This window comes from Rhamphochromis longiceps, linkage group LG10, assembly GCF_057381845.1.
Source record: "Rhamphochromis longiceps isolate RC_006_pf linkage group LG10, R_longiceps_female_GT1.1, whole genome shotgun sequence".
Taxonomy (NCBI): Eukaryota; Metazoa; Chordata; class Actinopteri; order Cichliformes; family Cichlidae; genus Rhamphochromis; species Rhamphochromis longiceps.
In genome coordinates this window covers 24,110,713-24,182,801 of record NC_140566.1, presented here as the reverse complement: position 1 = coordinate 24,182,801, position 72,089 = coordinate 24,110,713, and the positions used below count along the sequence as shown (strand labels likewise).

General features: G+C 38.5%; 1 protein-coding gene across 3 annotated transcripts; it reads left to right on the top strand.

The window, feature by feature from the left end:
* Nucleotides 1-29,659: 29,659 nt before the first annotated feature.
* On the top strand, nt 29,660-66,915 carry gabra1 (gamma-aminobutyric acid type A receptor subunit alpha1). 3 transcript variants are annotated; one of them, XM_085421057.1, is made up of 11 exons: nt 29,660-29,793; nt 30,378-30,586; nt 32,096-32,201; nt 36,983-37,095; nt 38,020-38,087; nt 39,772-39,992; nt 42,060-42,142; nt 45,052-45,195; nt 48,951-49,103; nt 62,042-62,244; nt 62,890-66,915. In XM_085421057.1, exons 3-11 carry the CDS (start codon nt 32,122-32,124, stop codon nt 63,208-63,210), a joined length of 1,386 nt encoding a protein of 461 aa, XP_085277183.1. In that variant the 5' UTR covers nt 29,660-29,793; nt 30,378-30,586; nt 32,096-32,121; the 3' UTR covers nt 63,211-66,915. The 3 variants fall into 3 exon arrangements, with proteins under 3 accessions (XP_085277183.1, XP_085277185.1, XP_085277184.1); XM_085421059.1 differs by lacking the exon at nt 30,378-30,586; XM_085421058.1 differs by lacking the exon at nt 29,660-29,793 and having other exon boundaries at nt 29,836-30,586; nt 32,099-32,201.
* Nucleotides 66,916-72,089: the final 5,174 nt, after the last annotated feature.

The following is a 72,089-nucleotide window of genomic DNA, read 5'->3' as shown; positions in this document are numbered from 1 at the left end:
AGTTAAGGTGCTGCACAGTAACTGTAATTAACACAAATATCAAATCAGAAAATCACATGCCTGTAACTCAGTGGGTTTAGGCACATTCAAACTGAGCATTAGAATGTGGAAGAAAGGTGACTTAAGTGACTTTAAATACAGCATGATTGTTGCTGCTAGACTGGATGTCTGAGGATTTATAAAACTGCTAATCTAATTGGATTTTTCCACAGAATCATCTCTAGAGGTTACAGAGAATGGTCCGAAAAGGTGAAAATATCCATTGAGTACCAGTTGTCTGAATGAAAATCCCTTTTCAGAGGTCAAAGGAGAATGGTGAGACTGCTTTGAGCAAAGGTATGCAACAGTAACTTAAATAGCCACTTGTAACAACCAAGTAAATCACAAGAGCATCTGTGAAAGCACAAGACATCTGGTGGTATTGGTGTAAAACTGGGGGGGATATTTTTTGGCACATTTTGGGCCCTTTAGGTGCATGCGAGCATAATTTTGTTGCTGACCATGCCCATCTGTTTATGACTATAGTGTACCCATCTTCTGATTGGCTTCAATCCATCAGAAACAAGCCATATTATTAGATACAAATCATCTTGAATGGGTTTCTTGAACATGAAACAGTTACAAGATCTCAGTCCAACAGAGTGTCAAAGCAATTTCATAGATCAGAAGATTAGCATCATGGATGTTCAGTCAATAGATATGCAGCAAGTGTGCGATGCTATTGTGTCAGTATGAACCGGATCGCTAAGGAATGTTTCCACTACCTTGTTGAATTCAAGCCATAAAGAATTATGGCAGTTTGGGAGGCAAAACAGGGTTCAACTTAGGACTATAAGGTGTATAAGGTGTACCTAATCAAGTTTCCACTAATTGGAGCATGTCATGACAAAAAAGGTAGAGGAATGATTTATGGTGACTCATTCAAGCATTTATGTAATTCACTCTGAGTATTATCTGCTCCATGAGTGGGGGTATGCTACAATAAACTACAGCTGATCGCACTGCAAACACAGAGTGCACTGCAAACAGGTACACAAGCAATCATGTTTAGACAGCTAATATACAAGCATGAACACGTATACAGGCAACACATGGCCAGGTGTAGGTGAAATAGTGCTTTAAACCTCTATCACACTCTACTCCCTCTGCATTTCAGCTTCTCTACATTAAGAGCAGCTGGCAGGCAGAAATAACCCAGACCACGGAGGGAAAAAGTACATTTTATTATCCAACTTCCTCTTCCGTTTGGATGGTGCTTGTGAGACCTGTCTTAGTCTTGGTCACAGCAGCCAATCAAAAAAGGGTAGAGTGCCATCTATTGGCGTATAACCTGAATCCTCAATTTTCTCCATCCCCACCTATCCACTCTTCCTCCCCCCACAGACACACAGGCACACGGCTCCGACACACTGACTCACCATATGTTTTTACACACGCAAAAGGAAACACAGTTTGAGCACACACTGTAACCCCGCACACACAAAGACTGACACATGGAAACGTTCCGTTTTTTTTTTACCCACACAGTTGCTAGGACACACAGATTCATACATGTATTAATACTAATAAATACAAATCAGCAATAATTTCTACAGAAAGTTAAATAAAATAAGATAAAATATCATAAAAATAAAAAATGAATAATATTAAACACTACTACATCACACTATTAAGCTATATTAAGGTATTAGTAAGCTATTAGCAAGTGGTTATTTCATTTAATGGCAATACTCCTCCTTAGTATGTCATTTATAAATACATAAATATAATTATGACTGTGATTATGATTTTTAATAGCAGTAATGTAGTAGCAGTGATAGCTGTACATTGTGTAACAGTAACACACCTAAGTAATGAGGACAATGATACATAAATGATTAGTTAAGCACTTCCTAATACCTTGCTAATGCTTAATAGTGTGACTTTATATGTATGTAATTTGGGGTGACTTTTTTCTGAGATTTCATGATTATTTCAGAATAAATTATGCCAATATTTTATTTATTGAATTTTAGTACAAATAAGGAACTTATCTTTGCTCATAAACATTTTCACTTGAATTTACCAGGTGATCATAAACGAAATGAAAGAAAGAAATGCAAAAACATAATTTAAATACTCATTTTAAGCTGTCTCTATGAAGGTAACCTTCTCCCCTTTTTTTTGGGGGGGGGGGGGGGGGGGCAGGAAGTTATCATAGCCAAACTATTGTGTAAAATAGGTTTTGCACATGCTTTGTTTCCTTTATGTAAAAGTGTAAACATAGAGTTCATCCAGTAAGCCTGTCTGGCTTCCAAGGTCACTGGAGTTTGAACTCTTGAAGGTAGAGCTGCAAGAACAAGGATGACTCGTGTAGGTAGAGTAAATTGAAGGCAGCTTATTCTGCCGACCTTTGACCACTGTGAAAAAAAATGTTTATTTACACCCACAGTTGCACACATGCAAGTAAACAAGTGCACCCTCCATGCAGACATGCTAGCCGCAAATAGAGTGTGCAAAGTTGGGCCAAAATGTAGCTGTCTATGAGTGCTCATGACGATTTCCACAGCACTGTCAGCAGGCACCATATTAACCACATCAGATTCACTCAAATGCCAGACTGTCACATGCAGTCTGATTCATCATCTTTCCACACTGTCAACACAGGAGAGAACGAAGACAGAGAAACAGAAGGAGGGAGTGAGCGAGGGGAAGCAGAAACAGAAAGGTGAGGGAAAAGATCCAAACATGCAGAGGTGAGAGAAAACTGGATAGTGGAAGTGGATAATATGACAAACCGGGAGGAGTGAAAGAAAATAAGCAGGAATAGGGAGGGGGAGAGTGGATTCAGATAAAAGATGAATAAATAGAAGCAGCACACAAGCAGAACTCAAGCCCTCTCGTGCCTGACGAGGCAAGTTGGTGCTCAATAAGAAACGTAACGGCACAAACCAGCCACTAACCCGGGAACTCTGAGTGTCACACAGATGGGAAACAGTCTCAGGCTCTCGCTTGTTGTCTCTCCTTCTGTGACAGAGCCACCGACACACTAACTGTAGCGTTTTGTGTGGAGGTGCTTCCTGAATCTCATTTCATTTTGTTCCATGTTGTTTTCTTCTGGAGCATTAATATAGTTTGATGCACACAGATCTCCAATTCCATTTGCTGCTCAGTAGCAACACAGCACATGAAGGTTTGGAGGCTTCACTTGATGTGGAGTATTTTGAATGAAGCTAAAACCAGACGTATCACAGTTCAGCTGTTGAATATATGGAAATATATAGACCTGAAGTATTAAAGAGCACTTATTCAACAATGCTTTGTGGCTCTTTCCAGTGTATCTTTTTATAAACCTAAAGAGAAAATCTTCAGTGTTTCATGATATTATGCAATGTGTCACTGTGTAAAATGTAAATGAGATCTAAAGTGGCACATTACAGCTGGAGTGACTTTTTAACTGTCACTTGTTTCAAAATAATTTTGAACAGGGAGAGAGTGTGCTGTATGGTGATGATGATATACACCTAAATTACAGCTTTTATTACCTGCTCATTTCTTAAATATGGAAATTTTAACCGAACTTGGAATACTCTACAATGAAAACACTACATAAACAATACAACAGCAGGAAGAATGTCTTTTAAATTTGATCATGCATGTGGCTGTAAAACAATTATTTTTTTGTTTTCAGTTCTTTTATGCTTCATGATATGATGGCAGCTCTGTTCATCTGTGTGACAGATTATTGCTGATTTATCTGATTGATTGCATATTCACAAGCTAGTCTACTCCTACTGCTGGGCCCAAGCCTGGATAAATGGGAGGGTTGTGTCAAGAAGGGCATCCGGTGTGGAAATCTGTACCAAATCAAATATGCAGATTCATCCACTGCAGTGTTCCTTGGGAAATAAGGGAGCAGTCGAAATTACTTTTAGCTGTAGTTTCTACACCATCCTGAAATACTTTACTGACACAGAAGCAAGATTGGAAACCACAGAGATGATTATTATGTAAAATATGACTTTGCTTTTGGTTTAGCTTCCCCCCCAAAGCCACCTGCTCTCTCTCTCTCTCTCTCTCTCGCTCACACACACACATGCACAGACAAACACAAAAAACAAATATTTTTTGTGGAGGAATTAAAAAACTCAACCGGAGTCTGCGCTAAACAACATTAAATTTCCTGCTCAACTGAAGTGGGTCTGCTAAATCAATGTAAGGCCTACATAGACACAGTCTCATTTCATGAAAATATACTTCCTGGTTAATCTGATGAACATCCTGTTCTGATTAGACCTGCACGTGGGGAACGGTTAAAAATAACCACAGAATCGGTGACAAATGACCTCCTTCAATACACTCCAGTGCCCCCTGCACATTTGAAACTGAAACATCACATTAGGCAGATGAGGAGCTTCAAAGAGTTTGTAGTTCATTTACGGTTCTCTTTGAACTCAATAGCACATAAGTGTATCCACATGAAAGTAGATTCTGTCCCATGCACATTTACTTCTGGTGAACAGGTGTCATTGAAAATTTACGTAGTTTGAATCTCTTTTATTAAATTGATTTAAAAAATAGACATTATAGCTATGTTATATAAACTTTTGTGGCATTTTGTCTTTATTGGATAGCAATACTGAAGATAGACAAGAAGGCGGAGAGAGAGAGAGAGGGGAAGACACATAACAATGGTGTTCAAGCATTTCAGCTTGAACTCTAGAACCAGTTTTCACAGAACATCTAAAGTCAGGACAAACATCTTTATCTTAACATCATCTTCTATAGTTTATTAATGTGTATCTACAATGAATTTCAAGCATCATTGTTCTACCAAAAAGACACTAATTCTAACAGTGTGTTAATGTGTGCAGGTGCCAGCTCTTATATGGTCGAGTTTTTGGCAAAAATTAGGACACTGGTTACATCTTTTCCACATGTGTAAATATGTCAGTGAAAAAGCAATAACATTTGTTTTGCTGTATATTTTCTCCTAAGCACACTAAAATTTATCAGCATACACTGATGGCTAAACAGTATGCAGTGCAATAGTCATAAAATGGAACACAACAGGGCACTACCACCTGGGCCCCACTTAAAACAATACATTGTTCTAACCACCTTTGACAGTACAAATAACTATTGCTTCTGTCGCCTTATTGGCATGGAGATGTAGTGCCCTCATCTGCGTTCTAAAGCTGGTTCCTATGAAGTCTCTTCATACCAAATCCTTTAAGTATATCATTAAAATTCTTCTCGATACCATAGCAACTGAGCTTTTCCTGATGCAGGAGGTCAGTGGGAGCCTTTAGAGAAAACAGCAGGTTACCAATGGCTGGGTCTCCCACGCTGACAGGTGAGAGGTTACATCTCAACTTCTGCATCAGGTTTGAACTCTCCTCCACCAGATTACTCATGAGTATACATTTGTATTGTATTTGGTGTTACTCCAATCCTATGTCAAAGACACTCAAGGGGCCTGCTTTTTTAGTATTCTCATCTCATCTGTTATTTTGGTTCTTGAATTGTTAGCATAACACTTTTTGTACAGAAGATGATGGTAGCCTTAGTTTATCTGCTGCCTGTAGTTTTGACATTCTAAGAGAAAATATCACCAATTTTAACTCATCAAGCATTCATGCAATAAAGGAAAAGAGGGTTTGATCACACAGTGAAATAAATTAATGTAATCTAAAGGCCACTTCCTGCAGTTTATGAATTGATTTTGAATCAGCATCAGCAAAACCATCATGTTTTTAGTGTTTCACTGTACAAGCAGTAAACACTAAAAACATTCATTGCTTTCTAATCTAAAACCAAGTCAAAACAACTGGGAATTGTTTGTTTTTTTTCTTTTAATGATAAGTACATAGCAGAATGATAACGTGGATGCTCAGAGAATCGGGATAATGAATAGCCTCCTGAAACCTGTATTGTGAAACAACTGACAAGCTGGAGGAGGTGAAAGCATAACCTTCATGACAACCATCAGGGTGTTGAACATGAGCAATCCACCATATGTGCCTGTGTGGGCTTGTGTACTTATATTCATCACATTATGGGTATATACTGTAAAGCTGTAAACACACAGTCACTGTTTTTTTTTTTTCATCATTAAACATATCACTGATATGCCAGACTTGCAATCTTTATTTGGTTTATAATGGAGCACTGTAACAAAAAATAATTTCCCCCAGGGATCAATAAAGTATTCTGATTCTGATTCTGATTTATTTAATTTTATTTTATTCTATTCCCAACTCCCCTGTGGTTTCAAACCCACTCCAAGCTTCACTTTTTCCCATTATTTATCTCCCCTACCTGAATCCACTTGACTGATAAGCCCTGTCAATATTTTTCCCACCTTCTACTTTTTGCCAGATAGCTTTGGCCCGCTCTGCTTGAGCTCTGTAACCTTGTTTTTGACCTGTTTTGATTCCTGTGTTTCTCCCTGCTTCGATTTTGCCTACCTGTTGTAGTTTATTTTTTTTATTTACTTTGGAGCCCTGTAAGAGAAGTTTCCAAAAAAAGATTCTCAGAAACAAGATTCCAGTAAGCAATTCTAGAGTGCTTTCTCTGTCTTTGCTCAATTTTTGGACTAGATGCGTAAATAAATCACACTTCCGAGCACATCCTTGTTAACAGGGACGATAAAGCTAAAAACTTCTAATGCTTTAGAAGATTAATGAGTTACATTAGTGATGTTTGTAATGCAAACCAAAACAGTGCCGGTGCCTGACTATATTGTCTGCCTTTAAGTTTGCACTGGCATTTGCCAGTGCATTTGTAATATATTTATCTGTCCTGATCACAAATGGTCAAGGACTGTTAGTGCTGTATTAAAAATCCTTTTTTTTCAAGATTTAAAAATGATTTAAAAATTAAAAATCAGCAGTACTTTCCAGCTCCTTGTGAAAATGTATGAAAATCAATACAGTCATCTTTATTTCCAAACAAATAATAAAATGGTAAATGGCCTGTATTTGTATAGCACTTTACTAAGTCCCTAAGTACCCCAAAGCACTTCACACTACATTCAGTCATTCAAACACTGGTGATGGTAAGCTACATTGTAGCCACAGCCACCCTGGGGCGCACTGACAGAGGCGAGGCTGCCGGACACTGGCGCCACCGGGCCCTCTGACCACCACCAGTAGGCAACGGGTGAACTGTCTTGCCCAAGGACACAACGACCGAGACTGTCCGAGCCGGGGCTCGAACCAATAACCTTCCGATTAGAAGACAAACTGCCAACTCTTGAGCTTTGAGCTATGAGCCATGTATTTATGGCACGTGTTCATGCATGCCTCTAAATGTCTCAATTGTATTCTACATACATGTTTAGTCCATTAGTCCATTCACACTAATGGACTAAATAACAATGCTGGTTTGGCTGCTATCCAGTAATGTTTAGCTCTGTGCCTAACCACAAACATGTATCTAATTCCTTACATTTGCATAGTGTGAAGAATAGTGTTACTCCTAACCCTGCAGTTTAGATGAAAAAAAAAACCCATTTATTGCAAGCATTACAGCAGGGGAGGATGACAGAAAGAAACATTGTGAGAGAAAAAGAGCACATACTGGGTGATGGGAAAATCTCATCTGTACTTAAAGAGAAACCAGTGCTATTAAGCAGCTTGGTGTGAGCTTGACGTCTAAATTATACTCTACATTATAAAATACCAATGATGCGCTTGGCCATTAATCCATATACCGCAAATAAGAAGCTAGCTCATAGTCTGCAGGTAGTCGATTCAAATGTAAAATATTAACATGGTTACCACATAACAGGTAATAATGGTTTTACATTGGGAGAACAATATTTAGAATTTCAGCACAGAAAAGGAAGAATATGAAGATATGCGCATCTTGAAACGAAGCTGAAAGGAAGTTCTTAAGTTGTCTATGGGGGGGTTTAGAGTTAAAGTGTTAAAGGTTCACTGTAAAATGTAATTACATGGTAATTTGAAATTACCACATTTTTATGTTTTATGTTAATATGTTAAAAAAGTAAGTATGTCATATCTAGCTTTATTGAGGATTATCCTGCCTTGTAGAAAAAAATATACTGGGGACTTTTATTTCAAATTGCTAACGGATTTGCTATTTTTGACCTGTAGCCAAAAAGTCGACGTGAAGTGTAACAAACCTGAAGTAGACATTAAAAATATAAAGAAAAATGCGCTATAATCCATTTAGGGAAATTCCTAAATAACAGATCTACTCTGCCAACAAGATAAAGCAAAAAAAAAAAAAAAACTTACAAGATTACCTTAAGTAGAAGAATGATAAGAGGCTAGATTGTGTGGACAGAATTATGCTAATATGGAACACAGGGGACCTCCCCTGGGTATAGGAAGCAAGCTGAATGAGAAGAGACTACAGTGCACAGTTGGTAAATTTGTGCATTTTTATGCTGTTGTTATTGTTATTTGTATTTAAAAAAAATCATTTTACTGTTATAATGAGTATGAGCAATGAGAGTTTGATGTGCTTAAGTCTATATGGCTTATGTTGTTTGTGAATATATGTGAATATAGACTACCGTTTATGTCCATATTGTTAAAGAATGCATTTGTGGCGGGTGCAGCATTAAAGACAAATAAGGTCAAATCCACATTACCATGGTAACCCACCAGAAGAGACCAGCTGGTCCATCTGTTATTCAGCTAACTTTGAGTCGGCTCTCCCACACCTCATACCAGCTGCTGCTGTTATAGTCATACAGGATCTGCTTGTTCACTCAAGCAGCAACATCCTGTGCTGCGCTGTTTCCCTGGAATATAATTGTGAGGGATTCAAAGAAAAAAAGACTGTCATGCCCTTTTTTTTTTTGTAAGCGGAAAGGTCAGACAAATGGAGGTATCTTATTTTGCCTTGCTGCTTAAGGTAGAGAAAGGGGTAAGACAGGGAGAGTTTTCTGTGCTGTGGGTCATAAAGGTAAGCAGTTTTGTCTGGTCTGTTTTTTAGATGTTTTTTTCTATCCAACAAGTAATATTGCCTTTGTTGCAAGCACAGTGGTTGTACTGACAGCTTTCAATACACCTTACCAAGTTTGCTTGCATTAGCTGAACTTAACACTTCACCATCTTACATGGCCTCTTCCCTCATTAGTCCATGACAAATTAAGATAGGAGTGTGTTGAACTTGTATTTGGTAGATTTTCACTGGAACTCTTAACCTGAGGTCCAATATCATGTTGGAGATATTGGAGGCTGATTCAGAATGAGGCTAACATTAGGCTGAAAAATTGAAATAAACCTATCAGAGAGACAGCAAAAACTGGTGTGTAAATACTGTAATTACAGTTAGAATACTTTTGTTTATCCCGTTGAATTAAAGCTGAAAGTCTGAACAGAGGCAAAAATGATGAAAACTGTGTCATTGTCCAAATATTTGTGAACTTCCTGTTTGCTGCCTTCTTTATAATCTTATGTACACAGATGACTTAGCTGTTCTGGCTCCCTGTAGTTCTGGCAACTGTTATGTTATGGTGTGTGGTATGACACTGAATTTAACACTAAAAAGACTTTGATAATGATTGCTGAATCCAAGTAGAATCAGAAGCAAATTTTCCTCTCATTCTGTTTGGCTGATCAAGAACTAAATGTGGTGATTAAGGTGAGATATCTGGGTCACATGTGATGATGATTTTTTGCAACATAAGTGTTGTATCCTGTATGCACAAGCAAACTGGCTGACACGCAAATTTCATATGTGTACAGATGATGTCAAAATAGCTCTTTTTATAGCCTAATGATTTCTGCTTTATGCAGCACATTTATGGTGCAATTATAATAAAGTAAAAATAAAAAAATCTTCACTTACCATATAATGATGCATTCAGGATTTTGCTCAAGCTACCAAGACGGATTATGTTTTGTATTAGTAATGTTCCTACATTTAATGCTCTGCTGATTAATTTTATGTGCAAACTTATGTGGCTTTTAGTTGATTCTGGGGATGTAATCACAGTTGCCTTAACTGGCCCTATTCTACATTACACCTTTACCAGAAACTCAGCAAACTTTCAGATCACAGATTTTTTTCACATCCAGGTGTTGGCATACCTGTTGTTCTGTGTGTGCGTGTGTGTGTGTGTGTGTGTGTGTGTGTACTTTTTTCTATTTATTTTCTGTTATTTTGGACTTCCATCCATCGATTTTCTTAACTGCTTGTTCAATTCAGGGTCACAGGGGTTGGAACGTACCCCAGCTGGAAGTCAGAGGGGCAGCACACCCTGGTCAGGTCACCAGTCTGTTGCAGGGCAAACACATAAAGCCAGGGAACCATTCAAACTCACATTCACATCTACAGCCTATTTAGTATCACCAATAAACCTAACATGCAGGTCTTTGGACTGTAGGAGGAAACCAGAGCAGCTGGAGAAAACCCATGAAGGAGGATTATACAGAGTCCACAAAGAAAGACCTATGACGGATTTACACATCTGAAATGGAGTAATTACATAAAATATATATATTTTTTGGTTAAAACAAATCTGAGATAACTGACACAAAAAGGAAAAATAAAAATATCGTCAAATTTCACAATACATTTGTATTCACTAGGTCCTTCTTTTAATGACTCAATGCAATCAAGGTCATAGACTCTCAAAAGTTTGTGCAAAACATAAGGCAGGGTACAAAATCCAGCTTGACAATTTATAAAGTACTTCTTGCGCTGTAAGGGGATGCTTGGCTTTCTCACATTTCAAGTAGCCTCATAAATGTTCAGTGGATCTGATGTCAGGTGACTGCGAAGAAAAGTACATGACAGTCAGCTTTCCTTGGTCCTCTTTGATCTTCAAATAGTTCTTGTAAAGCTTTGAGGTTTGTTTGGGATCATTATGCTGCTACAGTAGGAATCCTCCTCCACACAGATGTAAACCACAGAGTGTAGCATGTCTTTGGAGAATGCATTTGTACTTTTTTTTATGAGGTAGTAGTTTATTCAATAATGCAGGTGTCCAACTCCAGAGTTCAGAAAAAGGAAAATGTAAAAAAGCACAGACACATATTGTTTTTTTTTTCTGGCATTGATACACTACTGGATCATTTATTCTCCTTTTATATGTTGATGCACATTCAAATTTATAACAAGAGAACGAAGACTGTAAGCTTATTTACTTAAATAAGGATTTGAGCTTCTCATCTAATATCACATATATAAATATCACAGAGTTAAAAAGCTTGGTATCTTATCTTTACAGTCATTTTAGTGTATATTTTAAAATATAACAGATTTTCAGATTTTCTATTTTTTCCAATTTAGCTCTAATTTATGTACGATTTCAATATACAACAATGTGTAATGCATGCAAAATTGTAATTAAATGGCTGTATTTCTATTAAACATTTACCAAAACACTTTACATTATCCTGCTTATACACATGTGCATTTTTTTAAAACAATAGCAACGATCCACAATGCAAGCTGCATGTCTAACCAATAGAAGTCTGGTCTTACCCAAGGACACATCCATGATATTAAATCAAAAAACATGTTTTTCCAAAGCTCACTTCAGAAGGTTTCTCTTGTACAAATGCTGAAACTGTAAAGGTAAGTGAAATAAGTGAAATAAAGCCCTTGTATCTTGTCCTTTTATAAAAGTGGCTTTTTCTGCCACAAATCGCTCTCACTTTTGTAGCACAAAGAAATCACAGATACAGCTGCCTAGTGTGTCCGGCTGGAGTATTTTCAGTCTAGATGTCAAATGGATATTTTTCTGGTTCCTCACCATGGCAGCCACTCTTATTATCATGTGAATCTGGGTGGTGGTGGGGGGTGTCTGGAACCAAGAAAACCTAATGAATTGGTTACATAAAGTCTTCTGCAAAGATTGTCTCAGTCTGTCAGGATGTCTGGGAGAAAAGCTCACCGCTCATTGGAGCACAGTGTCCATAACATGGACGAGCTTTAGAAGAGAGAGAAAGCAAGCAAGAGTGAGAGGGGTGGAAAATGGAGAACAGATGAGAGAGGTAGATTTAAGGATAGCAGAGAGCAGGAGAAAAGTTGAGAAAATAACAGATGGCCAGTTATACTGTAGCTGAAAGAGTGGTTGGGTGGGTCGATGGATGAGAGAATAAGTGGGGGATGGATAGCGTTAAACATTCTTAGATATATAGCTGGATGGCTTTAACTCAAAATCTGAGAAATGAGAGGACCAAAATGACAATGGTTTGTTGCAATATATATATATAGTTTTGTAAAATAGCACAAGTTATTGAATAAGAAAAAATTTTCAAGTGATTGATAATCACTGATCACCAGAGATGGGCAGTAACGCGTTACTGTAATCTGATTACTTTTTTCAGGTAACGAGCAAAGTAAGGGATTACTATTGCAAAAACGGTAATTAAATTAACGTTACTTTCCTGTAGGAACGCTGCGTTACTGCGTTACTAAAACGGTGATTTTTTGGCGAGAATGCCTCATGACACATTGGGGTGACTGTAGCTCAGGTGGCAGAGCAGGTCAGCCACTAATCAGAAGGTCGGTGGTTCGATCCCAGGCTGCATCCTGGCTGCATCCTGGCTGCATGCCAAATATTCTTGGGCAAGATACTAACCCCATGTTTGCCTACTGGTGGTGGTCAGAGGGCCTAGTGGCGCCTGTGTCCGGCAGCCTCGCCTCTGTCAGTGCGCCCCAGAGCAGCTGTGGCTACAATGTAGCTTGCTATCGCCAGTGTGTGAATGGGTGAATGACTGAATGTAGTGTGAAGCGCTTTGGGGTCCTATGGACTAGAAAAGCGCTATACAAATGCAGGCCATTTACCATGACAGTGACGTAAGCGAGTGCGACGTTCGTGACAACAGCTGTGTGCAGATCAACAATGGATCATATATCGAGTGCGGGAGAGAGTATGAGCATGCAGCGTTTAAAGCTTGGAAGTACTGACCTTATTTTGAGTTTGATTCCATAAAAAGTGACAAAAACATTAGTGTCCGTTGTGCGTGGGCAGAAAACTTCTTTTTACAGCGAAAACCCCCCCCTAAACGTCCAAGCAAGCACCGGGAGTGCGCTACGACGTAATGGGAAACTCACAGAGAAACTCGCGGATTCTTCCACTGACCGCTGCAGCACACCTGCACCAGGGCAAACCTCCGCCTACGCCACTCCTGCTTTACAGGTGAAAATAGAGCAACAGGACCGCTAGTCTTTGATGTTATTTATTTTCTGCTGTGTTTTACTTGCATCTATTTGAAAGAGTGAGTGTAAACACACAAAAAAAAATTATTTTATGTGCTGGAATGTGCAGAAAATAGGTTTAAATATTAAACAAATTTCTTCCAGTCAGAGAATGTTGCATATAATTAAAAAAAATTTTGCATAAAGTTAAAAGGTTAAAACTAATAAAACAAGTTTTAAAAAGAGACCTTTCCATTTGATTACATTTTGTATGATGGATTATGCAGAAAAAGTAGAATTGGGCTGAAAGATCTATCACTTTATCACCTATTCAGGTTGTAAATCGTGTTTTTAAAAAGTAACTAAGTAACTAAGTAATGAATTACTTTTGAAAATAAGTAATCAGTAAAGTAACGGGATTACTTTTTTGGGGAAGTAATTGGTAATTAGTTACTGATTACTTTTTTCAAGTAACTTGACCAACATTGCTGACCACATAGTTTTGTCATGTGGATCAACTCACACTTCTTTCATTGAATTTTTTGATTGCCTGCCAGGCCATGCAGCTTTTGTTGATTGCCTAATTCTCAGGAACTGGATGAAAAAATAAGATAATGAAGGAAACGAATGACAAAAATGTAAAAAGGGGAAGTAATAATTTACAATGTATCTACAATATAATAGATAAAGGACCAGTGATTCATCAGTGATTGAGCTCATACAAAAAAAACCCAAAAAACCCAGAAATATGCACTCTTAAGATGTAGTTACGGATTTAGTACGGAAAAGAAAAATAAATGTACTGACAGTAGTTTATAAGCAGGCACATATATTTATAAATTAGACTTAGCAGTTATTCGAGTTCCAAAACATTGACCTAAGATGACAGTAGACCAGCAGTTATTCGTCTTTATTATTATTAAGTCAGTCCATTATTATTTATCATTATTTAATTTAATGTTGTTTTACTTCATTACTAGATTACTTGTTGTTAATAACAAGGAAAGTGTTCAGCAAACTAATGTCAAATCACATCAGATTGCGGAGTTCTCTCTTTTGTAACGTTCATGCTCGAGATTCCTGGGAATTTTGCAGGCAGTTAGCTACTTCCTCAACACTCCTGTAAAGAGGAAGACATGTCATGTCACTGTCTGACCCCAGTAGCAGATATTAGCCTAATATTGGGATAGAAACTATCGGGAAATTGGACCGTCATTTCTAATCATTAGTGGCTCATTAGACTTCCTTAGAATCACATTTTTAGAGGCGAGCAGCACTGTTATGAGTAGAGTAGCAGCAACTGTTGCTCACTGAACTGTCTGTACTGTGCTTGTGATCAATGCACCCATCACCTTTGGTTAGCTGTTGAGTGTTGTTATTCTTGTGTTTTGAATGCATATATTTAATGATTTCACAGCTTTACTACATGATTATATGATGTGATACCAGGAGACTCCATAAAGTGCATCCTGTTGTTCATTGTTTTTCTCGTTCTTGCCCAGTTTGCTGGTTTTTTTGAGCTAGCTCATTTACTGTTTTGCCTCTTTTGCTTTGTTTGTTTTATTGAACTGAAAACCAGTGTACTAAACAAAGCCTTCTCTTTGGAGTCATGCGTTTGGGTCCCTATTCTGAGTATACCAGTCGGTAAATTACCTTCACGTATGGTTTCTTATTGACACGAGTTCACACTTTTTCCACAGTATTGTTGGTGTCATTTTATTTGAGATAAGCCATTTTCTCTTTTCTAACTGCTGTCATTGAATTAGAAGATAGTATTTAGTAAAGTATTTGCATTTTTTCTATTACTAAAACCTCAAAGTATTTTGTTTGTTTAGTTGTTTAGTTGTTTGTATTTAATTGGATGTGCACCTACACAAACAACGAGGCAGAAAACTAGCTTGAATGTTTGAGTGAAGCTTCTGCACTACAGTGAAAAGGTTGAGCAAAGGTTAAGAAATGAGTGGGTTGTCAGAAAAAGAAACAGCAAAATGCATTTAAACTGCTGAAAGTGTATATGAAAATGATACTATACTGTACAATACTGTAAGTACATTACAGTAGACTACGAATCTGTTTTATATTCCTTTTATTTGTCTTTAAGGCTCTTAAAGGTTGTGCCCTATCTGTCCCGTCTTATTCTCTCAGGTCAGCAGACCAGACGCTTTTGCTTGTTTGAAAGACACAGCACAAACTCAGAGGTGATACAGCTTGCGCAGTTACAGTTACAAAATTGTGGAACAATTTGTCATTGCACATCAGGCAGGCTCCTTCACATACAGTTCATTTGCTGGCCTTCGACCCAGTGTGAGACATTGACTGTGATATATATATACTGCCTATTTAAACAAATGTACAGGAGTAAACTGGAGTCAAATTTCTTAGTTGTTTGTCATTTCTGTTTGGTGTTATTGTACACCAAACAAAATAACATTATGTTTATGTAATATGTTATATTATATTATATATTATATGGGTGGTGCAGTTGTCAGCACGTTTGCCTTACATTGTTGCCCGAGTTCGATTCCACCACAGCCCGTGTGGAGTTTGCGTGTTTGCGTGGATGCTCTCCAGGTTCTTTGTGGGTTTTCTGGTGAATCGCAACCACCCTAGGGAAAATTTTGACCTTGGGATTTCCAGGCCATGTTTGGTACAGATGTTCCTGTATACCAGTGGTGTCCAAACCCAGGCCTCGAGGGCCGGTGTCCTGCAGGGTTTAGATGTGTCCTTGATCCATCAAAGCATCACACACATCACAGTTACCTCCTCAATATGTCTTGAAGTTCTCCAGAAGCCTGGTCATGAACTAATCATTTGATGCAGGTGTGTAGACCCAGGGTGAGATCTAAAACCTGCAGGACACCGGCCCTCGAGGCCTGGAGTGGGTCAAGCCTGCTGTATACTATGCCAGCCACTTTGTTATGGCATTCCATGTATGCTTGGTCCAGGATTTCTCCATATCAACCACTTCTTTTATCTGGCGGTGGTAAATGCCATACAGAATCCAGACCTTCCATGCGTAGTTCCTGTTCTTGCTCTTCTTCTTTATCGGGTTTCTGCTGCCTGAGGTATTCACTAAGCACATGATCTCTTGTGACCATCTTCTCCATGTACTCATGGACTCAAAGGTATTTGTATCTCAAATACCTTGGAATCCATGCCTTCTGGTAGTGTGATCCTCTCACTTCTGACTACTACTTCTCCACTCTAAATGACATGTTGTTTCTGTAGATCTTGTTGGTTTGGATCAGTGAATCCAAACCACCATAAATGTAGAGGAAGCGGCTGATGTCTCTTTACTAGACATTACTCAGAATGTCTAATAACATCCTTTTCCAAAATAGATCAATGGCAGTTTCTTCTTATCTATGTTAGAGCCACGTGACGTTGAAAAAAGCATGGAGAATCAACGGGAAAGCTAGATCTCATATCTTGGAATTTACCACACGCTTTGATAAATGCAATGATCATAAAGTGGACTGGTCATCTTAGCAGAGTGAATAGCTCCAGGCTTCCAACACAATTCTATTCCCTCTTCAAAGATAGATGTCTTAGCCCCAGGGGTCAGAAGAAGCATTTATATGACAATTCCAAATCATGAGGCACACATGACACTGGCGACAAAACAGAGGAGGGTTACTACATTGGATTTAGGGCCAGTGTGATATATGTAGTATATAAAGCATGCCCCTCAAATGCTTGGCTGACAAGGCAGCAGCAATTTGTACTTCAAATAGCATCATGTTGATTTAGATTAAATGCCATCCCTATTTGAACACTAACTGTTACATATTAACAATTACACTTCACTGGATTATTATACAGAAAATGCCTTGCCTTGTATTACTTTCTTTCACCGTGTCCATGTATTTTAATTCAAAAACTGATGTGCTAAAGTAGACAAATTTCAGTTTGTCTTTGCTTTAAACTACATATCTTAGTTTGACTACAAAAAAAACACAAAAAAACAAAAACAATGATAAGATAAACAAGAAAGATACCAACCTTTCAAGTACTATGCATTAGGAGCATGCAGAATAAGCCCTTTTCAATCATGTTGTCAAATACTGACAAGTTCTATGAATGTATAAAAACCACAAGGTCAATTCTAAAAGTGTTATGGCTTTAGAGGCATCAGCCAGGACACTTTCTGTAAAATGGGATTGATGCTTAAAAGAATCTGAACCTACATTCTACTGTATAAGGCACAATACACCCACTGAAACCATCTCAACACCATCACACCCTATTACACATGTAAGCTCCAGTGGTCACCCCCTCGCCAATATGGTCTAGTGCCCTCCATCAATCAAGATCAACTAGCTATAGAGGCTGAATGGAGGTGTGGTAGGGACTGAAAAGCATTTGGGATATGCTAACGCAGCCCCAAATGACAGCCATAACCACTATTTAAAGATGTGTGACCTGACCTTAAATTAATTCACATTGCTTAAACAGCTTCTCTGTAAAATGAAACACTAGCAAAGGCTGTTTTAAGGTTGGGTTTTTTTTTTTCAAGTGTCAGGCTTCAATTTTTTCTCGTCCATAAGCACAGAAAAACACTATCGGAAACATTACACAGTGCTGTCAGTTTCAGTCAACATCACACAATGTCAATCTTGATTAAGCATTTGACCTTGGATGTCACCACTAAAGGGTGGGTGATACCACCTGGCACAGCTCTTGGTTCATGCGTGCTCAGTAGTGTGCTGCATTTTCATGCCGCAGCAGATCCGACTCTCCTGCATATTCTTAAACAGTGTAAGTGTAAAAGGCAAAACTTGTTTACAAGACTGCTATGTTAGTAGTGCATGTTAAAACACGCACAACAAAAGATTGTGTCTACAATCAATCAATCATTTTCAGAAGCTGCAAGGAGTTTGTTATTGTTTTTTTATTGTATGTTTTTAACGGCATCAACTTAGTTTTGATTCGTCTCTATAACTGCCATAAATATGAATATTTTAATATTGCATCCCAGAATGGCAGCAACTACATCAGCAGCTTGGCCATTACTCATTATAATGTTTACTACATAGTATTAATTACTACTTTCTGCTAATTTACTACTAATTGCTACATGTTTAACTAGTTATTGAGTTCTCCGCTGTTACCGTGGTGTATCTCCTCAATATTCCGTAGAACCCTTAAGCTGGTTTCCCAACTGCTACGTCATTCGGCTTTTGTCCTGCTCTTCGAAACCGTCGCTTGACTGTGGGTCATAGACGAAGGCAGGATTTTCTGAGCAAAGACAATTTTTCTCATGCCAGCTGCTGAGGTTTTTTCTCTCTGCTAGGGCTTAAGGGGCTGAGCCAAAAGCAAAAGCCAAATCACAGGCTCCACTCTCTGGTATTGATTCGCTGGCTCTGAGGTAAAAGGGACAATTCAATCATTTACTTTTAGTTTTTTGTTCTTCAGTGTTTAAAATTGATAACATGTCACCAGCATCATTTTACTCATTAAAAAGATGGCAGGTCAGATGACATAATTTCAAATCAAAACACAGTAAGTCTAGTCCTGTATTGGGCATTGTTTGCAGTAAGGTAACACATAGAATGGATTACTGAGTATCCACAACTCTGAGATTCTCACCTTTTTCCTCCTCACTCCACAAAAGGGAATGTGGAGTGTGGTTTACCAGGACAAAGACAACAATAATTTCAAATCCTATAGAAACAGATGCATGGTTATAACTGCGAATGTCACCATAGAGTTAAGAAGATCAGCACTCGTTATTATTTGAATATTTGTAATTACCCAGATGTCTGCACTGAGCAGCATCTGAAAGAAATGCCTGTATTGATAAAATATCTGGGACCATTATAATCTGAATATGTCATGTTGGTGTGCAACAATCTATTGATTTTTCTATTGTTAATAAACTGTGCAATTAAATATTTCAGTGCTGTGTCTTTTTTTTTATCTTTTCCACGTTACACTGATTAGATTTGCTTTAATAACATGAAAGTAGGACTGCATGTGGCCAGAAGCTTTATTTGTGACATGACTTTGTGAAAATATTTTTTCACTGGTGCTCAAAATATCAATTTTTCTGCATGTCTGTCTTTTTTTTTTATTTTCTACTCCTGCTAATGTATTCTGAGTGGCAGCAGCTCAACGAGTGCCAAAAGAGCAAAAACAAAAATAAGCATCAAGTTTTACCACTTGTTCCTGCTAGACTCTGATCAAAGGGGGGTTTAATTGTAGGTCTGTTTCTGATGGATTTTCGTATGAAAGCAACAAGAGACAGAAATGATGATGCCTGCAGCCATTTAATTAGGTATCTAAGCTTTATCTTTTGATTATGATGCCAGAGTTGTTTATTTTCTTCATCCTCTGAATCCTGTGCTGTACTTAACTGCTTCTAGCTTCTTCAGCCACCTTCAGTTGTCTGTAGATGCCAGAACTTGCCTATAAATTTAGCAAACCTGGCTTCACTAACAAGCAAGTAAAGCTTGTGTTCACAATCTTTAAGTTCACACGTATACGCCCACACGCAGATGTGGTTGGCTGGGTCCCTTCACACAGCTAGCAGTTTTAACTGTTGAAACAAAGCTGTGAGAGACAGGACAGAGAAAGTCAATCCAATGATGGAGATGTGATAGAAGTCAGATGCAGATGAGGAAGAGCGGATGCAGAAAGAAGAAGCTGTTATGTACATTACATAGACAAAATTTTGGCTTCAGTGAACAATTTACAATTTAAGAAGCTTTTTCCACAACCCTCTTTGTTTATAAGTGTTGGAAAAATTGCATTTTATGTTAAGAAGAATCATTGACTGTTATTACACGGGGTTTATAACCAGGGTTGGGACTAACGCGTTATTAAGTAACGCGTTACAGTAACGCGTTACAGTAACTACATTATTATTGTGGTAACGAGCACGGTAACTAGTTATTATGCCAAAATCAGGAACGCGTTAATCGTTACTGGGATTTAGATAGGCTCGTTAGTCGTTACTTCGTGTGGTGGCTATCGCAGAGCTTCCACAGATTCAGTAACATTAGCAAGTGGTGGAAGCCAGCAGGTGGATGAGGGAAAGGGGAGTCAAGAGGAGAGACCCGCCAGTCCGAGTGTCAGGTGAAATGAACTTCAGGTAAGAAGTTATGACCCGCAGTTTATCTGGGTCAGATATAAACCAAGTTTAGGTGGAGTTTATTTTCGTTGTGCTTTTTCGTACTGCGTGCTAGCTAGCATGATGGAGTTTCTACACAGCTGGGTGGGTGCTATGATGTTACTGATGTTGAACTTTATTTTGTTCATAAGGTTAATTATTAGAGTTGCCAACCGTCCCCTAAAAAACAGAGTCATCTCGTATTCAGAGCAAACATTATGCGTTTCGTATTGAGGTGAAAAGGAACACACTTTGTCCCGGACTTCAGCTACAATGAAAAAGACACAAAGCTGGGTTTATTCTGTCTTTATGCTGTCAGCTGCCTCTTCTTCACTCATTCTCTCCCCCTCCCTCTCCCATTTCTACTTCAATCACGAAACTGATCAATGCGGGCGCCCAATGGCTGCCCACTGCTTCACTGAGTGAATGGGTTAAATGCAGAGAGCAATTTCCCCACGGGGCTCAATAAAGTACAATAATGTACACATAATAATGATCAGCTGATCGGCTTTTCTCTCGTTTGTTTATTGCCCACTTTGCGCTAAACGACAGCAGCATGTTTAAGCTTGATCAGCTGTTGTTAGAATTTATTTAATATTACTTTCTAGTATCAGCTGATGTTTGCTGGAGCCACAGCTGTAAAAGCTGCTGGTCATGATGTCGGTTTGGTTATCTGGTGAGAGGGAAACATGAAGATGAAACCAGGAGATGTCCTTACTGAATCATCAGAGCTGAACAAGTGATGGAGAAACAGGTTTACCTTTTAGGTGACATGAATGAGTTGAAGGGAAGTTATGAACTGTTTCTGAGAAATAACACCAGGATCCTTTTCTACATAGCTGACAACTGGTAACTGCGCAGGGGCGGGTCTAGCAAAGTTTTGCCAGGGGGGCAGGTAGGGCATTAACAGGGAGAGGTGGGAACAAAGAAATACTTTTCTTTCTTATTCTCATTTAAAATGTCTCGCTTTTAAAAGCAAATTATTATCTGAATCTTACAACAAACGATTAATGCATATATACCATAAAAACAGTGTTCATCACTGTCACAACAGCGTTTGTTTTCATTCAAAGGCTTTATGAGTTTTCCTATAATGGCGGGCCGCTCTATAGTCAAAACGCCCGGGCCGATTTTTTGTCCCAGTCCAGCCATGTATGCAGCTCATCTGCAGTCTGGTGTTACCTACATCTTCCTATTCAGAAGGCAGAATTTCCGAGTTCTGAGTACAATCGAAAGCACCACGACTGCAGTTTTTGTGTTGGATGTAAAAAGCGCACATGACGCTGTGATGTAGGCTAGAATTATGGCGGCGGTCAACGGCGGTCCAGGCGTGGGATTTCTCTTGTGGAAATATGCACATTATCTTTTCCTTTCTGTTGGTACGTGGCACAGTGCACTTGTGTCAAGTAAGCAAGCTAGAAGACTGGCAATCTTGCTGGGTATCCAGTTACGGAAGCAACATATTAACAAGAGAATTCTGAGTAAAACCAAAGTTGCTTTCCCTAGTAACTAGTTACTTTGAAAGTAACGAGTAACTTGAAGTAACTGAGTTGCTTTTGATAGAAGTAACTAGTAATGTAACTAAGTTACTAATTTAAAGTAACTTACCCAACACTGTTTATAACAGAACAAATAATGTACAACTGATGGTTCAAAACAAACCTAACATTCACTGATTAGACTTTAACAAGATTATCAATCAAAGGGGAAATTTGTGCTTGTTTTACAGTAGTTCACAGTAAAAATGATCTTTGGAAAGAATGCTATGAATTCACTCATATTTTTGCAGCGTGTGCATATATGTGTATGTATGTTAAGCCATTTTTCAGCATAATTCAAATTTTAAGACTCTGAAATCTACAAACTGCTTTAGAAATTGAGGCCTAATTATAAAAAAACTACAGGTTAAAAAAAGAAGGAAGAAATAGTGTCTTTTGTTGGCTGTATGGTGGAAAGTGAAGCGCAGCTTTTTGTGGCTGCAACCTAGAATAGCACCTCCATACAAATTTACAGTTTTGCTGAATGAGTGAATGATGAGCTCTAATGAGTTAGGAGATGTGTGAAAAATATTTCTTTTCCTCCATTCCCTCTCTCTGTTTTTTTTAATGCTGTCACTTTCTCCCTTTCTCACACATTCACATGCACGCTCTGACACCATTCGTTTCTCTGTCATGCAGACACACAACAATTTGCACAAATCCACACTCACACATGCATACACAAATACTCCTACACCTCCAGAAATAGAGGCAGCAACAGTCTCACTGAATCTCTCCGCCCCCATGTTGATAATGTCACCTTTTCAGAGTTTCATTACCTTGTGCTAACAATCAGAGAACATCTTTCTCTCTCTGCCGATCTACTCTATCACGTTCGCTCTGTCTTTATTTTGGGATCAGTGGGATGTTTGAAAGGAACTGTCATTCCATATAATTGCCACAGTTAATGCCGCTGCACTGTAATTTCTTCATCACATCTGGGCAGGAAAAAGATTTTATGATCCATTAGTGTCAGCACTTAAATGTAAACTGCACTCAGTGGAAATATTGGGCAAAGGGACAACAACATGGAACCGAGGTACATCATGAAGGAGGCTTCGTCACAATTACAAATTAAGAGAGCCCCTCAACTCTAACATCCCGTTGATCTTCATAGCTTCGAGTATTACTTAAAGCTGATTCGTTTTAGTTACAATGCAGTCCCAGAAAATCAAATCTTATTGTGTGCAGCCTGCCACAATTTGATTTATAAACACAAACAAGCAGTAAGCACATGGTAAAACAATGGTTGAGAAACTGAGACTTTATCCATGACTGAAGGTAAGACCTCAGGAGGGCTAATGGTCAGCGAGTCAGCTAACATGCCGAAGAACAACAAAAATACTCAAAATGAGCATCTAATGCTGTAATTACATTTTCAGAGCTTGCAGTTGTGTTTGGCTGTATTCACGGGCTGGCTGGGATAACATCCACTGATGTAAGGAGTACTGCCAAGAAAGCTTTGGAAGAATATACAAGACAACAATCAAATAAACATTCCCCGCTGAACAGAATGAAAACCGGTCATCCTGAGACATTAATCAACAATACCTATAACAAAATGCAAAAAAAAAAAATCTTCCTTACATACTGTATTGGTATACCCTGAAGCATTTACAACATCCAAATAAATATCCATCCCCTGAAGGGAAATTGGTTTCTTACAAGTCTAATGTGTTTCTCAACCTGGCTCACTTTGGAGAATAAATAAAATACAAAAACAAACCAACATACACTTGACAAGGAAAGTTTGATATCCTGCTCAATGCAACAGAAAAGAATTTGCCTAAGTGTGTTAATAATATCTTATAAATCCCAAAGATAACATTATAACAGAATAAAAAAAAACAGCATAAAGGGCTACATTGTATCTGCAGCTGATTTATTTTGAAGGTGATTTGCTGTGAAACCACCGTGTGAGGCATGACCGGCAGCAGCGGACAATTTTACTAGGTAGAATAAGTGTCCAGGAAAACTATTTGAAGGAAGTCAACTATGCAGTTGAACAGATGGTCAGTGAAACCCAGGCCAACTAAACTGTTGCGCATTGGTTGGCTAAATCTCAGGGTTATAATCAGTGTTATGTAAACTGACGAGTGAAAGCGCTGCTGCTGCTGCTGTGTGGTCTGCCTCTGCTCTGTGGCCTGGCTTGGATGCTTCCGCAGTGCTGTTTGTGTTTAGTGTGCTTTCATGTGCAGGCGTCCATGTTTTTGAGATGACACCCCCCCCCACACACACACACACAAAAAAAAACCCCAAAACAAACAAAAAAGGCAGTTTGGCTATAAATCAAGCAGGACAGTAGGAGCAAAAGAGAGCTCAAGATGTGTGAGAGAGAAGCAGATAAATTCAGACATTTAGTGCAATTCAGATGCACTTGGTAGAGCAGAGATATTTAGGTGGCATAGTCACATCTCTTTCATGGAGACCCGAGTTAAACATTAAAATCAAAACAGCCGAATGCTGCAGTTACTGCAAATAATCCTTAAGTTGCATTTCCTCTAGTGACCACTAGAGGCTGGATAAAACAAGTTGTATTGAGGTGACTGTGTGAAACTCTGGGAAAGGATGAGTTTAGTTAGGACCTGGTGAAATTCAGGCACCACATGAAGAAATTGAAAGCTTTTCTAAATATAGAAAATAAATAAAACATATTTTAAAGCACAACTTTAAACAAACGGTCAAAATTGAAGTTATATTTGTAGCAGAAGACATAAAAATCAGATAATTCTCAAATAAATAATGCTGGCAGAAATAATAGTAAAATTACTTCTAATTTCCGTAAATATTCTAAGCTGTATTTAAATTGTCTTTCTCCCCTTTTACCATTCCTTGGAAACTCTTTTTTGATTATAAAATTATTCAAGTTTTTTACACTGGTCCCGTAAAGGTCCTTTAAACGAATCCCTGGCTGTTTTCTTCTTGTATTCAAACATAAGACACACCATAAAAACGAAATACATTGTTTAGATTTTAGATAGATTTTAGCACCACAAATCAAACCACAGAGTAAATTTTATATATGCAGTGCTATTGTTGCAAGCAGCTGTAAGCATGTGTGCATTTGTGTCCATATTCAATATGATTGCTTTATTTTACATATACCCATGTGGCCTGTGTGTGTCAGCAAGCATTTCAGCTTGCATGGATGATTCATACACACATCTACATAGGTACCATATCTGTATATGAGTGTGCATGACTGCATATATGAGTTCATATAAATGTGTGTGTGTGTGTGTGTGTGTGTGTGTGTGTGTGTGTGTGTGTGTGTGTGTGTGTGTGTGTGTGTGTGTGTGTGTGTGTGCACCTATGCTAGCGTGTGGTACACTGGACTTGGCCTAAAACTGTGAGTCAGAGAAGATGTCAGCTTTGGCTGATTGCAGAAAGCAGCTCACAGAGGGGAAGCACTCTTTTGTCCTCTGCACAGCCTGATTTATTTCTCTGAACAACTGATTGAGGCAAGTCACTCCTAATACTCTGCAGAAGGAGAACTACAGACAACAGTGACAGTGGATTTGTGTCTACTTGTGAAACTGCTAGAACGACAGGTACCCAGCAATTTGGTGATATTAGCTTGTGACTACATTCAGGTTCACTTAGTGCCTCCTTAAAGTCATTTATTAAAGGAACTATGCAAACACTAGTAATATATGGATTCACTGTTAGTGTCCCTTCTTCTTAGTACCACTTATGGATAACACTGCAATGAAAATCTTTCCACTATACTTGCAAGAGTTTTGTCCTGATTGGAAGGCTGAAGCATAAATGATGAAATTGGAATCCAGGTGGAGACGAAGACAACACACTACAGAACAGTGCAAAAGTCTTGAGACTTGATACATTTTGAGAAAAATATTTTGTTAGAACAATGGGGGAAAAGGTGTGATGACTTGTTGAAAAATGCACAAACTTACATGAAAATTAAGTATATAAAGCAAACATTAAGTGTGTAAGCTTGATAGTCAATATTTGACATCACCTTTAATCTTCAACATAGTTTGAACTCTCTTAGTCAAGCTTTCTTAATTGTTCAGATTTATTCAAGCAGTCTTCCAGGCTTCTTGAACTGCATTCTGACCTGAAACAGTTACACCTGTACATTTTACTGTCCTGCTGTACAGTCCATGTGACAAAATAATATGGGTTTGAGGGTTTGGGATCATTGTCATGCAGAGAGATAGGCATTTCCAATCAGATGATTTCCAGATTCAAATCAGTTCAATTAAATATTATTAATACAGCACCAAATCACAACAACAGTCTTCTCAAGGTGCTTTATATTGTAAGGTAAACCCTACAATAATACCCCCTATGAGCAAGCACTTTGGCGACGGTGGGAAGGAAAAACTCCCATTTAACAGGAAGAAAACCTCCAACAGAACCAGGCTCAGGGAGGGACGGCCATCTTCCACGACTGGTTCCCGTGAGAGAAGGAAGACAGGACAAAAGACATGCTGTGGAAGAGAGCCAGAGATTAATAACAAGTATGATTCCGTGCAGAGAGGTCTATTAACACATAGTGAGTGAGAAGGGTGACTGAAGAAGAAACACACAGTGGATCATGGGAATCCCCCAGCACCCCTATGCCTTTGCAGCATAACTAAGAGAGGATTATGGGTCACCTGATGCAGCCCTAACTATATGCTTTAACAAAAAAGAAAGTTTTAAGCCTAATCTTAAAAGTAGAGATAGTGTCTGTCTCCCAAATCCAAGCTAGAAGCTGGTTCCATAGAAGAGGGGCCTGAAAACTGAAGGCTCTGCCTCCCATTCTACTTTTAAATACTCTAGGAATAACAAGTAAGCCTGCAGTGCGAGAGCAAAGTGCTCTAATAGGGTGATGTGGTACTACAAGGTCATTAAGATAATATGGGGCCTGATTGTTTAAGACCTTGTATGTGAGGGGCAGTATTTAGAATTCAATTCTGGATTTAACTGGGAGCCAATGAAGGGAAGCCAATATAGGAGAAATCTGCTCTCTCTTTCTAGTCCCTGTCCGTACTCTTGCTGCAACATTTTTGATGATCCTACATGGTGGGTCATAGCTGACAACACTTTTTTGTATTATTAATTACATCATGTTTGACAAGATCCACAACACCACTGTCTGAAATCTAGTCCCAAACCATGACAGAGCCTCCAACATGTCTTACAGAAGGCTGTAGACACTCACTGTTGCACTTCTCTCCTGACATCATCAATACATACTGATAATGATTTGAACAAACAATTTAACATTTTGATTCATAAATCCATAAAACCCGTTGCTAATTTTAGTCCAGTTATTGTGTAATGTGGCATACCTCAGTCTTTTCTCCCTGTTTCCTTGCTTAAGAATAATTACCTATCAGGTACCCTTTCATTAAGAGCATGTCTGAAGAGGTTTTGGCAAACTGTGGATAGATCACACAAATGCATCTCTCAGGTCCCATGTCACGTCTTTGCATGATTTTATTTTCTATTTCTTAAGGACATGACTTTCATATACTGTTCACCTGCTGTTTTAGGCCTCCGCTTGTCCAGCTTCTTCCATCTTTCAAGGGACAAACTGCAAACTGTGCAGTTTGAAAATGAGTAAAAAGGCACTCAATGCCCAAAGAAAAACTTTGACAGACATTCAGAAAGCCTGGAGAACTACTGGTCAAGACCTCTTTCAAAATGGCAAAAGGTCTGACTCTTTGGAATTAAAACATAAAGAAATAAGGAATGATTCAAGACATTTCCACAGTACTTTACATCCAGGTTCAAAGGCCACACCAGCACCAGAGTTTAAACCAACTGACACCATGAAATGCACTAGCCCTGTGGATAATAAAAAAGGCAAGTGCAAATCACCCTTCACTGCAGTAATTGAAATAAAGTACTGCACTTGAGTTTATATCTCCATCTCTATCTCCTGGTAGAGCCTTAGATGGAGTCAGCCAAGGGGGGAGCCCTGCCTGTTGTTGCATATGGACAGAGTAATCTAGAGTGGACTAAACAAAGCTAAAATGTGCAATTGGCTAGAACAGCCCAGAATCATGGAGACTGGATTTCCAATCTAGTGACGTCACATCCCAAATTAAGACACTTTTGCCTTGCGATGTGCATACTCCTCAAGAAATATACTGGGACTCTCTCATATCATGCTTCATCTATTTTTTAAATGTTCTTCAAAGCCTGCAAATAATTTGAAATTAGACTGGAGCTACAAATAAAGCTGAGTTGTTAAAGATTGTGTCACAGTGAGACTGCATGTGTTGACTAAACTTAAAATAAGAGTACAGTAAAAGCTTTCAGGGTCATGGGCCACTTTTTCTCTGAGACACAACAATCCTGATGCTTCAAGCGCATCCACAGAACATCCCAAACAGCAAATAACTGTCTTCTGGCATGTGCGGTCACGTGGCACTTGGGCAACAGAGAATGCAAAAACATATTGACTCTGTGAACACATAGAGGAGTTGGCAGCTGGTTGCTATTTGCGTTAATGTGTCATTAATACAAGACTGCAACACGTGGTGTATGAAAGCCAATTTACCGCAGTCAGTACTTTAAGATTGTGTAAAATGAAACAACTTATCACCACATACAGCACTTTGATGGATGCACAAAAGGAAGGAAGAGGGGAAGTGAGAGGGGGTGGAGGCGTAGTTACTCAACGCTTCTTTCAAAATTCAAAAACACTGTTCACAGCGAGTGATTATTTCCACATAACCTGCACACCTCTCACCTAAATTACCATCATCCATCTCTCTCTGCAAACACATACACACAGCTCACTTCACTATCCGTTCCCATCACCTGTCCAGAGATGGAGCTGTGAGGAGCCAAGTCGCCTTTGTTTGCCATTTGTTTAAGCGGAGTCCCTAGATATTCATCTTAACTGATCACTTGCAATGTTTGGTAGAGGCTCTACATTGTTCCCCAAGAAGAAGTCCCCCTCTTCGGCACAACGGAAGGTTAATAAAACGCCAGGAGGAGGAGAAGGAGGAGGAGGCGAGGAAGCAACGACAGTCATACTTTTCCCTCTCCACTATCCATCGCGGGCGTGCGCGTCGATTTGAGCGCACACGGGCACGTGTTGGTTGTGCATGCGCTCAAATCGAGTCACATGCAGCGGTGGCGTCTGGCTTTGGGAGAAGGGAGGCAGCTTGAGACGATACCCCACTTGCATTCTGATAGCATTATGAGCTGGGTGGGGTTGTGGACCTGTTAAATATATATACACAAACACACACCCGTGCAGCATCAGGTTAAGAGCGGAATGGGCAGAGTGCAAGTGTGTGTATGCGTGTGTGAGGTAGTGGATATGGTGGTAGGGGTCCTTGTGGAATACATTTTCATAGATAGATTGATAGATAGGTAGATGAAAGACATGTCTTATTGAATACAGACATAAAGGAGGCATACAAACCCATGACGTCCGTCACAACTAATCACTCACATGCACTACTTTAACCACGCGTGAAGAGGCACACACATACACACACTCACGCTCACAGAGGAAACGTTGCACTGCAGACCAGACTGACGTGACTACACTGCCAGCTCACTCTGCCTGCTCTGATGAAAATAAACCCCCAGTCAAAACTGAAGGCGAAAAAAAGAGTTGTTCCTCTGTCAAAATCATTCTAGGATCAACAGACGAGATTTATAAGAGGCTTATGCGACCATCAGTCATAGTGATATGATGTAAACTGCCCATAAGAATGCCCTTGCTTTCCACTTATGCCTTCTTTCAGAGTCCTTGGTGATGAAAATGTCCCCTGATTTGTAGTTTAACTTGAAATACGCAGACGACTACAAAAATATACGCCGGTTATCATAAGCTCGTTTTTTTCCCTCCCTTGCAGATGCACGCAGCTCAGCGCTCCTCGTCGTTCTGTGCTCAGTCTGGAGCGGCGCGGCTGTAGCAGCAGAATATTTGGCTGTAAACAGAAACAGTGTTGGGGTCTCGATGCGAAACGTGGGTTTTTAGTAGACGGCGAGTGATTCGAGGAGGATTTTTTTTATTGCAGAGAGAGAAGCTCGTGTCATCAGTGCAAGCTGGTGAGGGAACACGATTTTCTTAACATTGTGGATGTGTCTTTTCCCCCCGCTGGTGCGCGGGAATCTGTGCCATAGCATCGTTTTTTAATTCATTTTTCCTCTTCATTGCGAGAACTCACTGTCCGTTTTATAGCCGTAACTCTTGTCCATACGATGTCCTAGCTGTTTCAGGTCGTGAGACGGTCTTTTTGATGAATGTCAATATAATCTCTTTGGAAATCATCACGTAGGAGTCAGGGAGAGAGGGAGAGCGAGATGGTGAAAAAATAACAAGGAATTCCAATCAAAAAATGTAAGAGGATTTTTATTTAGCGGCCAGTGAAAAGAGATTAGTGCGACAGCAGTGGAAGTTAAATTGTGCTGCATATAAAATGGGCGGGCTTTTCTTTATATTAGGTCTGCACAGCCTATTCTAAAATTAAATAGTCTGCGCTTGGACATAGTCTGTTTGGTGTGCGCTTTATTTACAGATACGGTCGGTGAACAGCAATAATTTGGAGGGGGATGTCGGTACACAGACCAGATTTGGTAGTTTAGCAGAAGATTTCTCCTTTTTTTCTTTTTTTTTTCTTTGCTGCTGACAGACTGAGAGTTGAACTCACTACGGCACCACCAATGAACAGTGAGAGAGACCTGCGCATATCGTCAGCAGCCGCTTCTCCAGCCTCAAGCTAAAATTCGTCTGATCTGAGATCACAGAGGATTTTTTCTCATTCAGTCCGGCTAGAAAAGCTATTCGTAAAAGTTTGAGGATATAGGCAGCGGGCAACGAATATACCCCGACTCATCTGCTGTAAGTGATTTCTTCGTTTTTTTTTCTCGCCTTTCTGTCAGGCAAAAGCGCGAGAGAACAGTCGGATTCAGAAAGGGATGGTTTGTTGCTGGACACCGCTATAACCGAAGACGAGTTTTACAGGGGAGGAAGGGGCAGTTTGTCGTCGAAATTAGAAGCGATTTGGGGGATTTTTAAAAATGATTTCTGTGGAGAACACGAGCTGCTTGATGTTTTGAAGGGAGGCAGCTTGGTTTCATCACCACGGACAGCGCTCCGAATAAAATAGCATCAACGTACATTTGCTTAATTACTCTGCCACGCACGAATCCGATCGTCATGCATGTATTTAGAGCATCCATGCAACGATGCCAGTTGCATGCCAAATGTCTGTCCGTGTCAAATATGTATTCATATGTTGTTGGGGACAGGGTGACATTTCCTCTGAATAACTTAGAAAGTGTGCCTATGCGGGATTTTCTCCTCCGTTCCTTAATCTGTAGTATCCTCGCTTATCAAGTCCTTGTCAGCCTCGGGATTTATTTTCATTTCATTTCATTTTAACAGAGCAGTGCATGTTCATCTCACTGTGCATCCCGCTCACTGTGCATCTTGGCACACCACAGCCAAGTATCAGGGGTATTGTCTTCTATCTGGGCTGTGGTTCTTTGGCACCATTTTATGGTCGTTTGTGAAATTTTAGCGCTTTTTTTAATAACTTAGTAACTGGCCCTCTCGTGGACACACTGAATATGCTTTCAGGAATGGATTGTGATTTGGGGCATTGTGATCTACATGCACAATAACCCTTTCTATCGTCTGTACACTTTATGACCCGACTGCCACAGCTAAATGAATAGAGATGCAAATATTGGTCTTTTAGGGCGATTTGGTTTAATACTGCGGTAACGCAGTTTCAAATTATAGGGTATTAGAGGAGGCTGTGTACAGGTGCTACAAGCTCACGGGGGTGTTATGTGGTCAGTGATGTGTTTCCTTGTTATTTCTGCTTAATTATTATGCGCTACAGATGCAGCCATATCCTATGCATATGGATTAAGCATCAATTATGAGAAATGTGTTTACACCGTATGCCTTTTTGGTAATCAAAACGTTGATCAGTTCTTATCTCTCTCGTGGCTTGGGTGTAGAATGTGGCTCTGTCAACGTGACATGTAATGCAAAATTTGATGTCAAATCTTTGATGTAATGTTGGATGTAATGGCCCAGTACATCAGTGCATGTGGCTTGGCTATTTGGTTTTTGATTCATGTGCTGTCAGTGAATCTGTTAGTGATGTTGAGAGTCAGGACCAAAAAACCTCACATAAAGCATCCTGGTCCATAATCATGTTTGCTGGTGTTTTACCACATCCTATTTGCTGACACTGAAATATTAGGAATGACGGTGTGCCACTGGCTCATATGACTTGATAATGATGTCCATTCTCTCTCTCTCTCTTTCTCTTTCTCTCTCTTTCTCTCTCTTTCTCTCTCTCTTTGTCTCTCGCTCTCTCTCTTTGAACCCCAGCAGTGAAAGGTCTTCATATTGCAACCATGTGTGGACGGGGCCGGACGCTCTTTCTGTATCTGTGGGCTTGCTTGCTTTTTACCAACAGCGTACTGTTTGGGAAAAGGTAAGAATAAACTTGAACTTGTGATTGCACATATCCTGTATTTCTATCGGATTCACTGGACAAATCATTAAAGTCACAAATCTGCATAAGATGCCTCACAGATTCATATCTATGTCTTCACACTGTTAACATGTTTTGGTTTTGAAGGCTTGCACAGTGCTAGAGGGGGAAAAAACAATGTTGAGGGTGGTCATTCTTGTAGGCATAGATACAGCCCATACGATCATGCTATTATTGGAACTCTAATTGCACATCACGATTTGAAGATCAGATTGCATCAGGCAAAAAATAAAAAATAATTGTGGGCACTTTTATGAAAAAGCAGAAGTACCTTTTAAAGCTGGTGTCTTTGCTTACAAAATGGTCAACAGGCTTGTACTGTAAATATGTCAGTGAATCAGCTAAACATGGAGGTAACTAGTTCTGTTCACCTGAAATGCTGATAGTCTGTCTTACTACCTATTGCTTGGTGTATTGGGCTCCTCTCTATTAAAGCATATTCACTGTGGTTGTAACTGGGGCATCCTCACAGGACACCTCCATGCTTTTAATTGCATAGTGGTAATATTAAGTGGCGCATAGTGGGGGGAAGATGAAAGCCAAAATAGCCTCTATCAGCTTTATCACAGTGTTACACTTTTTTTGGTTCACTAGCCATGCAGGACACATTTACATTCCTAGATTTCAGTCCTGGGTTGTGTACAGTAGATGGTGTGTGTTGCACAGAGACATTTGGCAAGGGTTATTGCACATGTGTTTTTTGACGGTGGCTTCAGGGACAGCGGGGGTTGAGTTACACACACTTCTTCTCAGTGTCAACACTGAAGTGTTGGACGTCAGCTAAACCTGAAGCAAACCAGCAAGGACAGAGAGGGAGAGGAAAGTTGAAAAAACATGACACAATTTAAAAAAAAAATACTGCCATGCATTAATTCCTATACGATTCAACAGCGAGAAAACATAAAAGCATACGGTTAAAGATTCAAGAACACAAATCAGACCGTTCCAAAAGGACAAGTGATTTATTAAATAAGACCATTGGAACTTTAACCCCTTTTTAAATCACGTGTACAATATTGGAGAAACTAAAGGGATTGGATCTGCCTCACAGCTGAATAATCCAGGAAGGCAGTTAACTTCACTGGAGATGACTTGATGGTCCAGAATGCTTTTTCTGTGTCACAAAAATACACATGGAGCATGAAGGTTGTGTCTCAGATAACACGCCTTGAGAACATGCAGAAGACATATAAAATGTTTCCCATTTTAAATATTTGATGAATTGCAGCATCTCTGTATTTTTAACTCATTGTTTCCAATTAAACACAACAGCAGCTTTAGCTTGCGAAGCACTGACTTGCAAATAGAGGGTCTGATTCATGGGGTTTGATATGTTGTACATTAGAGAAAATCTAAAAGTACTCATTACCTTACTGAGGAACTGTCAACGCAAACTGCTAAGCAATTATCACCCAAAGATTTACTGTATAATCCAGTCCCCTTTTTGAAGTCAAATATAAAATCACGAACACAAACACACACACACACACACACACACACACACACACACACACACACACACACACACACACACACACACACACCTTGGGGGATTTAAACAAGACACGGTAATCAGGAAGACCTAGAACTCTGCTACAGCATGTTGCCAACGAAAGAAATTGCCTTATAATTAGATATCCGGCTGACAAGATAGACAGATATAGAGAGAGCGAAGGAGGGAGAAAGAGAGAGACAGATACAGGTTAACAGAGAAAGAGAGACACTGGCAGAGAGTGTGTGAGCAGCATTGTTGCTGTTCAGATGACCTGTAGATGGGGATGGTGTACAATGTTTCAGTAGGAAGTAGCCCCTGGCTGATAAACATGTGTATTCTTCCACATCACCTTTTTTCTGTATTCTTTTCTTGTCCTCGACATACAACTCTAACCTCTACACTCAACTATTTCCCACATATAGCTTAAAAAATATCTGCCCCTAATGAGGATCAAAGTTTGTCAAGTTAAGATAAAATAAATGTCATTCAAGAAATGTGAAAAATGATTTAATAGATAGATTGACAGTGAATTTTTCCAATTAGTTTTACCGATTATGAATATTTTCATTGCATCCTGTTAAATACCTGTTGACCGTAAAGGAGCGTGGCTTGTATTCTATATTGGTGGAGATTATAAGAGGAAGGCTATATTTTGGGGTGTCTTACTCTAGTTTGGCAAATATGAAAAATACCAGATAAATACTGTGAAAATGGGAAATACACAAAACTAAGGCAAAGTAGACTGTGATTTATTTTAGTCTTAGCTGATGTGCCATGTATGCGGTTTGTGCTGTCTGTTTTTATACATAATTGGCTCCTCAGACCAGAACAAAAAAGAAAAAAATTATTATTATTTTGAATTACAGCACTTCAAAGCAGTTACCGACTGTGTTTATGGGCGAAGAAATTGCTCATCAGTCTCTAAAGTTTGAATGCTTTTTTTAAATGTATTTATTAATTTTCAGAGAAAAGTGGACACTTGTGAATTAAGGGAAACTGGAGGCAGAGTTAGATTAAGCATCTCTTAAAAACCCATGCGGATGTGGATGGTGCATCCTTATTTACAAAGAAGTGTTTAGCACGTTAATGTTGAAATCTGTAGGCTCTGCCTCAGACCTATAGCTTTTTTTGAGAACTATGTATCTATGTGGTTGTGGCAGTCGAAACTGTATCTTCACTTTTCCAAGGCTTTTGAGTCTCTATTCCCTTGTTTTTTGTCTTTTTAGACTATACATTGAAGCTTTAACTCCCATTCTTAATAGGCGTCACTCTCCCACCCGCTATCCCTCCTACTTTTCCCTCCAACCTTTTGCAGGTCCCCGCTAACTAATCTCGATGACCTCTCTCTCTCCTTGGAGCTTTTCAGCTAGCAGAGCTTGTTTCCAAACACTTGCTGTTTATTTTGCATGCAATCAAACCAAATCCCTTTGGCACAGCAAAGGAGGCGAAGATGATAGCAGAATAAAATATGCTGTTGAAGATAATCATTGTGCTCTCATATATGGAAGCTTGTGGGTGCAGATGGTACATGCATGCATTCCTTCATAGACACACGTGCTCTTTCACTGCAGTCCTTGTGCTACACATTGTAATTAGGGGCTGTATCCCAGATTATGAGTGCGTTGAAATATTTATGTGTGGAGATGCAAACCCTCCTCTAACAATTACTGATTGTGAGTGTTTTCAGCATTGCTCTAAGCATTTTGTTTCATGTTGTTCAAAGAGCACATTCAGCAAGGGCTTTGTGATCTAAAAGACCATATTAAGGCATCAATAATGTATTATGGTTTCTCTATGTCTACTCTGTATTTCACTCTCTATTTTCTCTGCTGAGTGTACCTACACATACGGTACATGCTATGCAGCCCACACGCCCCACTAATAATAAATAAATAAATCCAGTGTCAAATTGGTCTCACTATCAAGTCAACACATACTGACGTTTGGGATGGACCCCCCTTGGCGTAGCATTTTAACACACTGGATACCCCTTGAGCCATTTGTCATTGTGCATGGTGGCCTGTAAAACTATAGCCAAATGCACCCTGCTGTGCCATCACTGTTATGGGATGAGACAATGGCAGAGAGGTGGCTAACATGTAAAGTTGTTCTACTCCTAAACCTAACCATATAGTAACTGAGACTAATAAGTCAAAACTAATGTTTAGTTGAAATCAGTTCAATTCAATTTGATTTCTACAGGGCCAAATCAAACAACAGTTGCCTCAAGGTGCTTTATATTGTAAGATATAAACCCTACAATAATACAAAAAAACAGAAAACGACAACTGTCATATAAGCCCCTATGAGCAAGCACTTTGGCGGATGTGGGAAGGAAAACTCCCTTTTAACAGGAAGAAACCTTTAGCAGAACCAGGCTCAGAGGGAGCCATCTGCCCCGACCGGTTAGGGGTGAGCAAATGAAGACAAGAGAGAGACATGCTGTGAAAGGATCCAGAGATTAATAATAATTAATAATTAAATGCAGAAAATCACTCAGTGCATCATTGGAATCCCCCAGCAGCCTAAACCTATTGCAGTGTAACCAAGGGAGGTTTCAGGGTCATGTGAGCCAAAATAAAGTTTTAAGTCTAATCTTAAAACTGAAGGCTCTGCCTCCCATTCTACTTTTCAAAACAAAAGCCAAAGAAACTGGAACTCCTGCTATCACACTGAATAATAGCGCTCTTCAATGCTATCCACTAGCCCAAGTTCAATTTATCCAGTCATTTTTTTCAGTTGCTATACTTTGTCATCTGGCAAAAATGTAATCTGTGCTTTGGAATGTAATGCTATAGTGTGTGAACATGTTACGCCAAGTGGTTCTGACCAAGCGTCAGTGATGACTTGGAAGTGAGAATGTGCTAATAGTAGAGAAAAACTTGGCCTCATGGGATACGTTCGTTTCCAGTCCACCTCTGAACAATCACTTGCTTATTTATTTCATATCAATATGATCTGAAACCTTATGCTCGTGCTCACACACTGAATTCTAATTTAGCAGCTAAATTTGTCAGTGTCATATAGGATTTGGCTGAGTTTTCTTTGTGTTATCACAATGTGATTCACGCTGCATTGACGCTACCCATGTGCATTAACTACAAAGCTGAAACCGTCCTTCTTCCCCCTTTGATTTATAATACAGTTTGTTCTTACACAGTTGAGAGTTCTGACTGTGGTTTTAGATTCTAGCTGTGACTTTAAATCTTATTCTTTGCGTTCCCAGCTCTGGGCAGAACGGCATGACAGATCAACAGAAAGATAACACTACAGTCTTCACAAAGATCTTAGACAGCCTTCTGGATGGCTATGACAATCGCCTCAGGCCAGGACTAGGAGGTCAGTAAACCCAAGTCATTGCATATATTTTGTCCCACATAATGGCTGCTGTTTGTCTTCTTTTTTAAACTTGCAATAGAATAATCTCCAAGGGTTTAAATGTTACAGAGGGGAGCTTGCAGTAAGTGTCAGACTTTAAAAGGTAAAACAATCTGAGACCTGGCCCTTCTATCCTGCTTTTGTGTGTGTTTGTTCCTTCTATTGTCAACTATCCATTGACAAAAGACGGAAGCAAAATGGCAGGAATTCAAGGACAAATCCAGGAAATGAAAAGGTGCAAACTAGATAAAGAAAGAAAAACAGAGAGTAAAAGGGAAAGGAGGGAGTGATGATGTGAGAATTAGTGTGTGAAGGACACTGAGGATTGCACAGTATGATGCAGCAGGCATCAAACAGACAGGCGAATAAAACAACACCTGCTAGAAGTTCAGCAGCCAAGGGGAAGAAATTATGGATTATGATGGGTATCATTCATAAATTGTTCTGCCACAAACCTTTCACACACACACACACACACACACACACACACACACACACACACACACACACACACACACACACACACGCACACGCTCTCTGCAGCCCATTCCAAATGAATCCTCAGTGGTCCCATTTTGGCTATCAGCATTATGGGACTAGAATGGCACATTTCCAACAATGCAGCAATGCACAAATTTATTAAGAGATTAAAGCCCTGTCCGGTTTCAATAACAACAGAAATGGTTATTGACATCCAAAGTGGACATTTTTTTAAATGTTTTGTTTTTTTGTTTGTTTCTTGTGTGCATGTCTAAGTGCTAAAAATATTTCCGAATAGATTTAGTGCTTCAGAGGCTATAGCCAGGTGGTCCTGTGTTAACAGGTAGTTAGAAGCTAATGAATGCCACTGATAGTCACTCACTCAGCAATTTCCTGCTTCAACAGAGCGTGTAACTGAAGTCAAGACTGACATTTTCGTGACTAGTATTGGGCCAGTTTCGGACCATGACATGGTAAGACTCTTTTCGCCTCTATAAATGTCATTAGTTTTCTGGTATTCCTCCCCTCCATCTTTAGCCCTGCCTTATAGCCTTTCTGGACACAGTGTTCTTTAAGCTGTGAAATATCTATTGATTTGTAGATTCATTCTATTAACTTATGATGTGTTAATAAAACTGTCACCTGCAAACTAAATTTTCCGGTTCATGGTTTGTAAGCTCATGCTACAAAAATGCTGTGGTACCAGTGTATACTACAAAAAAAAAGCCTCAAATATCCTTCTTGTACAAGTTGGAAGGATAGACAATAAAATTACTTGCATTATTTTGGAACATTCACATGAACTAAAGTATAATTAAGAACAAATCAATACAATAACAAGCAAAATTGTGATTATGAGTGATTGATTATGACAAGCTTAAAGTTTAATCTGATTTAAAAACAAGTCATACTTTATTGTGTTTTTCTGCAGTTTGAAAGGTCAAGCTATTTGAACCCATCTGAAATTACAAGAAGCTACAAAATGCAAAGAAATATTAATAAACGTTTTTATTTTTTTTGTCTTATTTAACATTCAACCTGAAAACACACACACTCACACACACACACACACAAAATGTAAGTTGTTCCAACACAAGTGATCTTTACCCTGTTCACCAGAAACCAATTAATCTCATTTAAACGACTCACTACCCAGCCTTGATAAAAAATAAAAAAAAACACTCCTGTTATAAGCACGTGAAGTGTGTCTGCTCTGTTTGATATAATCTCAGTTAATTGCACTGGTTGACATACAGGCCACAACTATTTTGCTTCTGTTAAAGCCAGAAGGAAGAGCTGAGGAACATTTTCTCCATCTCCAGCCTTTCCCTATCCTGCTTTATTGCCTTGAAGCTCTGTTTCACTTCATACTAATTATCTTACGGGAACTGAGAGGCAAAGAGGCGGGGGAGAATAAAAAAAAAAACCCACGCTGTTCTGTAATTTTTACTGGCTCCCTTTACTCTGCCGGGCGGTCATGTGGAACCATTAAAATCTGCTCTCAGCTAGTCATTAGCTGGCTTGAAAATGAAATGTCCTCCTAATTTTGTGTCCGGTGCTTCCTTTTTGTGTTCGGTGTAATTTAGATTACTGAGCAAAGAAGTCCCCCCAAAGATAAATGCTAACAATGATCATTTTTGGCACTTACCTGACAATGCAAAACCAAATGGCCAGATAATTAATGATTCTGTATTTGCATAGGGCACATTAAACTGACCAGACAATAATTATGTAAATAACATAAAAGAAGAAAATGGAAAGGCAAAGCCACATATTACTGTTTGAAACACAGCAAAGTTACTGTACAAAGGAGGCATTCTTTAAAAAAAAAAGAATACACTTACCAGCCAGGAAACCTTCTTCTTCTATCCTTCTTCTTCTTTATGTTCGGCAAAACCGTTAATGTAAAAAGACAGTTACCAGCAGGGAAACTAGGCCAACCATAAGAAAGTCAAAGTGACATGAGGCAAAACGAAGAAAAAAAAGAGAGAAGAAAAGTGAGAACATGGCAACAGGGGAAAAATGAGGTTAGATTACTCAGCATCTTCCTCAAACCAGCTGAAGGTAAAAGTACAAAGAAAACTGCTACGAGGTGGTGGAGCACGACTTTTTGTTGACTTGTGTTTTTTTTGTCTGTGCCTCACCTGCTTCTTGTAGGAGTACACAATTGATGTGTTCTTCAGACAAAGCTGGAAGGATGAAAGATTAAAGTTCAAAGGCCCCATGGCTGTGCTACGTCTCAACAACCTGATGGCCAGCAAGATCTGGACCCCCGATACTTTCTTCCACAATGGCAAAAAGTCAGTGGCGCACAACATGACCATGCCAAACAAGCTTCTGCGAATCACAGAGGAAGGCACACTACTTTATACCATGAGGTAGGCCAATGTATTCTACTGCACTGGTGCAATAAAGATTTTAAAAGGAACTAGATAATGTTTTGAGATTGACTGAAAAGCGACTGGTATTATTTCATTACATGCAACATTTGATGAGGAATCTGGGCTAAAGGAACAGTAGATCTTAATGGTCTTAGCTGAAAAAGAAGAATTCAGTTATGGAAGACTGATGTGGAGAAATTGTGAGGAATGATGTGAAATTACTTAGCCTAGAGTTTCGCTTCGAGTTCTGAACTCCCTGTTCTAGTTGTGTCAGTCCTTCCCAAGACCATGTATTTAAAAAAAAAAAAAAGTCTGACATAGTTTGATGAGGACAGTAAAAGTTCATGTCAGTCCCTACAGCTGCAAGCCACACAGATGTATCCCCTAGTACTAATAACTGGACCTCAAAGTAACTATGTGTATCTTTTTTGAAGGTCTAAAAGAGATAAATTTGTTCCCAAGCAGTAAAAAAAGGTACTGGAGAGCTCTCACTAAAGGCACAGTGCTCTGCTTTTTTTTTCCACATTCTGAAGACGTGTATTATAAGCACATTGTAATTCATGAGTAAGACTAGGAAAGCGTTTCCAAGTGTATGAATAAATGATAATAAAAATGCACAGTGTAAAATAATGAATGCCTCCTTATTTAGCATTTTTTTTTAGAAGGTCCATTTCTGTACTTTTTACATTACGGTATAAAATTGTCATCAGAGGTTTAAGACTGAGCTCTATAAAATGCAAACCACAAATAATTACCCCCTGTCAAGGACACACATCAAATGGTACTGCTCCAGTGACAAGGCACCATAAACCAGTAACAAGGTTTTGTATTTTCTGTGTCCAGCTAGAAAACGTATATAGCACACGACTCAGACACAACAGCCCGTTATTTATTAAATTTTTTGTTTCTCAAGACACATTTGGTGTATTAATAAGTAAAAAATTATATTTGATTGATTCATAATAAATTTTAAATGCCATGGTCATAATAATGAAAGATAATGTCATCCAAGGTTGTCTTTATTCATGTATTTTTAATGGATTTGGTGGTCATCATTGGATTTTGTCAGCTAAACTTGCAAATGCTATAGGTCAGGTCTTGGTGTTTGGCATTAGAATGTGTTAAAAGGTATGAAATACTGGGTAAAAAAGCTTCATGTTACAAGTCACTATGTTCTGGAAAGGGCTGTCGACAGTGTTATCTGAGTTAATGTTTTATGTGCACTGCATCTACCCCATTTAATATAAAGAATATACTTTTTTTTGGCTCCTTCACACAAATATGATTTACCATACAACTATATTTATATTTTTAAGTTCTGTCACATTGATGAAGTGTTTCAATGCTTGCATTTTAATGTCTGTATTACGGTAAGGCACCATAAATTTCCAGCACAGATGTTAATGTCATTGTAACTGCAATAGCATTCGTCAGGAAAATACATTTGTATTTATTTATTTATTTTTTAACCATATTATGATTTATTGCTTTGAAGATGCCGCATGAACCATTGAGTTGATAAGGTGTGACACCTCAGTATCCTTCCACAGAGTTGGTTAAAAAAACCCATTTATGACAGTGCAAACCTCGATGCACAAAACAGACTGATGCTAATGTGAGATGTCTAAAGCAAGGATCATAAAGCATTTGTTTCAACATGTTTACTAGCAGGGGGAGGGGTGATAGGCGGAGCCCATATTGCTGTCACAGATGAGTGAGATGAGGGATAGATGGGAGATTAGTGTGTCACGGGTGGCCTGACATGCTGTTTTTCACCAGGCTGTCAGGAAATAGAAACTCACAGCTCAGGGAACTGGAGCACTTCTGTTGGTTTGGGGAAAAGTAGTAGAGCTTCGTTCAACAGGCGCTGGTCCCAACAGACTGGAAAGAAGAATAATATACCACATGTTTCTTGTGCCTAACTGTAATGAATTGTCATTCTGCCTTAATTCTACTGTCATCACACTTTCATTATTTTTCTGCCCGCTTTGCCACATGCTCTGTTTTCCTCTATACTCTGTTTTTTTCTAATTCACTGCCCATGTCTTTGTGAACATTTTCTAGGCTTACAGTAAGAGCAGAATGTCCTATGCATCTAGAGGACTTCCCTATGGATGCTCATGCTTGTCCATTGAAGTTTGGCAGCTGTAAGTAGCCTCTGTTGTCACTTATAATCTTATGCAAGTTAGGTTTCAAAAAGCTTGCAACACTGTGTAATCCTGTGGAAATTAAAACAAAATGCAATGATTTGCAAATCCATTAAAGCCCTATTTCCTTCAGATTAAAAAACCAGAAAACATTAAATGTTTGAACTGAGACCGTATGCTATTTGATGGAAAAATATTAGTTCACTTTAAAGTTTGATGGAAGCAACATGTGTTATAAACGTTGGGATAGGTCAGAAATAAATGTTACTAAAAAGAAATAACTGAAAGAACATTTTGAAATTATTTGGGTTAACTGAGAACAGATCAGTAACAGTGACTGGGTATGTAAAAAAAAAAAGCATGTTGTAGAGGCAGAAGTTCTCAGAACTAAAGACAGGCAGAGATTGATGGTCTCCAAAAAAAAACTGTCTACAAATTGTGGAACAATTTCATGGATACTCCAGCATCTACAGTACACAATATCACAAGATTTATAAAATCTGGAGAAATCTCTGTGCGCAAGGGGCAAGTCCAAAAATAAATCTAGGATGCCTGCGATCTTTGGGTCAGGGACATTTATAGAAATTGCTGTCTATTAATACAAATAAAGGCCTTACATATTTCACCAAGACCATGCTAAACTGCATAGTACATACAGGCATAGAATTCTGACCATTGATAGGTAAAGTGAATAACAATCATTATCTCCTGATTATATTACCTGTCAGTGAGTGTGATGTGTTAGTGAGCAAGTGAACATTTTGTCCTCAAAGTTGACATGTTAGGAGCAGGAAAAATGGGCAAGTATAAGAATTTGGGTGAGTTTGATAAGGGCCACATTTTGATGCCTAAACAAATCAGTCAGAGGATCTTCCAAACTGCAGCTGTTTTTGGGTGTTCGGGGTCTCCAATGGTCAGTATCTATTAAAAGTGGTCTAACGAAGGAACAGTGGTTAACCACAGACAGGGTAATGAATGGCCAAGGCTCATTGATGTTTTGGGGGAGCGAAATCTAGCACGTGTGGACCGATTCAACAGACAAGGTACTGTAGCTCAAAATGCAGAAACAGTTAATGCTGGTTGTAATAGAAGGGTGTCAGAACACACCGTGCATTACAGTTTGTTACATATGGGGCTTCAAAGCTGCAGACTAGTATAATATCACAAGATTTATAAAATCTGAAGAGATCCCTGTCCACCACTGAAAGCACCAGCAATGAAGAAGAACAGAGGAAAAGGGTAGCTGGTTTCATGAATCATGGTTTCTTTTACATCATGTGGATGTGTGGACTTGGTGCATGTGTGTTGCTTACCTGGGGAACACCTGGCACCAGGATGGACTATGGAATGCTTTGGGCAACGTTTTGCCTGGAAACCTTAGGTCCCGCCATCCATGCGGATGTTACTTTGACATGCAGCTACCTAAGAATTGCTGCAGACCATCTAGGTCCTTTCATGGAAAGGTCAGTCCCTGATCACTGTGGCTTCTTTCAGGAGGATTTTTTACCCTAACACAAAGCAAGCATGTTTCAGGAATAGTTTGATGAGCACAACAATTGGTTTGAGGTGTTCACGTGACCGCCAAATTCCCCAGATCTCAATCCAATCAAGCATCTGTGAGATGTGCTGAACAAACAAGTCCGATCCACGGAGTCCTCAACTCGCTACTGCTAACATCTTGGAGACCAAATGTTACTTGGTCTCCTCGGGTCTTAGATGCTTATGGACTATTTTTAAAAGATGATTGGATGCTACACAGTGGTAAATGTAGTAAACATGTCCCTGTACCAACTTTTTTTAGATAAATTGTTGTCATGAAATTCAAAATTACCTTTTTTTTCCTTAAAATCGTACATATGATGATGGCATTGTATTGTGAATAATGATTTTCAAATTATTTGATTTTGCAAATCACTGCATTTTGTTATTATTAACATTTTTTACAGCATCCCAAATATTTTTGAAATTGAGTTTGTTGATTATCCTGCTAGACACGCGAAGTGTAGACCTGTGTTTATCGGAGTACTCTAGATAGTATTGATAGTACCTTGCCAACTGTTCACTGGTGACAGCTACCTGTACCCTATATTACATTTGAAAAAAACCAAACAAGAAGAAAAGAGACACAAATAAAGAATATCAAGAAAAAAAATATGAATGTGGCAAAACTAAGCCAATAGAGAAGTGAATGTAACACCGTCTCTGTGCCACTTTTCAGACAGCTGCACAGCGTGACTGAGAGGACCAAGCCTTAACTGCTTTTAAATTGAACTCACTCCCTAAATATTTTAGTGATGAGCTCTCTTCCTTATGCTGCAGTCTGCAGTTGAGCCATCCTTTTCTCTGCAGTGGTGGAGCCACACTGCAGCTTTGACAGGTTGGGTGGCCGGAGGGAAGAATAGACTGACTTGTCTGGTTTAAGGTCATGTTGTCCTGATGGGAGGTTGTTTGCTTGTTTTCTTATAAATTAAGAGATGACATGATGTGTCATGACATAATGTGACACAACATCAACTCACATTATAACACATGTGAGAAGATATAAAATATATATAGGCCATAGACAAAAAAATAATAATATAATAAAGATAATTGGAAAAAATGTTTTCTAAGGTCTGTGGAAACTCACTGGATAAAAAAGGGGCATAATGTGCTTGGATAGCAAATAAGCCATGATAGACAGCACTGAGGTGGTAAAATGGGAGAATAGCAGACAAGAAGACAGGATGGTACAAAATGAAATGAGGTAGGACATGAAGAATTAAGAGCAAGACATCACTTCAGATTTATCTTTTTTTCCACCTGGTATCCCTGGCAGCTCCAAAAATATAATGTTCAAGGCAGCTAGGGACGGCAAGACACCAGGAGCACAATAATTCATAACTTCTTACTCTTTTGTTTCTTGTCAGATGCCTACACTAGAGCTGAGGTGGTGTATGTGTGGACTAGAGGGGCTGCCCAGTCTGTAGTGGTGGCAGAGGATGGATCCAGATTAAACCAGTATGATCTGATGGGGCAGCATGTGGATTCTGGTGTGGTCCAGTCCAGCACAGGTAGGTGTCATTGTGGTTGTAGGTCTGCTCTTCATTAACTGGTTTGTTGTAAATTAAATGAATGTCTTTTAAGGGATTTTTTCTTCAGTTACTAGACATTTTAATATTCACATGGCATTTATTTGCTGGGAAAGATCAATACATAAAGAGCCATGTAGATCCTTTTGTTATCCTCTTGAGGTCTTCTTGTTAATTATTTCTAAATGCTCAAAGGATGGTGTAGACAGTCTGAATTTACAAATTTTGAGAACTGCATCAATGCATTGGCATCTGTAGTGGCATCACTTTGAGCCTCACAAATGACAGACTATGTCCCACATACTTATTTCCCTACTGGCCACCACATCTTTTTTCCATCCACCTCATTTTGGTTGATTGATACTGGCAAAAATTAGTCGCAGCATAAAATGGGTGACCTGTTTGCAGTGATGTTAGCTGCTGGAAATAAAAAGTAATGCTTAATCCCAGGCCTCCATCCTTTGTTTGTTTTACTGGAAGCAGGCCCCCAATTGACTTAATACCATCTTATTATTATTATTTTGTTTTGTTTTAGTTATTTGGGTCTCTGGAAAACCTCAAAATCAATGCATTCTTATGCCCACTTTAAGTCCCACAAGACAAACCATGCCAATAAATCTCAAGCACAAAAACAGAAAAAAAAAAACTGAACAGAAGCAGAAGGGCAAAATACAGCAAAGCATTTATGGCACATAGACAGACTCTATGAGCTATTTCAATCTTGTACTTGTTTTGATGGTACAAATTTGTTGATGAGTTTGTTCATTTGGAGCATTTTCCAATTGGTGGTTTATTTTCACAGAAAAAAAAAAAAACAAAGAAAAATCCATCACTTAACCTTGTGATAACTTATTGTTCACCTGTATCTGAAGAGGGAACAAGAAAGGGAAGGGGGCGTTGTGTTCTAGTCACTGCCATGTACTTTAACATGAGACAACAACAGTGTTAATATGTTTTCATGACAATGTCAAATATCTGAGCTAGATAAAACTATTCTAGGAAAATTTACTTGAAAGAAACATGAAAATACTATCTTGCTCTGTACTATAATATAAGATGTTTATGAAGTCCGACGACTGAGCGGAAAAAGAGATTTTATAGTCATCATTTACAGTATCATGTTGCAGGTGTGAAAGTCTGATCATGTTCACACCACGAGCAAATAGTTTATTTTGTTCCCAAACCTAGACCACATCATTTTAAGCACCTCGATGTGGTTCTTTTGGGCTACACCCAAGCACATTAACTTTGCTCCCACCTGCCCAAATGAGTTGTAGCAAGGAAGAAAATGAACCTGATTTAGGCAGAGTTAAAAACCAGAGATGTGAAAACACCCAGTGTTCATGGGGCATTCACATTAGTAACTGGAATTGAGAATAATAAATAAAGTCCAAAGTCCATGCTCTAATTTTAATAGCTTTATCAATAAGTTTGAATAGTTTTGTCAATACAGAATAAACTGTATTAGAGATACGGTCCTTTTTAGTGTCTGATGACTAGTAGTGATAGAGACTATATAATCTCTGTAAAATCAGGTTTATTCCAGTCAGGACCACTTTTCTCAAAACAAGACAATTCTCTCCATCCGCCATTATTTATGCCATGGCTCTTTTCTTGAACACAAAGCAAAAAGGTAGAGAGGACTATTCCCCACCATTCCCCTTCCATGTTCATGTACAGTGGTGTGAAACAGTGTTTGCCCCCTTCCTGATTTCCTATTTTTTAATGTTTGTCACACTTGATTGTTTCAGATCATCAAATAAATTTAAATATTAGACAAAGATAACACAAGTAAACAAAAATACAGTTTCTAAATGAAGGTGTTTATTATTAAGGGGGGGGGATCAAAACCTGCATGGCCTTGTGTGAAAAAGTGATTGTATAGCAACTGCAATCAAGTTTTTGCTATAAACTGGCAATGAGTATCTTACAGCGCTGTGGAGCGTCTTTGCAAATTTGTTGTAATTCAGCCACACTGGAGGGTTTTCAAGCATGAACCGCCTTTTTAAGGTCACGCCACAGCATCTCAATCGGATTCAGGTCACTCCAAAGTCTTCATTTTGTTTTTCTTAAGCCAGTAAGAGCTTGACTTGCTGTTTGGAATCATTGTTCTGCTGATGATGTTCTAATGTTCCTTTTGCTCAGCAGTGGTTTTCGTCTTGGAACTCTGCCATGCAGGCCATTTTTGCCCTGTATATTTCTTATGGTGGAATCATGAACATTAACTTTAACGGAGGCAAGTGAGTCCTGCAGTTCTTTGGATGTTGTTCTGGGGTCTTTTGTGACTTCTTGGTTGAGTCCTTGCTGTACTCTTGCGGTAATTTTGGTTGGCTTGCCACTCCTGGCAAAGTACACCACTGTTCCACGTTTCTGCCATATGTGGATAATGGCTCTCACTGTGATTCGCTGGAATCCCAAAGCTTAAAAAATGGCTTTGTAACCTTTTTGAGAAATTGAAACAAAAATTCCAAACATGTTATACACCATAGTTAATCTATGCTCTAATGGGGGTGGGGAGGGGGGCAATCACTTTTTCACACAGGGCCCTGTAGGTTTGGATAACTTAATCAATGAAATCATCATTTAAAAACGGCATTTTTATGATGTATGTTTAATTGTGTTATCTTTGTTTAATATTTAAATTAGTTTGAAGATTTAAAACATTTAAATGTGACAAACATACAAAAAAACTGAAAATCAGGAACACTTATTCACACCACTGTATGTGGAAAACTGGAAAAGCTGATGTGAAGATGACATTAGTTGATCTGCTGAGATTGAGATAAGTTTGTCTCCATGTTGGGTCAGGCGTGGCTAAACTAATGCTAGGCTCGATTTTGTACATGTACATATGACCACAGTGTATAAATAATGCTCTTCATGAAATTTAACAAATAGCTTTACTTGCTTTAACATTTGTCAGACAACAAAACAAAATAAATGAAAATAAAAAGATGTTTCCAGGCTGGAAATATTGCCTGGAAACATATGTAACCTAGCTCAGTGAAGCTAAGGGTAGACAGATACAGAGAGACAGGAGTAAGATGCACTGCCAGGCTCATCAACTCACTGTTATTTGCTATCATTAAAACTGATTGCTTTTCGATCTCGTAGTGATTTGTTTGTTTTTTGTTTGTTTATTTGTTTTACCAGAACTATTTTCTACCTTATCAACGCTAGCTAATTTGCTAACAAAATGGGAACCATGTCTCTAGCCTAATTTGTAGATCACTACGTGGGATTGGCCTGGCCACCTCTGGTCAGTCTCAGTCTTAAGAAGTAAACCAAAGCAGTGGTGTTAACGCTCGTGAAAAATACACAATAATTCCAAAAACAGACTTTTATTTCCCCAATTTAACAGCTAAAACCATAACTTTTTCCCAAAACTTAAATCATTGTGTACAGCTTTTAATTGATTTCTGCATCTTCAGGACAATCCTCTCAGGTAATTGTCTAAGAATCTATGCTTATATCCTAGGGAATACTCTTGGCTTTCTGTGAAAACATAAAGGAACGTAAAGACAACACTGTTTCCATCACAATGTTACTTTAAAATATGGCAATTAGTGTTAAAGAGATACCAAATTGCATTGCTCCATATCAAAAGAACTAAATGCATCATAAAAGCTCTTTCTGTGTTGATAAAAACCATGGCTAGGTACTTCAATCTAGTATCCATAAGTAAAGTTTTTTTTAATGATTGTAAATGTTCAATGCTTTCTGTCTGTGAACAACAGGAGAATATGTTGTGATGACAACCCACTTCCACCTGAAGAGGAAAATTGGTTACTTTGTGATCCAGACATACCTACCCTGCATCATGACAGTTATCCTCTCCCAAGTGTCTTTCTGGCTCAACAGAGAATCTGTCCCTGCCAGGACTGTCTTTGGTGAGTTGTTTTTTTTTTTCTTTTTTCTCTTCAAAACATCTTTGGCTAGAGGCCATCGTCAGAAGTTTTCAAAACTGCTCTTGAAAAGTCTGAAAGATAATCAAATGATACATTAGGTAGTCACACAAAAGCTAGGCAACAAATCGACTAATTGCTTAAATCTATAATAACAATAATTAATATATTAAAAACAATAATAAAAAAGAATACAACAAAACTATTTAAAGCCAACACATGACTCTTAGACACACTGATATGAAATTATTTTCAATTGCATTTTTTACAATACCTTCTTTTAATTTACACATTTATTTAATGAAGAATACTTACTATTGATGAATACTTCAAACCAATAATATATCGCTTAAGAAATGCTTTGCTTTATTTTATAAAGTAATGCCATCTGCATTGTTTATTCAAATTAACAAAACAGAAAGTCCAAAAACACACTCAACATAATATTGTTTTATTCTGCAGTACTACATCTGGCATTTTGATTTTTGCCTCAATACATGCACAGAAAAGCGTGTGAACAACATTTTTCAGATTTATAACACAAGCTTGAGTTTAAGTTGTTTCTAAAAAGCTGTTGCTTAATGATGGTTTGATTTTTTGCTTTGTTTCGTTTTATTATTCTCTGATTTAGGAAAAAAAAGTATTTTTCCATAAAGTACTATTTCACTATTTTAGAAATATATAAATTGAAATAAATGGATGGAGGGGGAGGGAGTCAGCCTGGCTATGCTCAATGTTTTTGTAAAAAAAGACAGCCTCTAAAATTCACAAATTAAAATGTGTGTCTCATTTGTTTGTGCATAAACAGAAATGTAAAAAAAGGCGAGCTGCAAGCTACTTTTTCGGGGGGGTGTCGGATTGCTGGGAAACCTTATAGTCATGAACAACAACAACTGGCCATCTAGTAACCACAGTTTTCGAGGGAAAAATGGGTATTCTTAGACTGGTTGTGAGTTATTGCTGGAAGTTGCTAGCAGTTGCTGTGACATTACTAAAACTTCATGAGGTATACAGTGCTGCACTGAAAAGCCTCTTTGTGAATGCTTTGATAACAGTTTGCATGGCAGATGCTGACACAGCTGCAAAACAATAGCAAACTACTTTCTAAGCAATAGCGAAACTGTGAAAAATGCTACACAAACCAAAAGTCTTTTGAAATCTGTAGGTTGCAGTAGTAAGACGCAACTCTGAAATAAAATGTTCCAGTTTTCCAGTGTGTATCACACCTTTTCAAGTGGCAAGTGTTTGCGGACAAGTTGGTGTCTTTCATGCAAACTCTAGGTGACCGAATGTGGTTATAATCAAAGCAATCGAAAGGAGTTTTAGTGCATTGGTTTTTCTGACTGACTTCACCCAGTATCAGCCAGTAACCTCCCGCAATCACTCACCAGCTGGCCAGGGAATACACGTTTTCCCCTTGTGACCGGTGGTTGCCAGATGGTTGATAAATAGCCTGTAGGCTTTTTTAACTGAAGGCTAAGATGGCTATGTCAAAAACATATTTTAAAATACGTGAGATATACCAGACATTTTATTGTCTCTGTTCAGTACATCCATACTGTTCTATTCTGTTTTGTTTTTTACTAAGGCAAAAAGAGCGTTAATCACTTGTGGCAAACTGCAGTAGAATTTTAAGCTCAGTGTGAATTTAGATTTACGTGCTTAGAATGTTTGACTACAGCTACTGCGTGTTTGTGCCTGCTTGTGTACATCAGTGCATGTGAGAATGCGAGTCTACACGTGCACATTGGCCTGAGTGTGTGTGTTTGTTATGTGAATGTGTGTTTGTGTGTGTCTGATGGTGTGTATGTAGAGTGTATCTGTCTGTCACACTAAGGTCTTACATAATACAGCCCACAAGGAAAGCTCTTGCTAGTCTGCAGCATGCTCTGTAGCAGCAAAGCACGGCAGCAGGCAGAATGTCCTTGAGTTACCTCACCCTCCACACTTTCTTCTTCTTTTTTCTTTATTCTCCTTCACTCCCTCTTTCTCTCTTCATCTTCTTCTCATGAATGTCAGTGTCTCCCCTGGCCCACTACTTAAAGAGCTTTCCCGGAATCATTATACAGACACCAGATTTGCAGCTCTGCAGTCTCCAGCAGGTTTTTCTACTCTCCCTGCAATGTTTTGGAGTCCGTTTGTGTGAGCTGTGAGTTTCTTCGTGTGTGTATATGTATGTGTGTGTTTGTATGTGTGGGTGTGTGTATGTGTATGCCACAGCTTGCTACCTGAGGTGCTTGTCACGTGTTTAGGGGGGGATGAGGATGGCCTAGATTAGATTCAATCAATTATCTAGGGCGTGTGTGTGTGTCTGTGTGTGTGTATGTGTCCCTCAATACTGGTTGTGCTTCATGGGATTACATGTATGTAGTATGAGCATGACAGAGAGCAACACAGTGTCCCAGCACATTAGGATGACCATTCATATGATTAATATGCATCAGCAGATGAATGAGCCTGTTCTTGAAAGAGGTTAGTAATGCCAGTATCATCATGAATGAAGCATTATAAAGACAATCGATATCTTTCATTTCCATCTTAATCCTTTAACTATCATCAAAGTCAAACATTTATATGATCTTTCAGACCATTGTACACATGTTTTGCGCTATTATAATCGTAGGGTAGAATGAGTGCAGTATATATGCTTACTGTATGCAAAAGACAACATCATTAGGAAGGTACTTGGCATCATAGAGGGATAAGACAGGATTTGTTGTTCCAAAGTGTATAAACACTTTAAATATCACATCTGCTGCCAAAACATATGTCTAACATATTGCAAGTAACCCACATTTCCTTAAATCTTTGTCATTTTCATTCCTTTTTTCTTGTTATTTACTTATTTTATGGGCATTTTAGGTTGTTTTCATTTTCAAAGACTCTCAATAATGGTGAAAATAAAAATGCTTGATTACTATAATTATATCCATAGCTTTCCACACATACACATGGAAATGCATAATGTACATCTAGTGATATCACCAATAATTTTATGTGATAGGTTATGAGATATCACATGTGTCGGTGCTCTGGATGTTTGCTGCAGACTAGGAAAAAAGTGTTTGGGCACCTCTGTCCCTGTTTGTTGAAGGTCTCCTCCATGTATAAATTCACCTTGATATGATGTGTACAACTTTCACAGATTTGAAAGAAAACCCGTGGCACCTAAACCCAAATCTCTTGTCTTTATATACAGTAATTTTAGCTTCCTTTCAGGAATGTTCCTCATTATTTAGAAGAAACTGAAATTTTATAGTAGGTCTGATATTTTTAATCTATTTCTGTTACTGAAACTTCCATTGCTGGGTTTAGTAGATCTGATGTAATATTTCAAATAAGGAACGAGTTTGATTTCATGGCAAACATGTAGTGATTTACCTTATTAGGACTACTAATAAAAACAATGAAACCATTAAAAAAACTCATCATAGTCAGTGCCTTTTTTGGGCGGGGGATTGGTCGTGTGATCAACCAAAATGATATTCAGAGCCACACTAGCTCACTATATTTTGTATTTTCAATTATACCAACTTCATGGATGGATGGACAAAAAGTATTTTTGCAAAATGTACCACATCCATGTGGGTTAATAGGAATTAAATGAGTTTAATGCCTTGTCATTCTATTTGTGTCAGACATTATAAATGTGGCTGCACGCTTCTCTGGTAAATAAGGAGATTTATGAGGAGTATTATTTGGAAGATTCCCTGTGAGAGGCAGGAAGAAGCATGACTCAAGTCCACATTAGGTCATTAATGAAATCTTTATCATAAATTCATTTTCAAAAGCAAAATAATATTTTGCAATATAGTAATGATGCAAACGAATGCACCTTTATATACTGTACATAAAAGCTCCGCAATATTGCGTAAGCACAGTGGCTCTGTCAGTCCGGCTATACCCGAATATGGCTCTGTAAACTTTATCCATGAACAGAGATCTAGGAATAAAAATAATGCTATTAATATTGAACAAATTACTAAACCATGCAAATTCTATTTAGTCATCCTGCCACAGATATTTATTTATACCTTGGTTTTTCCTCATTTTCATCTCAGAAACAGCTACTGTAGTACTGTGTTTTGTTATTGCTACAGATGTGATCAGGTTGATGTTGCCACACAGTTGTGCACAGCTGACAAAGAAACAGTATTAACAAAAACAAATTGAACATTGAAAACCCTGTTTAAATTACATTATGTCACTATGAAGCACAGCTTCTGCACTAAATCTTTTTTCCTAAAGCCTACCCTGTAGATGAATAGGCAATTTAAAAACACAGCAGTGGGTAGAGTTATCTTATTTATCACTGTACCGATTAAGAGGCTGATTAGTTTATAGCTAGTTCAGTGTAGTGGAAAACTGTTGGCAATTTATTTATTTAGTCCAAATGAAAACCAAAAGGAAACAGCCACTGATGGCTCTGATTTGAGCTCTCTCTTACATCCCACCTCCCTCTCCCGCTCCATTTTTCTGTCTCTAAGCTGTCAGGGACAGCAGGGCTCAGAAGATAAGCTCCCTTTCTTCCATCTCTGTTTTAAGAGCGATTGGCTGGGTATTTATGGGTTTTCCCATGATGATGTTTGAGGTATCTGTTCATCAGGGAATAACACCTTGTATGTGAGTGGGTGGTGTATACTGGAGTTCGCACATGTGCGCTCATGCATTTGTGTGAAAATGTGTTTGTTTGCGATATGTGAAGAAATTGGGTACTCATCAATTTCTAATTAGTAGCTAACAACAGTGTAAGCACTATGTGTCTCCGAAGCTGCCTGTCTGTGTGTTACAAATCTCACATCTATAGTGTTGGCAGAGTTATTTAACTCACCTGCCCATCAATGTGTCCGTTTATTTCTTCATTATATGTCAGTCAGAGGTGATGTAATAATGCTGAAGGTATTGTGTGTGAGTGTAGCTTCCCAAGGGTTTCAGTTATTGATAAGGCATGAATAAATAAATAGCTGCTGCACAGCGGGGGGTGTTGATAGACGTCCAGCAAAGACAGCTCTGCACTGGGGAATGTTTGAGGAAATTATTTTTTAAAAAAGTTCTCCACACAACTCCACACACAGCTAACATATGAATTTACTCTTTAATACACAAGCATGCAGTCAAACTGGTCATCTTTGTCCTCCCACAAGCATAAGAAAACTGTTAAAATTAAAAACCACTTGTTATATTTCCTAATATAATATAGTGATTTAAATTGTGATTTCACAATGACAATTTAACAGGAAAATTTTAAACCAATGCATTTCATATTTTTCATTTTCAAATTCTTTACTCACATAATTCATCTGTTTACTACTTTCAGCTATTTGTTATTATGCCTTTTAAGGTTTGTAATGAGATGGCTGGTAGTAAATGTAGTAATAGGCCTCGTCTAACCTCAGTCGGCTTTTTATCTCTAATGTCACAGACCTGTGATTGCATGCAAAATATCTGTACAATTAAATGATGGCATCCTGCCACACTATTGAGATTCCAGAAACATTTTAGAAAGGTCATTATTAGGATGAAACATGTTATAACAGGCTTTTAAGACTTCAGCATAAACAAAGTTCGATGAACTTTACAAGTGAAACGAGAATTGAGTGTTGATGTTGTTTATGCATAAGTAAGCTGGTCATATTTTCAATCAGCCAGTTAGACACAAGGTTTAACTTGCACATAAAGTTTGCATATTCTTAAAGTTAACACATAACTCAGTTCATAAAGTACTTTTGACCTCTTGCAGCGTTTTGAATGTCATGTGTGACAGGTTGCCTGTAGAAAACATTCTAACTGGAACCAGGGACATTTTGCTGAAGGCTCACTCCTGAACAAAGATTTGTGGCACACTAAACAGTATATTTTTCTTACTCACGTAGGATTTGCCAGATTATTTGAAGTCTGTCATTTAAGGGTTGTCAGTGAAGGGCTAAATATAGAACAGAACAATCAACTTTGAACCTTACTGAAAAATGTTTTGACCTTGAGTTCAAGTTAATTTATTTTGCCGACAACAATTTCTATTAGGCTGATTACTCTAATAAGCCTTAAATCAATTTTCTGTTATTTTTCTACCCTGTGTTTAACCAAGTTAACATTTTTGGCTCGCATTTCCCAAAGAAATAAAAATATACTTTTGAAGTTAGTAACCATTAACCTCTATACATGTGTTAATATTTAATAAATAAGACAGAAAACCTTGTTAGAAGATTTGTATCATATAAAAAAAGTTTGTGCTTGTGCACACTGAGTTAAATTGAGTGGAAGAAACTCTCAAGAACTGAGTTACACCACTATTAATCCAGTTAGAACTTTCCAGATCAGTGACTTTGTTCATTAACAGCCTTCAAAGCCTCAAGTCTATTAGTTACAACATGTCAAAGAGAGTCATTTAAAACTAGCTCTGGAGACATGTTCAAATGAATCAAAATACTAGGGCTCTAAATGATTCCAAGTTGGCCTGTTGCTTAACAGGCACAAAGGGAAATTGTTCTTACTAGAGTTTAAGAAACACACCTTGTCGGCCATGTTAGTCAAGTCCCTGACATGCACACACCGACAAAAAAAAAACAGCCAAAAAAAAAAAAAAAAAACCCCCACACAAATGCACACACACACCTTTAGACTTGTGTGCAGTTGATTAAAAGCAGTGATACACCTGCAAATAGTTTATGCAGTAGTTTGTGTGCAATAAAACATAACATCACTTAATGTTCAAATCAATGGAATATTTCATGTTATAAAAGCAAAATGTTTTTATTTTCCTTTCTCCTCTTTTCTCTTGTGGTAATAAGACATTGGAGGAGTTAGAAGACTTGTTTCCATGACAACGGTGCTTACCAAACATAGTATATATGATACCAGCATCAGGGTGCTTTTGTGAAGGCTTGTGTAATACCCAGTGGTGCTGTCTTCATCCTCCCCCACAAAATTAACAGATTTACAGGCAAACAAAGTATCTGACAAATTGACACTACTTTGTAGTCACCCATTTCTTCCATCTACCAATCTCTTCCCAAATATATATATATATATATATATATATATATATATATATTCATTTATTTTTTATTTTTGCTGCTGTATTCAGTATATTTCTAAATAAATATTCTTCATATGCAGGATGTAGTTTGTGAACTGTTGAAAAATCGGAATATTTTAACTTAAATATGACCTAAAACATTGTACCACACAGGTCCTTAAAGTACATTAAAAAAATCAATTGAACAAATTAGAAGAAAATATTACACACTGGGCCAGATTTTCTAACAATTTTCACCTCCTTCTGGATGGGGAGGAGAGTATTTGAATGAATCACATGATTAACCAAAGCTTGCAGTATGCAGTTTACTGCACTATACCGAAAAATAGAATGTCTTGTTTTGCAACAGACATAGTCATGATAGTTGCCTCTGGAAGTGCTCATATATTTCAAATGAGAGGGGGGTAGAGGTTGTCAGAACGAGTTTGTTATTGGTGCGGGTGGATGGCTCAAAGCTGTGCACGTGGTGCTAAAGCTTTGGCTCTGTAGCTCTTCACTGAGTCCTCAAACCCCAAATCTTTAGAGCCTAGCCCTACAAATTTGTCTTCCTCAGTAATATTTTGTATATTTTCATGAGAAAGAGCAGAACTTAACTGGACTGGAGGAAAATCTCAGTACAGCACACATACAAGGATTTGTCTTCATTTCCAGGTAGCCAAATTAATTTTTATAGTAAGATGATGGTTTTGGGCTTTTAGTAAGATTTATACACAGAAATTGCTATATAATGAAAACATCTGCAATTTCAGATCTGTTACATATCACAATTGCATATGCAGCTATTAGCAGAACTTAGATCAGAAGTGTGTTAGATTAATATCTGGAAGTTACAAAATGTAATACAGTCTCTAAAAAAATCTTCTCACAGAAGAAAATAATGCAATAAACAAGAGTGATGCATGCATTTATGCTCGTGGTACAGAAACAATAATTTCATTAACACCCATGTGAGTCGGGAATGGGCAGGAAATAATGTTTGTCATTATAACATCATTGTAACAAAACACAATAATTAAATAACACAATATAATAGTATTAATGTAATAATAATGTAATAATAACCCCCCTCTGGATAGGTTCTGTGCGTAACCTTAGTTGAAAGCTTTATCCAAAGAATGCCTGTCTCAGTCTACATGCCTTCACATAGTTCCCTTCTGACAGAAGAAGAGTAACCATTTAAATCATATAAAGCCTCCTTCGGCTATAGTACATCTCATTGTTCTGGATTGTCTCGCTATTGACCAAGAGAAACACTTGCATAAAAACCTGTGCTTACACAGTATTATTTTGGTTAGTTGGTTAGCTAATTTGCATTGTTTTTGATAGAATGAAATCATTTGGCTGTCGTAGTTTATGAATTAGTGTATATTAATCAGATTGCTCGAAGAGCTTTCCGCTCCCATTGGTAAATGTGGCAGCTAATTTGTCACACTTAGTAAATTTGGCCTTTTTTCTTTAGTTAGTTAAGAAAAATGATCCAATATTTTATATCTATGAAAAGGAAAAAAAAATCTAGGATTAATTGTATAATTGAAGGGGAAATTAGATACAGGTGCTTTCCATTAATGGATGTGAGTGTGTACTTTGTTTGCTTTTTGTTTTTATCAGGAACTACCAAAGTCTGCTTCTCAGAACACATTTGAGGAAGTAAATCACTCCATTAACAAATTAGATTTTTGAGGAAAAGGTTGTTCTTGCTCATCAGACTGGAAAGGGGTATTAAACCATGTTAAAGGGTTTGGAATGCTAAATGAGTCAGACTGTGTATAAATCGAGGACATTTAAGAGCATTGTTTTCTATCTCAGGAAAGGTCAACTAACAAAGTTTCCTACAAAAGCAAAGTAGACAAAAGTTTGGGATGGCACAAAGGAACCCAGGGTAGCTTCTAAGCAACTAAAGGTTTCTTTCACAGTGACTAATGTTTATCACCCCACCATCAAAAGAGCACAATGACAAAGCCACAGTCCTCCAAAAATGAAAAGTGCTGCCCATCTGCAGTTTCCTAAAGAAAGTAAAACCGATTGATGAGACCAAAATAAAACTTGCTGGTTTAAATGAAAAGGGTTTTGTTTAGCCACAAAGATTTATCACCATTCATGGACTAAAGCATGTTGAATTTTACCTGCAAATTCTAAAAGAAAATAGACCACATCTGCAAAAAGCATTAACAGAGAGAAGCAAGACAACAGCCCTCAGCACACATGTTGTTCTAAAGTAAAGACAATCCCCTTTGAGCAAGCACTTGTTGACAGGAGGAAGGATGAACTCCTTTCTAACATGAAGAAACCTCCCGCAGAACGAAGTTCGGGGAGGGGCAGCCATCTGCTGCGACCAGTTGGAGGGTAAAGGCAAAGTGAAAAGAAAAAACGAGAGCATAGAGAGACAAGGACAAAACAAACTATGGGAGAGTGAAGGCAAATATTAATGTAATGCAGTTGTGGCACACATGGTGAGGGAGGTCAGTGGAGAAGAAATTCTGAGCAGCCAGAGCCAATGGAAAATTTGGTCTTCACAGCACCATTTGCCGTGCATTCCCTTAGCCATCATTCAGTGCATAGCCTGCTTAGCATCTGGTACAGTGCAGAACATGGTCACACATAGATTCCTAAATATCTGCATTAATACTCTTAACAAGGCATAAAATGTGCTTTTCTAGCCCTCGTTTTCATAGCATGTATCTAACTGTAGCAGCATTTAGTCTTCATGTAGCCACTCTTCATCTGTGAGCATCACTTGTGTGGGTGGTTGTGTTTTATCCTTATACCAAACAGGAATTGAATATAGCCGTTTTCATCTGAAGCTGTCATTTGTTTTTGTTTTTGTTTGTTTTTGTTTGTTTGTTCAGCTTGTGCTTATGCCAAGTGCAATTATGCCATCCACGAGAAGCAGTACATTTCAACAATAAATGACTTCACAATAAATAACTTTGACCTACTTAGTTGTTATTCCCCTTAGAGACATAATAAGCACAAAAAATGTATGACCATGCACGTTGTGTTCCTAGTATGCAGATGCAGCAAACCCATTTAAGGTGCATTGTTTGCTCATGGCTGAGGACCAGTCGTTTATTTGGCTATGAGTAATGATAACATAATAATCATTCTTTATGGTCCATGTCACAGCACCCAGTCAGCAATGGTAAAGGCTTGTGAAAAGAGAGTGGGAGGACAGGGAGTCTGTGAATCATCACTTAACACTTCACCACGAATGAGGAGGAAGCAAAAAAAAAAAAGAATTCAGAATTATAAAGGGAAACCGTAACTTTTAATCTCAGTACAGCTGCTTTTGCTTCTTGGAGATGGTGGACACATGAATAAGAGCAGTGTGCAGTATATAATTGGATTACGGTAAATGATAGTTTTAGTCAGCTTTATAAGCTTGTTTTAGAAAGATGTTTAACTCAGTATTAATCATTTGAAACTAGTTGGACATCTTTTTTTAGGTTAGCTGATTGAGATTGTTTTTGTTTTAATATAGATTCTCTATTTGCATACAGTATGTGACTGTGATATAATGTGAAGTGTAGTAGTGTTTTATTTTTTGATGGCAGCTAGTCTTTACTCTTTAACCGATTTGTAAAAGATCTTGTTGAGGAGTGTGTGTGTCTGTTTCTGTCTAGCTATCTTTGTGAGGACCGAAATCTGCATTCTACTATACTTGTGAGAACCAACAGTCACTTGTGAGGACACACTCACCAGTCCTCACAAGTTTGATGGCCTTTTTGAGGCTCAAAATCTGGTTTTAGTGTCAGGGTTACGATTAGGTTGTGGTTAGGTTTAGGGTAAGGGTTAGGGTTAGGCATTCATTTTTAATGGTTATGGTTAGGGTATGGGGCTAGGGTAGGGGTCAGCAACCTTTAACACCCAAAGAGCCATTTGGACCCGGTTTCCACGCAAAAGAAAACACTGGGAGCCGCAAATACTTTTTGACATCTAAAATAAAGATAACACTGTATATATTGTTTTCTACTTTTATGCTTTGTGTGAACAACTAAGGTGTGTTGCTTATGAAATCCATGAAGTGCTACAGAGAAAATTACATTTTATTTATGTAATTAACACATTTGAACTCTTAAAGAAATATAACAAAAGGAAAGACACCCAGATGAACTAAAATGATCCATGTAGCAAGCAAAAACTGTTGTGAGCCGCCACCCTTATATCGCCTAATTCCTAATTCTAATTCTGCCTAAATATGTATTTTACCTGGTTAATGTGTGTGGCGGGGCGTGGTCTGCTGCGCCGCTGCAGGGGAGGAGGACGCACCTGAGCGGCACCCGCAATCACGCCTGTGCTATCTATGCTGTTGTGTTGGTATGTGTCGGGCTGTGAGCTGAAAAGCTACAGCCGGCTGTATGCGTACAGCAACCGTGTGTGAAAAGCGTGTTCATGCAAACATTGTCGGGTCTGCCGTGATATGTTTACAATGGGACTTCTGCTCCTGAACCTCTGCGCACAGCGTCTGCAATTCGGGGCTGTACGAAGTCACTTTCATCTTTACGCAGGACTGTAAGCTGTCATCTGTGAGGCGTGAGCGGTGTTTGTTTTTAACATAGTTCACGGAGGAGAACAGCTGCTGATATAATGTGGATCTGAAGATCCATAATTGGCCTACCTGGGGGTGAAAGTCTCGATAAATGCACGGCGTTTCTGCGGGTGTGACGCTTATTTTGAGCGATGAAAAAATAATAGAATATAATTTTATTTTTATATTTCAATATCACAATAATCTTCCAATTTAGAACTACTAGTTAAAAAAAGAACTAACATAAATAAAATACACTTCAGCTAAATACTTTTCCCAAACCACGCGGAGCTGCACTTCAAGGACTAAAGAGCCTCATGCGGCTCCGGAGCCGCAGGTTGCCGACCCCTGGGCTAGGGAAACCATTATGTCAATGAAGGTCTTCACTAAGATAGCTGAACAGGCTTGTGTGTGTGTGTGTGTGTGTGTGTGTGTGTGTGTGTGTGTGTGTGTGTGTGTGTGTGTGTGTGTGTGTGTGTGTGTGTGTGTGTGTGTGTGTGTGTGAGATAAAAAGTGCTTAAACTGCACAGAATAAAATGCTTTATGAAACTGTGTGTGAATGGGTAAACATGACTTGTTTACCCATTCACACATGAAAATACAGGCCATTTGTACTGTAGAAACACGTTAAGTGCTTAATATGATTGGAAAACGTTATATAGATGCCTGTCTACTCTATATTGATGAAAACTGTTTGCATGACTGATATTACTGATGATTACTTATCCCTGTATGGCATAACAATTTACAGAAAGTTGATTTTTTTTTAAGCTTACAAAGGATTAGTATATGCACATATATTTACATAAAGATCTCTCTGTATCGGAGAGGGTCTTCTTTCACACTCCAGCTGTTCTGCATGATATTCCAGACCAAATTGGTGGATTATTTGCTGCTTGGGTTAATGTTATTTAGTTTGTTAACATCTGCAGTAACTGCTTGTGTGATATGCCTCTCACTGCTTGAAATGCTGTGCTCCAGTTCCTCTTCTTCTCCATCTATTCTCTTCGCAGCTTTCATTTGTTCAGGGTGTAGACTAGCAATTTGATTTTCAGTAGCTGAAACACTGGGACACTTTTTAGTGTGGGGCATTTTAAATTAACACATGTATTTAAGCAGCTTGAAAAGCTATTGTAGCAGCTTGAAAAAAACATGTTCATGTTACTTCTGCTACTCTTTATTATAATTAAAATGTTTATTTGTTCTTATTTGAATAAAGTTATAACATCAAAATGCTTCATGAACAAAGCATCTCATTATACAATGTTGATAAAATGTGCACACTTTTTGTTTTCATCGATTTATGATAATGATCAACAACATGAGATTTGATGTCTATATTCTCTCTGTGTCTGTCTGCAGGAGTGACAACTGTCCTGACCATGACCACACTGAGTATCAGTGCCAGGAACTCTCTCCCTAAAGTGGCCTATGCCACAGCTATGGATTGGTTCATTGCTGTCTGCTATGCCTTTGTCTTCTCAGCCCTCATTGAGTTTGCAACAGTCAACTACTTCACCAAGAGGGGTTACGCTTGGGATGGAAAAAGTGTGGTGCCAGAGAAGGTATTTGACCCCTTTTTAAAAATGGTCTTACTTATTTAAAGTGTGCTTTTATTATAATAAAAACATTTTTTTAAAAGCATTACCACTGGTATCAGTACATAGGAAAACCTTACCATGTTACCGTCCTCTAATGTTTTTTAAAAACCCAAACAAGCAAAATATGAACATTAAAGTGTTTATTTTATTATTATTTTTTTGCACCAGCACATCACTTAACTGCTGATGGAACTGCATCAAGCAGGGAACATTTAATTATTGTCATCTAATAGAAAATGCAATTTGAGTAACATGACATGAACATTAATAGTTTAGTGTTCAGCTTGTGCTTTTCTGCTCTACTTGTCTCTGTGCTGCAGTTAGCAACAACATACTCTGCAGTCTCCGGGTGTTTTTAAAAAGGCCCAATGCTGATTATAAAGATGTTATATTTCTGACATTAAAGCTTTCATTTGGATATATGCCAATGAGAGCAATTAATATTTCCCAATTAAATACCTATTTAAACCCAGTTTGATTCACCAGGGTTTTGCATGCAACAGTGAATAGTGGTAGTTTGGGAAAGGATACAATAGCAGTGTGCGCAGTATTGCATCTCACAAAAAATGAACTCTTTATCCTTTTGCCTTTCTCCGACAAACAAATCAGCAAAAGAAAAAGAAGGAATCTCTCCTTAAGAAGAACAACACTACGGCCTACCCAGCTGCCACTGCTACAGCCTTCGCCCCCAATATTGCCAGGGACCCTGGATTGGCTACTATCGCTAAAAGCGCCCCACCACCCCCAACTGAGCCTAAGGAGGAGCCAAAGCCCAAGCCTCCAGAGGCCAAGAAGACCTTTAACAGTGTGAGCAAGATAGACAGGATCGCCAGAATAGCCTTCCCTCTGCTCTTTGGAACCTTTAACTTGGTCTACTGGGCGACCTACTTGAATAAGAAGCCCAAATTGCAGGGGGCCAATCCACACTAATCAAGTTTTTCATTCCTTTTAAACTATACCTGTAATTATTTCATTTTCTTATTCCTATAAACAGTGTTTATTTTCAGACAACATGGTGTCCATGCTGGTTTCCAATTCCCAGTTGTTGCATTGCTTCTATGTTGAACAAAATTTTGAAGATTTTGAAAAAACAAAATATAGGAAAAAAAAATGAAAACAATACAAACTTTTGAAAGAGTGTTGTTCAGGTCTGGGATGATGCTACTAGGAAAATGCTACTTTAAATATATAGCCAAGAGAATGCTATTCTACAACTGCACATAGCCCAAACTTGTTGAGAGGCATGTTTTTGTTGATTTATTTGTTACCTTTTATTTGATTCTACTTCATTTAAACATGGAATCACAGATACAGTGGGCATTTGTGTATATGCATGGACAGGACATCTTATAATTTGTATTTATTTATTCAAAATACAACTCATCATTGACTGTTGGCTTGGTTTATTTGACATCAGCAGCAAAATGCTACAGTCAGTCTCTTTCCAAATATCTTCCATTGTTTGTAGATGTTTTATGAGCCTAATTATACCATTCTCCATAATATGTTAGGATTTCTGCAATAGCAATAAAACATGTCTCAGTGGACACACCATTTATTTAGAGATCAAAAGATACAAAGATTCAATCATGGTTGTGATCAACATTGAAAAAAATATAGTAAGTTATTTTCACAGCATTGTAAATATCAGGTGTTACAGATGTCAGTATTATGTTTAGGCTTTGCAAAGTGTAACTAAAGGGTAATTGTACACATGGAGAGAAAAGAATTTTTTGGATTAATTTGTCTTTGTTTCCTCTTTATGATACTTTCTACAAAAAAAGAGTATATACTGGTCTAATTCATGCTTAAGTGACTGTTTTTCACCAAGTTAATGTTCCATTCAAAGCTGCTTTTACATTGGATTAAAATATTAAACTGTGTGCTTGTGTACACATTGACGGCAACAACATCAACAACAAAATCAGTGGTAAACTGACACTGGCTAGTTACGAAAAAGAATGTAAAAAAATATATATCACAAATCATGGAGTGCATTAGATTTAGAAATAAAACACTCATTACCTATGTATATTTGTTTTTGTTTTTTGGGGCTTTTGACTACTTATGGTGGGGCCTCCTTTGTCAGAAACACCATTGGTAGGAAAGTTCTGTTAGCATCAATTGAAAAAAAGGGGCAGGGGCACATTGAGAGGGAGAAGTGCCTTTTCCATTTTCAGAGTTGAAGCTGTGAAGGCTGTTACTTTGGCGATTGACGGCACATCTGTATTTTCCATCCCACTGTGTCCCCTGACCATTTTTACCATATTCACCCCCATCCCCATTCAGTTAAATATTGAGACATAACACTCAGAAAGTACCAGCTACACTGCCTTCAGTATCACATGCCCGTTAGGACTCATTTGTTGCTGCTTGTCGGTGTGCAACAGCGAGAGACAGGGACAGAGACAGAAAGGGACAAAAGAGAAAGGAGACATTTAGGTGAAGTGGCATTGTAAGCTTACTTTAGCCAGCGCTGTGTTTCACACAGAGGAATTGTCTTGTAGTTCTACGATAGTGACAAAGATGAATCTATTTTTGTAGCATGATGTCAATCCCTCTTCCGAGAAAAACCAACAGAAATTAACGCCAGTGTGAAAAGAATGCTTTTGTTTTTGTATTGAAAATTGCTTGCTACCTTCATTTCTTTAAAAAACACACACTCTTTAGGGAAATGCTCCTTCTCTGACGTGGCATGTTAAGGTTTCTGAACAGTCCAATTTAAATTATGTTAATGTAGCAATATTAATTAGCAAGGGCTTTTCTTAGGACCTGAACCTGACACTCAGTCTGGAGTTGATATCCATTGTAGCTTTACACTGACCCCTCTCTACTTGTAGTTTCATCTGTATGCTGTACTTAGAAATTTATTCTATTTAGATTTTGTTAAAGAAAACAGGCATCGCATTGTGTGTCCATGCTGGGTTCTAAACCCTTTGGCTCGCACTCAAACTGTGTTTGATGAAGAATCAAGAGTGCTGGTGCATTGCGTCATATTACTGATTCAATGTCTTTTGCTGAATATATTTTACAGGGCACTAAACAGGCCAAAGGGCAAATTAGAACTGTGCAGAATTCTCTGTGTGCTTGTGCACTAAGGTGAAAAGATCATGCCACTACCAGAGGGAATCAAAAAGAGATTGGTTGCTGTTGCTATTGTCATTATTTGCATTATCATCATAACCAATATGGAATCTATCCCCTTATAGCAGACATCTTTACAAGCATATGCAAGCAGTCTACTGTTCACAGCCACTTAACCTACAAGCTGAGGGTCATGGAACTGCAAAGTTCAGGGTGAAGAGTTGTATAAAGATATTTGAATTCTAAACTATTGTATGTATGTTTAATATCATAAAGAAAATCTATATATATATATATATACATATGTAAAATACTTAATGCATATAGTATTTGATTCTATCAATGAAGATATTAGCTAAGATGATGATGAATATTGTTTGTATTATCAACCTATTGTTATGCATTTTGCACATTTAGAACAATAACATTACATTTATGTAGTCAGCTTCGTGCTATGCAAGGACAGCTTTCAACCACATCACTGACCTTCTTTCCCTGACCATTGTGCTTCAGATTTACAAGCTATTACTACAAAAAAAGGAAAAAAGCTTAGCTTTTATATCAGCTGTGCACCCATTAGCATTTTTTCTTCTTTTTTTTCTCTAACCATGGCTATACAGGGTGACATCAAAGAAAACAGTGGATTATCTCTTTTGTTAGCGCTTTGGATTTGTCAGTGGTTGAAGGGAAAATGGCTTTCATTGTTGATTGCACTTTTTCTCCAGAGACATGCAATAAAGTGATTGAACTGGAAAACCAGGAGCAAAACCGTAACCTTGTTAATAACATTTCTGTTAAGTTCTTGAGCTTATTTGTCATTCTAAAAATGGAGGCGGGTGAAAATGTTACTTTACTAAATAGATCATTTTGTTTATCTTTTGCTTTCCAAAGCTCAGTGATATTACAGGAAGCAACAGTGAGTTTTGTTTCAAGTTTGTAAAGCCCCGAGTTCTACTCCAAGCAGAATGAAACAAAGGATCATTTCCAAATATTTTTGAGCGTGGTCTGTCTAGGTAATGCTCCAGAGAGAATGTGATATATGAGGCACAGTGCAATCATGAGCTTCCAACCTTTACCCTTACACTCATAGGCAGAGCATACATGTAAATATCACATCGGTAGGCACATCAGTCATTGATTTCATTGTTCGATGCAGTTCTCAGCAGCACTTGCTGTTCAACATTGAGTCTTTGGTTATTCCTAGATACCTACTGGAGTTTTTCTTGTATTTTTATCAAACAAAATATGTTCTGATTTTCACTGAAATGTAAAAAAAAAAAAATTTTCTAAAGCACAAAAGTTGACTAGGGTAGAAGAGATAAGAATGACACTGTATACATATGGACATCAAAGAACAAACACAAAACGCACACAAGCTCACAAACCTACATACAGTTCATGCTGGCAGTTCAATGATACTGACAAAAGGTTCTGGTGGATGTAGATGAACTGGTGAATCTTCTGTAAATGTTTTGTTTCTTTTGGTTATGATATGGCCCTGTAAAATCTGATTCTCTGCATTAGTCTTTAAATAAAAAGAAAACAAACTAATGTCATGGCTATACTTCTGTCTCTGTGCTATGTGCTACCTGACCAAGGCTATGATAGATTTTAAAAGTTAGACCTTGTTTTTGAGTGTTTAATTAATCATAAGAAACATTCTCCTGATCATAATTAATAAGATATAGAAATAAATAGACTGTGTATGATAACTGGCATCTGGTATCGGGCATGTGAAGAAATCTGAATGATTCAATTTTTGAGCTAAATGCCATTTAGATGATACCTGTGGGAAAGAAGGGTTACGTTAGCTTTATGTGGACAAGGGGGCAGAGGGATAGAAGGTGGGACCTCACCTAAAGGGATTGGTGCACAGGTGATTTTTGTTTATGTTGGCAGTTTACTGTTTGGACTTCATCTGGATTTACAAGATCCAAAGAAGACTTGCTCTTAGATGACTAAATGCGGCAGGATATCACAAGCCATGAAGATTTGTTCCAACCATATAAAGTGAGTGTAACTCTCCCACGGGCAGAATAACTCATAACACACCTCATTTATTCAATTAGTTGCACCACAGACAGGATCGGTCAGGAGACCTCGGACAGCTGAGCTGTTACGCACAGAGTCACAGTTTTCAGCTTAAATCATTTGTTACGCAGCAGCTGTCTTCTGAGTCTCAGCCCCGATCACAGCTCTTAGGACATTTTAAGCCTGATCCATTTTGCTAATATCAAAAATACATATTTTTTGCAGTAGTTTCAGCAGTTTATATTAGAAAAAATGGCGATAGATAGATAGATAGATAGATAGATAGATAGATAGATAGATAGATAGATAGATAGATAGATAGATAGATAGATAGATAGATAGATAGATAGATAGATAGATAGATAGATAGATTTTGAGGCCTTTTATTGTGTTTATTGCTAACTAGCAAGTGTTAGCATACAAACAAAACCACTGCTTTTGATATGATATGATAAAAATGATAAAAACATGATAAAAAAGATCTTTCTCAAAATAAGCATCCTGTCACTGTAACCTGTTTTCATTCCAAGAGTGTCTAATAACTCGTGTTCATAAAGCTGCAGGCATCACCTGTGCATGTGAAGTAATATTATTTGCTTGTGACTATCTGGCAAGAACAGCTATGTTCTTCAGCATGTTTTCTCCTGAATATTCCCTCTCTGCTCTTGCTGCCTCTGCTCACAAGCCTCCACCTCATCCTCGTCTTCTCCCACCGTGCCATGAGACTTCAGGTGCAGGGGAACGTGCGCTTCTTCCTTAAAAGCATGTGAGCTGCCAAGTCCTCAGGCTGTTATGTAATAAAGCTGCTTCTCCCTGGCAAGAGAGCAGAAAGAAGAACAATTTTTCCCTCTCTCTGTGTCTCTCTGCATAGTTCTCATCTTCTTCCCGCTCTCTGTTTGTGTCACCTTCCACTCATAAGCACAGATTAAAAATGGGGTTGTTAGGCGAGGAAATGATGGACATTTGGACAAGTTCCATTCAGTCTTAGGCACTGGATGAATTGTGCTTAAAGTTTAAGCATCCATTGCACATGCAGTGTTTTTACTTAATCACGGTTTAAGGCACGTATTGGGATTTAATAAAAGCATTTTCTGCACGGTAATTGTCACAAGTACAAAGCCAATGCATCCTTCTTTGTCTGCTAGCTTCCCTAGAAACTTCATTTGGAGGTGCATTTAACAGTCTGTCCATTAATTGTTTGTAGTGTTGCCTGAAAAAAAGGCAAATGAGGAAAATGATTATTAACTTTCTTAAATCAAAACAATCAATCTCAGACATCATCATTGCTAAATACCCTTAAAGGGCACATATCATGTTGCTGTTAAGAAACCAGCTTCCATTTTTGGTAATATAAGTGGAACTTGATAAATGTCTCAGGCAATCATTTAGAATGGCCCTCAGTGGCTACCATCTATTGTGACTGCAGAGAAACAAAACTGAATAAATCAGAACAGTCAAGTTGCAAACTCTCAGAGTCACATTTTAAGCATACAAGTAGTGGAGTTATACATAAAGTAAATGGATTTTGTCATTCGCCAACAATGACATTATCAGCCTCAACAATGTATTGTGTTACCACAAGAAAACAATAAGATTAACACTGTGCCTGGAGTACATGATTATAAATTTAAGGCATTTCTAAACTAAATCTCTATTTCTCATTGAAGTTAACATCCTCCACATTGAGATGATGAAGACTTTGGTTCATGGAGAAGAAAAGGAGGAATCTTTCTCGCACACATCCAAGTTGTGTCACGTCCAATTCTTCAGGGCCTAAATTCTTAAGCAATGGCCATATCAGGGACCCACATCTCCTGAGATTTCTATTAGCTCTCTCTCTCTCTCTGCTTGCTCGTGTTTGCTTCAGCTTCTCACTCCATAGATTGCTTGGCCAGGTATCAGGATCTGAGATTTGTTTTTCTCCTTCAACTGAAATGAATAAATGAATACATAAACAGAAAAGAAATGCAATTGGGGGAAAAAGATAATTACTTCACATTCTGCACCTCCTGAAAGTAAATGCCTCTGTCATAGAGGTTTAGGGCAAGGACGTTACTGTTTTGGGGGGGGGGTGTTTGTTTGTTTGGTGTTTTTAATAATTCGTACATGACGGAAAGTGATTGTCATACAGAATTTTTTTGTTTCTATATAGGTCTTAATGAATAAGTATTTGGCTGACCTTTTCAGTGCTATGGTTTGGAAGGTTGCCGGTTCGAGCCCCGGCTTGGACAGTCTTGGTCGGTGTGTCCTTGGGCAAGACACTTGACTAGGGCTGGGTATCGTCACTGATTTCTAGAATCGATTAGATTCCGATTCACAAGGTCCCGAATCGATTCGATCAACGATTCGATTCAATTCAATTCGATTCGATTTAAATCTGGGAAATTTTGCCTCAGACAGTCAGAAATATTATAATTCTGACATTTACATATTTTTGTATCTATAAAAAGGAAGCTGACACTCACAAGACTTTATCCAAGGTGTGAGCGTCACAGCAGATGTCTTTGTGTCAAAGTAGCTGAAGATAAAACACAGAAAAACATGAAGGTGATTTTCCTGGCCTGGGATTTTACAAAAATATTCTGCAGTACATCAAAAACAAAAGAAAACCATTAATCAAAATATGAACATTACCTCTGAAGTTACAGCGGTTTTATTACAGACACGGCTAAGCGTTTTGCATTTTGTATAATTTTAAAAAGTTTACATTTGTTCAGAAGCCTATTGAATGGCAGAAATGAGGTTTTCTTTTCAGAAGTACAGTGGGGCAAAAAAGTATTTAGTCAGCCACCGATTGTGCAAGTTCCTCCACTTAAAATGATGACAGAGGTCAGTAATTTGCACCAGAGGTACACTTCAACTGTGAGAGACAGAATGTGAAAAAAAAATCCATGAATCCACATGGTAGGATTTGTAAAGAATTTATTCGTAAATCAGGGTGGAAAATAAGTATTTGGTCAATAACAAAAATACAACTCAATACTTTGTAACATAACCTTTGTTGGCAATAACAGAGGTCAAACGTTTACTATAGGTCTTTATCAGGTTTGCACACACAGTAGCTGGTATTTTGGCCCATTCCTCCATGCAGATCTTCTCGAGAGCAGTGATGTTTTGGGGCTGTCGCCGAGCAACACGGACTTTCAACTCCCGCCACAGATTTTCTATGGGGTTGAGGTCTGGAGACTGGCTAGGCCACTCCAGGACTTTCAAATGCTTCTTACGGAGCCACTCCTTTGTTGCCCGGGCGGTGTGTTTTGGATCATTGTCATGTTGGAAGACCCAGCCTCGTTTCATCTTCAAAGTTCTCACTGATGGAAGGAGGTTTTGGCTCAAAATCTCACGATACATGGCCCCATTCATTCTGTCCTTAACACGGATCAGTCGTCCTGTCCCCTTGGCAGAAAAACAGCCCCATAGCATGATGTTTCCACCCCCATGCTTCACAGTAGGTATGGTGTTCTTGGGATGCAACTCAGTATTCTTCTTCCTCCAAACACGACGAGTTGAGTTTATACCAAAAAGTTCTACTTTGGTTTCATCTGATCACATGACATTCTCCCAATCCTCTGCTGTATCATCCATGTGCTCTCTGGCAAACTTCAGACGGGCCTGGACATGCACTGGCTTCAGCAGCGGAACACGTCTGGCACTGCAGGATTTGATTCCCTGCCGTTGTAGTGTGTTACTGATGGTGACCTTTGTTACTTTGGTCCCAGCTCTCTGCAGGTCATTCACCAGGTCCCCCCGTGTGGTTCTGGGATCTTTGCTCACCGTTCTCATGATCATTTTGACCCCACGGGATGAGATCTTGCGTGGAGCCCCAGATCGAGGTTGATTATCAGTGGTCTTGTATGTCTTCCATTTTCTGATGATTGCTCCCACAGTTGATTTTTTCACACCAAGCTGCTTGCCTATTGTAGATTCACTCTTCCCAGTCTGGTGCAGGTCTACAATACTTTTCCTGGTGTCCTTCGAAAGCTCTTTGGTCTTGGCCATGGCGGAGTTTGGAGTCTGACTGTTTGAGGCTGTGGACAGGTGTCTTTTATACAGATGATGAGTTTAAACAGGTGCCATTCATACAGGTAACGAGTGGGGGACAGAAAAGCTTCTTATAGAAGACGTTACAGGTCTGTGAGAGCCAGAGATTTTCCTTGTTTGAGGTGACCAAATACTTATTTTCCACCCTAATTTACGAATAAATTCTTTACAAATCCTACCATGTGAATTCATGGATTTTTTTTTTCACATTCTGTCTCTCACAGTTGAAGTGTACCTCTGGTGCAAATTACTGACCTCTGTCATCATTTTAAGTGGGGGAACTTGCACAATCGGTGGCTGACTAAATACTTTTTTGCCCCACTGTAAGTAAAAGGGGGAAAAAACAGCGCCCGACAGCGCTGTAAACAACGGTAGACTTGTGTGTAACAAGCAAGCGAATAATGCAGAAAACAGATTTTTAGATGGGAAACTGTTCTTGAAGTATACAGAGAAAGCAAGAGAGAGAGAGAGCTGTGCATGAAGTGAGATTTTATTGTGGTGGAAGCAAAACAGCAATAGTCAGAGGGAATTCATGACGATGTTTATGTGAAGCGTAGTTTGGATCTTATTTGGCTGCTGGTTCAGTCAATAATGTTTGGAGAGAGATAAAACTAACAGCTTTAGAATCAGCGCAAAAACGAGGTAAACACAAA

Bases quoted from the DNA above. Each gene is read 5' to 3' on its own strand.
- gabra1 (XM_085421059.1), top strand. From the start codon at position 32,122: ATGTGTGGACGGGGCCGGACGCTCTTTCTGTATCTGTGGGCTTGCTTG. The intron at 42,143-45,051 runs GTAAGTAGCCTC...GTTTCTTGTCAG, and splicing joins TCCATTGAAGTTTGGCAGCT to ATGCCTACACTAGAGCTGAG. The intron at 45,196-48,950 runs GTAGGTGTCATT...TGTGAACAACAG, and splicing joins TGTGGTCCAGTCCAGCACAG to GAGAATATGTTGTGATGACA.